The sequence below is a fragment of the Mercurialis annua genome, linkage group LG2 (genome assembly GCF_937616625.2).
Source record: "Mercurialis annua linkage group LG2, ddMerAnnu1.2, whole genome shotgun sequence".
NCBI classification, from domain to species: Eukaryota; Viridiplantae; Streptophyta; class Magnoliopsida; order Malpighiales; family Euphorbiaceae; genus Mercurialis; species Mercurialis annua.
Window position 1 is genome coordinate 48,371,300 of NC_065571.1, and position 72,089 is coordinate 48,443,388.

At 33.1% G+C, this 72,089-nt stretch overlaps 2 protein-coding genes and 3 long non-coding RNA genes across 5 annotated transcripts; 2 read left to right on the top strand and 3 right to left on the bottom strand.

Annotated features, from left to right (window-relative positions):
- Positions 1–13,256: 13,256 nt before the first annotated feature.
- Positions 13,257–15,534, bottom strand: LOC130014610 (uncharacterized). Its single transcript, XR_007638647.2, has 3 exons — positions 15,446–15,534; positions 15,288–15,365; positions 13,257–14,051 (listed from the first exon to the last, which is right to left on the bottom strand). It is a non-coding gene; the product is annotated as an uncharacterized LOC130014610 (long non-coding RNA).
- Positions 15,535–20,546: 5,012 nt separating this feature from the next.
- Positions 20,547–22,824, bottom strand: LOC126670081 (uncharacterized). The gene is made up of 3 exons (XR_007638649.2): positions 22,736–22,824; positions 22,578–22,655; positions 20,547–21,341 (listed from the first exon to the last, which is right to left on the bottom strand). It is a non-coding gene; the product is annotated as an uncharacterized LOC126670081 (long non-coding RNA).
- A 3,235-nt stretch (positions 22,825–26,059) lies between these two features.
- Positions 26,060–27,670, top strand: LOC126670097 (protein NRT1/ PTR FAMILY 1.3-like). The gene is made up of 3 exons (XM_050363753.1): positions 26,060–26,144; positions 26,219–26,436; positions 26,503–27,670. The coding sequence occupies exons 1-3, from the start codon at positions 26,072–26,074 to the stop codon at positions 27,601–27,603; spliced, it is 1,392 nt and encodes a 463-aa protein (XP_050219710.1). The 5' UTR covers positions 26,060–26,071; the 3' UTR covers positions 27,604–27,670.
- A 22,793-nt stretch (positions 27,671–50,463) lies between these two features.
- On the top strand, positions 50,464–51,711 carry LOC126668658 (uncharacterized). The gene has a single exon (XM_050361845.2). The coding sequence runs from the start codon at positions 50,464–50,466 to the stop codon at positions 51,709–51,711; it is 1,248 nt and encodes a 415-aa protein (XP_050217802.2).
- Positions 51,712–62,299: 10,588 nt separating this feature from the next.
- Positions 62,300–64,088, bottom strand: LOC126669628 (uncharacterized). The gene is made up of 2 exons (XR_007638525.2): positions 63,712–64,088; positions 62,300–62,524 (listed from the first exon to the last, which is right to left on the bottom strand). It is a non-coding gene; the product is annotated as an uncharacterized LOC126669628 (long non-coding RNA).
- Between the last annotated feature and the right edge of the window lie 8,001 nt (positions 64,089–72,089).

Below are 72,089 nucleotides of genomic sequence, written 5' to 3' on the forward strand. Positions count from 1 at the left end.
TCAAAGTCATTACCAAATAGTTATTAAAATAAGTTTAGGAACTCTTTAATTTAAGTCACAAAAATCTAGTGACCAAATCCACCAATTAGCCAAAATAAAATCAAAACATCAAATAGCAAAGTGACACCTCCTCATCTTCTCCATTTAGCATGTCACTTGCAACCCATATATACAAAATGCAAAAAAAATGAAAACGCAGCAACTGCAACTCAAAACCGAAGCCATTAATTCATAAAATTCTCATAATTTCTTATCAAACCTAATGATCATATTGATATTACAAGACGTGGATGATCAAGCAAGGACCGAATCTCGTTTTTAACAAAGACAGTCAAGAAAAAAAAAAACATGAAAACCGAAACGAAGCCAAAGCAAAACCATCAACGAACAAAACCGGAGACAACACATAACCTAAAGCTTAAACAAGTTCTTTATTCAATATGTATTAAACCCTTAAACACAAACTAAACAGAATCATAGTTTAGGATTTGAAAATTGAATCGGCAGTAACAATATTTCAAAACAAACTCAGAATTGAACAAATAAGTACGGTGAGATGGCGGCGATTACTACGGGTTCGTTTACGTACCGTTTGACGAACGAAAGATGTAGAAACGTAGATGCGTGAGTCTACTTTCACGGGAAACAAACGGAATTAATTTCGACCTCCGAACGGCTGCCAAACGAATTAAATTTCAGAGATGTCGATTTAACATCAAAACAGAATTTTCTTAAAAACGGTAAAACAGCGGCAATTGATACGAGAAATATAACGTACCGTTTTACGAAACGAAGGTTGGGATTTGTAGATGCGTGAGTCTTCTTCGACTGGAACATTTCGGAACTGAAAATAACGTTCGGACGAGTGAGAACGATCCAGAAAACGAAAGGGTCGTTTTCAGCCAAAACAGAAATTAAAGGTTTCAAAAACTCACCTACGGCAGCAACTTCGGAAGGGGTTTTGATCGATGATTTCTCAGCGAAAAAGGGAAAAGATGGCGGCTAGGGTTAGTTTGAAGAGTGGTGAAGATATTTGATTTAGAAAGCGTTTTTAAAATGCTTATAGATTGAGAGAAATCAGGGGGCGAAACTGCCCCCTGAAATCTCGCAGCAGGGAGACCTGCTGGTTTACACAGGTCTCGTTTGAACTTGGTTGAACGAGACCTGGTCCAACCAATTCTAGTTGGACCGAAACCCAACCCGAATAATTAATTTTTTTTTAAATATATATTTTCAAAACCCAGACTTTAATCAACCCTTTTCGAAACCCGGACTAAAATGACTAAAATTAACCCATTCTCGAATCCAATCACAAAACGAGTTTAATTTACGTAAACTACTAAAATGTTACCGGAACTCGCAACTTAATTTTTTTTTAAAATTTTTTTACGGGATATTACATTAGCTGTTTGCCAAGATCACGTGGATAAGCAAGCAGTGAGTTTGTAGTGCTATTTACCGCTTTATTAAGTACCGCATCATATTTTAATATTATAAATGTTTGTGAACTGTTTTTACGGATTATGAATCTGGATTGAAACGAGCTACTCGATAGGCTTGTATCGAGACTGTGTGCACCAGTATATACTCTGGGATCGGCAGACTATGGTCTTACTTACGCTGGTAATTTGACGAGGATTTGTTTCCGTCCACTCTGGGTTTATTTTTCAGTATGCTATGTCATACTTACGCTGGGATCTTTTCAATACCGTTTTCCATAATCATATTATATTAGTATAAACTGTTTTGATTTAAGGGTTTTAAACTTAATAAATGTAAATAGTATTGCGAACTCATCTCAGTATATCTGACCCCGTTGTTTTCCCAAATTTTCCAGGTTTATGATTTGAAAGCTGGTCCACTCCGATTCTTTTTATTCTTCGGAGGTTTTTATGTTATTTAAATTAGTTACTGTTTTCGAACTCTTAGACCGCAATAGAACTAGTTATTATATATTACATTGATATTACACTTTGGGATTATCGATTTGATCGATTATTTTATTATTGGTATGGTTACTCTGGATTACATTATTGTTATATATAAGGCATGCTGTTTAGCATTTCAGATATTTAAGCTATTTATGTTAGAACTGTAATATAAATTACTAGACTTATGTTGGAGTCTCGGTTGCCCCTGAGCAGTTTTCTGCAGGTTTAAATGTTTAATTGTTTTCCGCAAGACTTGCTACGGGTTTTGATACGACCATACCCATACCCTAGCGCCGGTCACCATTCATGAAATTGAATCGTGGCATTTACAGTACTAACTAACATTTTATATAGATAAAAAGTTAAAATTTAGTGAAATATACAAATTGAATATCTCTTTTTAAGTAAAATGTATTTGATAGTTTATAAAATTAAAAATCAACTTGATGTGAACCTGATATAAACTTATATTATCTGAACATCATCATTGATATTTTTTTAGTATTCTAATTTAATATTTAATTAATTATGGTTATATTATAAAATATACTCCCTCCGTCTCGTTTAAGAAGGGACATATTCCATTTTTAGTTGTCCCATCTAAGAAGGCCGTATCGTGTTTTTTGTGCCAATTTTTGTTGAACTTCCACTTTTATCCATTTAGTTATTTCATTATGCATTAAATGCAACTCAATTTACAATACATGTATTCTATTATTAGGAGAAACTATACTAATTAATAAAGGTAGACGTGACAAAATATAATATAGACTTATTTTATTAATTTTTGTGCAAAACTCATTTGTCCCTTCTTAAACGGGACAGAGGGAGTATAATTTAGTGAGACGTCAGAATAAGAAAGTGTTTTGAGATATTTAACAAAATATTATTGTTTTAAAATTTTTGGCTTAAGATGCCAAGTTGGCTAAAGTTATGTTTCGACTTTATGGCGTTTTATTAAATTTAATTTGGTTAAGTTAGTCGATAACTAAATGTTACTTTTGTTTATGGATTTTGAGTTCCGCTTACAATTATTATTTTATCAAATCATATATTGGGATTATAAACTATGGTTTATATTTTGATAAAATGGTTGGGTCGGTTTAGACTTGGGGCACCCGATATGTGAGGTTAGCTTGGTAGTTATCGGTAACTCGGCTAACCCACTATTTGTAAATTACTTATTTATTATTTAATTATCATTTTAAATAATATTTTATGAAACATATTTTAAGCAGGAATTCAATATGCTTGGCTTGTTATGATTTTATTGCTATTTGAGTATTGTGTTTACTCTGACTTGGTTTTACCTTGACTTGTTGTTAATGCTAGTTCTATATGGTGTCTAGTATTCTGTAGAGTTAGGGTCGTTTTAATAATTATTTATTTGTGTTTAGACTCGTCGACTGTTCGTGCTTTTGAGGCGAACCGAGTCTAGGTTGCTTGCCAGGAGTTATCACGTGGATTAGCAAGTAATGAGTTTGTAATTACTATTTGCCGCTTTATTAAGTAAATTGTTATTTTAATATATAAATATATATTGTATGTATATTTCGAACTGTTTTATCATTATACCTTCTAATTGGAACATGCTACCTAATAGGCATTATTAGGACTGGTGCGCACCAGTTATGATCTAGATAAGGTATGTAATATGTGGGGGTAACTCGGCGGTAGCCTAGCTCTCGGGACCCAGTAGAGTAACTCAGTGTAGTTCAGCTCTCGGGACTCTAGTTATAAATTAAGAGTGGTTGGTGGTAACTCGGTGTAGCTCAACTCTCGGGACCAGGCCTATTAGATTATGGTTATATTTAGTATTGTGGATTAGGGTTCCAACTATTATACGCAATGTTTATATTAAATGTTTTAAACGGTTTTAAAGGTTTTCCACTTGATAAATGTAAATAGTGGTATGAACTCATCTTATCTAGATCATAACTTGATAAATGTAAATAGTGGTATGAACTCATCTTAATATATCTGACCCCATTGTTTTCCAAATTTTTCCAGTGTTATGATATGAGCGAGTCAGCTGCCCTCTGATTCTTTGTTTTCTCGGAGGTTTTACTGTATTTAATAAAATTATTAAAGTGATTTTATTCTTAGACTACAGTAGTAATTAGAAGTCTTATATGTCTAATACTTGTTATAAACTTATTCAATGGACTACTGCTATTTTGGCATTCTTTATTAATTTGGGTTAATATGTACTTTTGCCATGTTTAAGACTTAGAATTAGTTGAGCACTTTATAATAATGTTGTATATATATTATGAATTGCTAGAACTAGGCTACAGTCTCGGTTGCTCCCGAGCATTGTTTTTCTTGCAGGTTTATGTATTTGTTATTCATCCACAAGGCTAGTTACGGGTTTTGATACAACCATACCCATATCCTAGGGCCGATCGCGATCTATGAAATTGGGTCGTGACATCAACTCATATCAATATATATATAGTTTGGTTAATTAGCTTCTTTAGTCCCTCATTTCTTTTATTTAAACCATTTCTCTTTCAAACTTATTCTTTTAACCAAACGGTTAATTACTCGTTTTAACTCACATACATACTGTCACGACCCATTTTCATGAATCGCGACCGGCGCTAGGGTATGGATAATGTAGTACCAAAACCCGTAGCTAGCCTTTCATTTAACATAATAACACATAAACCTGCAGAAAACCAATGCTCGGGGGCAACCGAGACTTCAGCCTAAAACTAGCAGTTATAATATTCCACAATTAATATAACATGCTTGTTCAATTCCGAGTCTAAATAGATTTATCATAATCCAATGTAAATATTAATATAACATGCCAAAGCAGTATAAACAGTCGAACCAATCCGACAAAACTATAATAAATAATAAAGACATCTAGTCAACTACTGCGGTCTAAGAATAAAATGGTTTGAATGTTTAATTAAAATAAACAAAACCTCCGGGGAAACAAAGAAACGAAGATCAGCTAACTCGCTCAAATCATAAGCCTGTAAAAATTGGGAAAACAACGGGGTCAGATAATACTGAGATGAGTTTATACCACTATTTACATTTATCAAGTGAAAACCTTTAAAACCGTTAAAAACATTTATAACGATATTACGATTAATAGTTGGAACCCTAATCCACAATGCTAAATAAACAATATAATCCAAAAGGCCTGGTCCCGAGAGCTGAGCTCAATACCGAGTTACCACCGACCACACTTATACCAGAGTCCCGAGAGCTGAGCTACACCGAGTTACTCTACCTGGTCCCGAGAGCTATGCTCACACCGAGTTACCACATTTCCATATATACCTTACCCAGATCAATACCGGTGCGCACACAGTCCTAATGATGCCCATTAGGTAGCATGTTCCAACTAGTAGCCATAATATAAAAACAGTTCGAAAATATACGTACAATATATATTTAATATTAAATAACAATTTACTTAATAAAGCGGTAAATAGTAAGTACAAACTCACTGCTTGCTAAACCACGTGAAATACCGGCAAGCAACTAATCTTGGTTCGCCTCTGGAGCACGAACAATAGACGGGTCTAGACAAATAAAATAATTATTAAAGACAGACCCTAACTCTAGAGAGTACTAGACACCACATAGGACTTGCACAATTAACACGTCGGAAATAAACAAGCCAGAACACACAAAAATACCCATTAGGTAATAAAGCCCACACAAGATAAGTCAATTGAATCCTCGCTTTAAAATTCAGCTTATAAATATTATTAAATAACTTTAAATAATAATAAATTTTCAATTAGTGTGTTAGCCGAGTTACCAATAACTACCAAGCTAACCACACTTGTCGGGTGTTGGCAAATAATCGCAAGTGTACGATATCGCTCAAGTAATATAACTTGGAAGACCAAGTATCGATCCCACAGAGACAATGGACTTAATCACTAATTTCAAATATTCTTTAATCGGCTAGCTAGAAAAATCAATAGGGTTTTGTAATTTAATTAAACTAATATAAACTGAAAACAAATAATAAAATATGATTTAAAACAATAAGATTAAAAAGTTCAAGGATTGATAATCCCAAATAAATAAGCAAAATTATGGAATAGGATTTCTTAGTGATTTTATCGCGAATCGAGCTATTCTAAAGCACCGAATCCCGCCCTCTCAAGCCTCAAAGATCCGAATAAAATTACAACCTAATTAACTAACCAATTATTAACTCGCTCTCACGATATTAAAACTGAATTAAATAATCAAATTATAATTATGAAGCAAACTCAACGACTACCTAAATTCCAACCCGCTCTCACGGCGTTTTCCTCTAAGTTCTTAATTATCTATGTCTATTTAATTAACAATCTCTCAATTAGTTAACTAAACACAAACTCATGAACTAAGTAGCTAATTTAATCCAAGCAATAAGATTAATAATTAAGACACGAATTAATACTAATCCATCCAATCCAAGTAATTACCAATTTATAAGTTCATATCAACCCTCGAACAAGAGTTTTAGTTACTCATATTAAAACTGAAACAAAACAAGAAGGATGATGAAGAAGAAAGCATAATTAAACAATAAATACCGGAGTTGTCAATTTCGGAAAGAATCGTCTTGATTAAGCTTGAAATCTTCAACAATCGTCTTACAAAAACTAATTATAAACTACTTATAAACTGCTGAGAAACAGAAAACTAAAACGCTATTTTAAGAGAATGAAAATAAAACTAATGTAATCTAAATTATTCTACGTATTCTACATCTTAAATTGAGTCTAGTACAAGGTCTTTATATAGTAGGAGAAGTTCCGGAGTCTTCTAATTCATATTACAAATCAATTTGTAATAGGAGTTGTAATTGTGGGTTGAGGAAGAATTTCAGTCCAAATCAAATCCTGAAGCATGCGTGTTTTACTCTTGTCCCGTTCGGGAAACCCTTGGTTCCGTTCGTGACATGCCTAATTTTCTTCTTTCCCGAACGGAACAAACCATTCACGTTCGAAAAAACTTGTTGGCCGAAAGCTTTTGATATCAGATTCCTTCTTGAGTCCCGAACGGGACAAGGCTTTTCCGTTCGGGACTCATGCTCACTCTGCATGTTTTCCGTTCGGGACTCATCTTTTTTCGAACGGAACAATCCTTTTTTTTCTCAATCTCGTTCGTGAACGTCAATTCCTTCGTCCGCAAGCTACGCTTTTTACTCGTACACGCAATCCACCATAATTTTGCCCCAAATAGTCGATTTTCACCTAATTTCCACTGAAACACTAACAAACACTATTAAACGTAAAAACGCCAAATAATGTATAAAAACAATACTACACATAATGAAAATCGACTAAAATCGACCCTAAATATAGGAGTAAAATACTCCTATCAAACCTCCTCACACTTAACCTTTGCTTGTCCTCAAGCAAGAAATAAATCTTACTCTACAAAATATGTTAGAAATCCTTAGCATATAACTTAACAATAAATCAATCAAAGAAATCCCCAACCCTATGAATAATATGAAAAACAACCTTCTAAAACCGACAACTAAATAATGATGCAATCGAATAACAATAATAATTTTATGACATAATTCAATATATCAACGGTTACTAACTCATTAGTACAAGGTCAAATTGAATCACACTTCAAGCTTCACTATCACTTGCGGGACATGGAAAATAATCAATTTTTCACTTAGGCAAATCATAGCACAATTTAGTAAGAACTAAGCTAATGGCATCAATATTTCAACAAGTAGGGTATATAACAAAGAAAGCTCACAATTGAAAACATGAATACTCACCATAAGCTTGCTCATAGTCCCGGACTCCGCTACTTGATTCGGTAATCAACAAAAATCATATGGTCTTTTATTGGGTTGTAATGTGGCTAAGGTAAAGGGTAGGTAAAAAGGTTAAACAAAAGCTAATTATCAACTTAATATACTATTTATTACTACTATTAACTTCTAGGTTGATCTAACTCCGCTTTTGCGTTTATGTGAACTTATAACTTTCTTTTATTTTTGAATTTACGCTCTACTCATTGCTTTTTGCAATCTCAGAATTTTTTTTCTTTTTGAAGCTTTTTGCTTGCAAATTTCTATCTTTTTTTTCTTTTTCAATCTTTTTCAAGGCGCAATCTTAATCTTTAAAGCACAATGTAGTTCACTTTTCTCTTTTCACTAATCTTGAGTTATTAATCACCTATATTCATCATAGTCATAACAAATAATATATCAAGTCGATAAGGTAAACAAAAGAGGTAAAACATAGAACGGTAAAGGGTAAAATATGGTAAAAACAATAAAAAGGCTTAAGGCTCAAATTGGTGTAATCTAGGGGATAAAGGGTAGTCTATTTAAGTGGTCTAAAAGAAAAGGGTATACCTAATTGCCATAATCATCTAATTGTTGAAAACTCAATCGTGTAACTTTAAACGGACACCGAGCAAGTTCTAGGAATAAAACATGAAATCAATACTCACAACAAGGAATTTAAGCTCAAAACTCTCAAAAGTGTGTAGTGTTATGCCATAAACTCAATTCCTACTTAAATTATGCTACTCATGCCAAAAGTTTAAAAACGACTATAAAAATAAACAATCAACATGTCATGAATCCGCATCAAGTTATTCAATTATGTTTCAACGATTTGAACAAGTCTAAATTTTGAATTCACCCTTATTTCATCGGATTATGTCAACGAATTATTAAGTCATTAAGCAAGCATCGCTTATCAATTGTCGAATTAAGAAATCGCGTTCATACATTCATTGATTCGGGGAAATCTAAGATTGACAAATTAATTAAGATACACACCAAATCAACTAACACTTTCATATTTAAAAGACAAAGATTTAAAGCGATACAAGACATTGAAAATAAACTACTAACACCCTAACAACACCCTAAAACAATCTATTAAAGCATAAAAACACAAGAAAAATAAAATAATAAAAAAAAACAAACACAAACTAACCCTAAGAAAATATAATAATAATAAAATAAATAAAAAATCCTAACTAAACGATATGTTTTTCCCCCATCCTCACACTATTTCATGCAATGTCCTCAGTGTAATGAAATAAAAAAAAAATTGAAAAACATGAGTGTAAGATGAAAGGAAAATAATACCTCTTGGGATTGCCTCCCAAGTGCGCTTTAGTTAGAGTCTAAAGCTTGACTCTTCGCATAAGGTTGCTAAAAATAAAACCTAACATGAGGAAGCCGTCTTGGTAGCATCTTCTTCCTCTTTTTCCTTGTTGGCTCCTTCAAATAATACTTGAATGATATAGAGTATGCTTGTACTCTATAGCAGGGAACATGAGGAGTATGAAGCATATTCATATATTTAGTATTATTTCCATCATACTTGGAATCAAACCCTTCTAAGAATGGATCTTTAAAATCAAAGGTTTTATTAAATTCCTCGTAGAGTACCGTAATACCAAATTGCTCTCCACTTTCATTATTTAAGCTCATGGATGTTGTAACTGGGTGGAAAATCGGAGTTTCAAGTTCACCATCCTCACACTGTTCTTTTTCAACATCTACATGTACCTTTGTTGGATGATGTCCAACTAAAGCATTGACATATGGAATTTCAGCTATCTCATCCTCACTATTGATCGGCACATCGTCAACTTGAACCACCTTCGTAACATATGGATTGTCAAGTGATTTTCCGCTTCGAAGCTCAATTACTTTTACTTGCTCTTTTAGATTTGATTCTGTTGTAGATGGTAGACCATCTTGAGCTATATTTTGAATCAAAATAGCCAATTGAGAAATTTGCGTCTCAAGACGGTGGTTGACCGCGGCTTGATTTTGGAAACCGGTTCTCATCTCCTCAATGAATTCGTCAATCTTGCTTCCTTCATCCACATTCCAATTTTGCTGAAAATCCGGTGATTGTTGTGGTTCATTATCAAAGTTGGAATTGAAATCCCATTCGTTTTGATGTGGGTGATAACTTGAATTAAAGTTCAAATTTTCATTGAAGTTCTCCCAAGTATCGTTCCAACCATAAGTTTCACTAGCTTGCCATTGATCACCCATATAGTTGGCATGTCCATTCCAATCTGGATAGAGTACATGACAGTCAGCTCGAGTATGACCAAAATCCCCACAAATTTCACAGTTATACTGAAAATTTTGGTACTGCAGATAATTTTGATTCCATGCCATTACTCTTTCAAAAATATGTACACCAAAAATAAATTGAGGATAAACCAACAAATATCAAATTTCCTGCACACCCAAAAACAAGAACACCCCACGTAAAATCCAATAAACACAAAAAAATAAAAATAAAAAACAGAAAATAAAAGCTAACACAATCAAGAATATAATACTCTTAATTTATTAAGTACACAATTGTCCCCGGCAACGGCGCCAAAAACTTGTTGGCAAATAATCGCAAGTGTACGATATCGCTCAAGTAATATAACTTGGAAGACCAAGTATCGATCCCACAGAGACAATGGACTTAATCACTAATTTCAAATATTCTTTAATCGGCTAGCTAGAAAAATCAATAGGGTTTTGTAATTTAATTAAACTAATATAAACTGAAAACAAATAATAAAATATGATTTAAAACAATAAGATTAAAAAGTTCAAGGATTGATAATCCCAAATAAATAAGCAAAATTATGGAATAGGATTTCTTAGTGATTTTATCGCGAATCGAGCTATTCTAAAGCACCGAATCCCGCCCTCTCAAGCCTCAAAGATCCGAATAAAATTACAACCTAATTAACTAACCAATTATTAACTCGCTCTCACGATATTAAAACTGAATTAAATAATCAAATTATAATTATGAAGCAAACTCAACGACTACCTAAATTCCAACCCGCTCTCACGGCGTTTTCCTCTAAGTTCTTAATTATCTATGTCTATTTAATTAACAATCTCTCAATTAGTTAACTAAACACAAACTCATGAACTAAGTAGCTAATTTAATCCAAGCAATAAGATTAATAATTAAGACACGAATTAATACTAATCCATCCAATCCAAGTAATTACCAATTTATAAGTTCATATCAACCCTCGAACAAGAGTTTTAGTTACTCATATTAAAACTGAAACAAAACAAGAAGGATGATGAAGAAGAAAGCATAATTAAACAATAAATACCGGAGTTGTCAATTTCGGAAAGAATCGTCTTGATTAAGCTTGAAATCTTCAACAATCGTCTTACAAAAACTAATTATAAACTACTTATAAACTGCTGAGAAACAGAAAACTAAAACGCTATTTTAAGAGAATGAAAATAAAACTAATGTAATCTAAATTATTCTACGTATTCTACATCTTAAATTGAGTCTAGTACAAGGTCTTTATATAGTAGGAGAAGTTCCGGAGTCTTCTAATTCATATTACAAATCAATTTGTAATAGGAGTTGTAATTGTGGGTTGAGGAAGAATTTCAGTCCAAATCAAATCCTGAAGCATGCGTGTTTTACTCTTGTCCCGTTCGGGAAACCCTTGGTTCCGTTCGTGACATGCCTAATTTTCTTCTTTCCTGAACGGAACAAACCATTCACGTTCGAAAAAACTTGTTGGCCGAAAGCTTTTGATATCAGATTCCTTCTTGAGTCCCGAACGGGACAAGGCTTTTCCGTTCGGGACTCATGCTCACTCTGCATGTTTTCCGTTCGGGACTCATCTTTTTTCGAACGGAACAATCCTTTTTTTTCTCAATCTCGTTCGTGAACGTCAATTCCTTCGTCCGCAAGCTACGCTTTTTACTCGTACACGCAATCCACCATAATTTTGCCCCAAATAGTCGATTTTCACCTAATTTCCACTGAAACACTAACAAACACTATTAAACGTAAAAACGCCAAATAATGTATAAAAACAATACTACACATAATGAAAATCGACTAAAATCGACCCTAAATATAGGAGTAAAATACTCCTATCATCGGGTGACCCAAGTCTAACCCAACTCAAAACGTTTATCAAATATAAACTCGAGTTTATATTTATAAAATAATTCTATAAAATAATAACCCATTTTAGAAGCGGAACTTAATAACTTTAATTTTAAGTAACCCAAGTTACAACCCAAAAACTTAATTAAATAAGTCATAAAAAGTTTAGGGACTAAATTGAACTTTAGCCAATAGGGATTAAACCGTACTTTTGCCAAAAGATATCCAAAATCAATTCAATCGCTTTTGTTTATAATTAAAACCAAATACAAAGTTATTAATCAAAAATCCACTTAATCAAGTTATAAACTAAGTTTAGGGGCTAAATTGTAATTTAGCCAAATTATACCAATTCGAAACATAATATAATTACCCGAGTAATTATATTAATTAAATAATAATAATCTAACGTTATCACTATTTAATTTCAAAACAAATAAAACCCAAGTTATTAGTTTAAAGTTTAACCTTAAGGATTAAGTTGATTAAAGTTAAAGTCTTTGGTGATTAAAATGGTTATTTGGCCAATCATCTTCCTCAATTGAACAAACAGCAGACCCGCCATGCCCAAACCAAAACAGAAGCCAAAAACATCAATTATGAACCTTTAAGTTTTCCAAATTCAACATGAATCTTACATTATAACCAAATCATATACATCACACCATTTAACTACTACACAACCACGACATTTTCCAATTCAAAAGAAGAACAAAACCATATGTAACATACGGCAGGAAACCGATCCAAACTTACGAAGAACAAACTCAGAACGATGGACTGAAACAAATCGAAAGCTTAAACTAACAAAGACCCAAAGGATTTATAACCAAAACTAAGCAAAGACATGGCCAACAGTGAAGAACAAAATCAGCAGAAGCCATACAACCCAAGAACAGAACACATAGCAAAAAGAAACGATGAAACGAGATTGATTAGAACGAGATCGATAGCGTACCGTTCAGCGAAACTGAGATAGGGAAACGTAGATACGTGAGTCGGGAACGTCTGGAATCAATCGGTTTCACTTTCGATCTAAAAACGAGTAAGAACGATCAACAATACGGAATATCGTTCAAAGGTAAAATCTGGAAATTATAGAAATTATGAACACTTACTGAACAGCGATCTTTGGAGGATGATTACGGCTTCGTTTCTCAGCGAAAGAACAAACGAAAAACGGCTAGGGCTTGTTTGCAGCGTGATCTAGGTTTTTCATTTAGAAACTGTCACGACCCATTTTCATGAATCGTGACCGGCGCTAGGGTATGGGTATGGTTGTACCAAAACCCGTAGCTAGCCTTGCGGATAACCAATTTATAACATTTAAAACAATTAAACCTGCAGAAAATCACATGCTCGGGGGCAACCGAGACTTCAGCCTAATCTAGCAGTACAGTATAACAACATATATTTGAAATACGCTTATTGCAAATAATGTCTAACAGCATGGCAATATATATAATTCCATAAACACTGTAATCATGCTAAAGCGATAAATCATAGTTGAACTATATCAACAAACAATAGTCTAAAACATTAAGTATAAGACTAAAACATAAATAATCCAATACTACTACTGCGGTCTAAGAGTTTAAAACAGTTCGACTCTTTTAATCTGAAAATAAATAAAGAACCTCCGGGAATGAAGAAACGGAGATCGACTAATGCTCAAATCATAAACCTGGAAAATTTGGGAAAACAACGGGGTCAGATTTACTGAGTAGAGTTTATATAACCATTTACATTTATTAAGTTGAAAACCTTAAAAACGTTTAATAAAACATTAGTTCATTGTGGATTATCAATGAAACCCTAAACCACAATTCTAAATCCATTGTCGTGTCGGTGAGACGTATCTCAAAAACCGATCCCCGACTATCACTTAATAAATAGTGAGCCCAGGAGACGTATCTTCCACCGGTGCCCTCACTAAGGTGAGATGTATCTCGAACCTACCTCAATGCCATAATCATTACCGGTGCGCACGCAGTCCCGATGATGCCCATCGAGTAGCACGTTCCAAATTAAATCCACAATGCCGGAAAACAGTTCAAAAGCTGTTTATACATATACATATACAAAATATAATATTTGCTTAATAAAGAGGTAAATAGAGATATAAACTCACTGCTTGCTATTCCACGTGAAACCTGGCAAGTAATCTAACTCTGGTTCGCCTCTGAAGTACGAACAGTCGACGAGTCTAAACAAATTATAAAATGATAATTAAAACAGACCCTAACTCTAGAGAGTACTAGACACCACATAGGACTAGCACACACAACACGTCAAGGTAACATAATCCAGAGCCAACACAAAACCCAAATAAATTATAATGCCAAAATAATACAAGTTTATTGAGTTCTTGCTTTAAAATCCGTTTCGGAAAATATTATTTAAATAAATATTAAATAATAAATTAGATCAATTTCCAAATAGTGGGTTAGCCGAGTTACCGATAACTACCAAGCTACCTCACGTCGGGTGACCCAAGTCAAACCCGACCCAGATATTCTTTCAAAATTATAAACCATAGTTTATAATTTCAAAATAACAATTGATAAAATAATGAATCAATATTTAAAAAGGAACTCATTAACTTAAAACTCAAGTAACCAAAGTTACTAACAATTTACTTAATTAAAATAAATTAAGAAAACGTTTAAAATCTAAAACGTCAAATTGACACGTCTAGTCAATAAATTTCAAAATTTAATAATTATCCGAGTAATTATAAATTATTGGTTTTTAATATAGTTATCATTTCCCGACTATAATTACAAAACAATTTAATTCAAAAATTAAAATTTATAAACCTTTTATTAATGGAAAATTCAAATCAATAAGTAGCCAAAGTCCAACATAATTAACAAAATAAAACCCAATAATTTGAATGACACACTTTCCGCCAAAATCCATTACTAAAACAATGAACAAAATTAACATATGAACAAATCATAACCATAAGGCATAATTTATAAATAACCAGTGCATGAAACAAGGACAGAAACCAAGCTTAAGTACAACTAATTAATAATAGTTTTAATATTGAAAGCATGCATGGTACGTTTTTTCAGGCTTGACAATTATACTATTATGGACACATTTTTAAATCCAAAGCATCATAAAGTCAAAACAAATAACTAAATAACATGAACAAGTAATGGCAGTAATGAATTTAATAAAAAAAAACGGCAGCATCAACATCTTACAAAACCGAGTCAAAAGTTCGTGAAATCTCGACATATAAAGGCCGAACCAGCCCTTAACAATGGGAGGGATCGTTTCATGGAAAAATCTACTTTTTACTTATCTTTAATGCATAAATAACTCAACTCAAAACTCAAGAAACCATGGCAGTAACAAAAAGGAAAACGGCAGCAAGAACAAGGGAAAACGATGAACCGTAGCGGCTTTTAAACGAGTTAGTTTCACGTACCGTTTTTGATTCCAACACGTAGGGATTAACGAGGACGATGAATAGAGATGAATGATCGAAGAAAATCTCAGATTAAAGCTAAAACACACGAGATACGTATCAAGAACGATATTGACGATATCGATTGAATTAATGAATAAAGTAACATGAATCCTTACCGTATAGAGAACGAACGAAAGGAATGTTGAAGATGATGTCTCAGAGCGTTATATATGAAAAGGTCGGCTAGGGTTTTGTTTAAAACGAAAGAAAAGAAAGGGTTTGAAATTAAACTTAGATATGTATGTATATAAAGGAGATTCACGCAACTGCAATATCTCATTTGCTGCATAATTCATATTAATGGATTGCATGGGCTTTTCTTAATTATTGAAAGATTGTATGGCCTTTCATGTTGACAATGCATGGGCTTTTTATGTAAAAAAAAAAATTGCATGGGCTTAACAATTTACTTTTCCTTTTTTTTTTAAATAACAAAATTCATGCTTAACATATTTAATTTAATAATAATAAAAAATAAAATACCTAAAGCTTGACGGAATGCACAAAAAAAATATCATTTAAAATAATTTAAAATAATAAATGAAAAATACGGGATATTACATTCTCCCCAACCTATTAAAATTTCGTCCTCGAATTTAGAACGCAAAAACGACTAACGTAATGCACAACATAAAATTATATACAAGATGCACATAACCAACTTAAAACTCACGAACCAGATACCCAAGGAAATCAAGGACAGCAATAATAATAATTACGCGTTACGAACTCCGTCTCTTAAGAACATTCCTCAACTAAGTAACCAATAAAACCAAAACCATACAGCAGTTAAGCCCTATCGGGTTCCATTTGAAACATAATCCGGAAACCTTTTCAAACCATTTGGTAAAACAACTTAAAACAAAACAAAATGGTACTTAGCCGAGTCAACCAGGAATTCCAAGCTTAATCACGTGTCGGGCGACCCAAGTCAAACCCGAACCAAAAAAAAAAACCCAATCAGTGTTTAAAATCTGAAAATTCATTTGATAAAACAACATGAAGTTTGAAAAGTAACGGAACTCAACATTACTTAACTAGTCAACAATTAACAACGCGTACCCAGAATGTTCGATAAAATCCAAAATAACAAACATGCTAAAAATGGCACCACAAGCCACACACTTAAGCGCTTGCGTAAGCAAAACCCAACAGGTTGTTCCTTGAACAATAACTCAAAACTACAACTCATACACTAAACAATCTCAAATGGTCATAAAAAGTAATAACACTAACTTTTACTTGACATTAACGATAACACCAAATCTAGGTGACATTAACGAGGAAAAACAAACTATCCCACTAAAGTTTTGATTAAAAAAACTTAAAATAATCTAGAACGAAACCTCGAATCTCTCGCAATGATAACTCCAAAAAAAATTTCCACTCGGGAAGGTCAACACAAGACAAAACACGCCGAAAACATATGGGGTATTATATTCTCCCCAACCTATGAAAAACTCGACCTCGAATTTTTTAAATCTGAAACCGACTCGCAATTAAACGGTCACAACACACTTATGCGCAAAACTCTAATTCTAACAACTTAGTGCCCTAACGATCACTCGATCGGCATAATGTAAATAATCAACAATTATCCAATTGAGAGCCACAAATACTCTTTTACAAGTTGGCTTCCAAAACTAACTTAAATCTATAAGATTACTAACTCCACATTATCAAAGTGCAAGAACAAGGCCTAAACTCAACTATAGTTCTTACAATTCCAAACTTTATCGTTTCATATAGGGTATTAAAAATACAAGCTGATAAAATCTTACGTTCTACAACACCTACTCGCTTATCCACTTATATCCAGCTCGACACCCAAAGCAATCGATAACAATGCTCCACAATAACTAAATAATATTTTGGCAAAAGGAAAAAAAATAACCACTATTTGAGTCATTTGGTCCAACGATTTACACCAATTTTGATAATACCATTAACTTCGTGAATCAGAAACACAAAACTCTTACCGTCATTCAAAAGTATACGTAACTTAACTCATGATAACAGAATCTCTAGATTAGCAACAAAATCTCAATCCTAGTTATTCCTCCAATCATTTAAAAATAAAATAGGTCGTAATAATCTAAGTATCTAATCATCAACTTACATCCTAACTATGTCTCACTGACTTAACTTTATTCCATACAAAAAGATTTTAATATTCGAATAAAACGATATCAAAACTCTCAACAATTAAACCCTCAATCTACAGTGTCGACTAACTAACTTTGTTATCAAAACTCACCAAACACAATCATCAGATTTTTTTTTTCAAATCAACTAGTTCATATACCCAAATCAAATCAAAATTCTCAAAATTATTCCATCGATTGACTATAACCTCGTATACAACAAGAAATCACTACGACCAATTTACCTGACCGGATTGTTAGTTATGCTCAAAACCAACCTATGGAAGTATAAAATTTTCAAATACGCAGAACATTTTATATTCAAAAATTTCCACCTCTCTTTTAAAATACTTAACATTTTACACCTTGTTTTATATATCAAAATCGAAGTACCTTTACCATTGGAAAACCATCAGTTTTGTAAACCCCTGAAAATTTTCAAAATATTTGCATATATTAATTCGCATATTCTCCTTTCTTTTTAATAAGTTCGCAAATTTATGAACAGTTCAACTGACAAAACTTATGTTATCTTTAAATCAAACTTGCTAAAATAATTTACCCTTTTTCGTAAAATTCAAACCATGGAAAAATCCACCATATTCAAAATACACATTGAAGTTTCAAAACATCCAAAATTAAAGTCATGCTTAAATAAAAACAGGTTTTGAAGAAATCGTTCAACCGAAAAATTTATTATTCTCCTTTTTAAACCAAATTTGATATATATTTTTTTTCATCAAGACGTAAAATTAGCAATACAAATATCTTTGTTACGAAAACACCTTTATATCAATATACCGAAACATTTGAATAAAAGAAAAGAAAAAAAAATCGAATCAATAAAAACAACTTACTTTTAAAATTCCAGTGTAAAAAAAATGGAGCATAACCAAATCCCTTAATCCAATAATCCTCAAATCAAAATCGTAAATTTTTACGAAAGTTTTCTAATTTACTTATAACGATATACCGCACTTAGCATAACTAAATTCTCGAACGCAACCTTAAAATATTCCTCCAATTCCATATTTACAATCTCTCAAATCATACGATACCACCAAAACAATTTAACACGATATCTCCACTAACACTCATAAATATAAATTAATATCCAATAAAAATCTAGATAAACCGAAACTTAATTAAGAGAAAACAACACATCACATATATTTATACAAAACTTACCACCAGTTCCCGCCTCGCATCGTCCAATTTTGACAAAAAAACATAGAGTATTAATATACTAATCTATCTTCTCGATTTAGAATTTCCAATATCCTTTCTAGGATAATCAGAGACTATCATCCATTACAAGGTTTTTCCCTCATCTTTCTCGATATCGAAACCCAAAGATATCGATCCACAAAAAAAAAAAAAAATCACCAAACCCATCGAAACTAAAAATTAAGACAAAGGTAACTGAGGTCTAACCAAAGATCTTACTCACAAATTAAGACCATACAGTAAGTTAAGTCATCCATGACCACGTGAATTAATTCATCTCACGTGTTACTCCAAACGAAGAGACAAAATAAAAACAATCAAAATAGTTTAACCAAACATGACATTCAGCAAAATCAGCCCAACATACTTAAAAGACCAAAATCAAGACATGCTACAACAAGCTTGAATTTTCGTATCAAAATCAAATTGATATTATATCATCTTATAAGAGTACGCTTTAAAAATTCATTTTGAAATTTAAGGTCATTTACAAAACTTCCAAACTTTTAGTTGAGCCCCACGGTTAAAACAAAATCACTATCTGTAAAAGTCTCTTCTTATAATCAATTACTTTAAAACGGATACCCAAGTACCTCAAACCATAAAATCGTCGAGCTAGCCGAGTCATTACAACTTCTAAGGTCAACTCCTAAATTCGGGTGACCCAAGTCGAACCCAAAACGAACTTTTATAAAACGTATTCAAAATATTTGCAAATCCGGAAAATATTTTAATAAAATTTACATCCCTTAAAATTTTAGGAGCTCAACGTAACCCAATTGCTCAAACAACAATTTAAAAACTCAAGTGAGAAATCTTTGATCTCACACATACATTTCGTAAATTCCAAAAATTTCAAGATGTTGACAAAATAAAATTAACGTTAAATTCTTAACACGACAAATCATCTTGTAAATAATATCATTTAGAAAATCATCGTTTGTCAACATCAAACCAACATAATATTTCAAAACACAAGAATTTCTTTTATTGGTAAATTAACCAAAATCAAACTTATAAAGAATTAAAACTCAACTTCTTTTCTGATTCTGTGTCAAAACACAAATCGAATAAAATAATTTTCTCAATGAAAATCCTTAAAACAACAGGTGGTCAAACCATGTATGACCACAAAACACGTTTAAAAGTTTAACCCAAAAATTTTTTATTTAGAAAAAAAAAGTCAAAGCCTAACAAAATATAATTTTTAATAATCAATATTCTCGGCTAAAGCCGAAACTATTCACCTAATATTCTAATGTTATGAAAAATTATTAAAGGCATAAAAGCCAAAGTTCTACAAACAACATCACACCCGAGTATGAGTTTTAGAAAAATTTACCAACCTAAGATTTTCCGAGAAATCGAAAGCAATTATAATCACCCAAGTGAAATAACCTCAACATGATAAAACACGGCAAATAACATCCAAGTGAAATTAATTATCAATCATAGCAGCAACACTAAATAATGACTGACACACATCACCTATAGGATGTAGGCTGAAAGTTTGAAAACAAAAGATGACGTTTCAAAAGACAAGACACGAATCCTAATTCCGCAGTAGCTCCTATGACACGACATTAACTTATCATGCCAAAAACACTTAACACATATCATGCATAAGGCCTTGGTTTGAAACCAAAGCTCTGATACCAAGTTTGTCACGACCCATTTTCATGAATCGTGACCGGCGCTAGGGTATGGGTATGGTTGTACCAAAACCCGTAGCTAGCCTTGCGGATAACCAATTTATAACATTTAAAACAATTAAACCTGCAGAAAATCACATGCTCGGGGGCAACCGAGACTTCAGCCTAATCTAGCAGTACAGTATAACAACATATATTTGAAATACGCTTATTGCAAATAATGTCTAACAGCATGGCAATATATATAATTCCATAAACACTGTAATCATGCTAAAGCGATAAATCATAGTTGAACTATATCAACAAACAATAGTCTAAAACATTAAGTATAAGACTAAAACATAAATAATCCAATACTACTACTGCGGTCTAAGAGTTTAAAACAGTTCGACTCTTTTAATCTGAAAATAAATAAAGAACCTCCGGGAATGAAGAAACGGAGATCGACTAATGCTCAAATCATAAACCTGGAAAATTTGGGAAAACAACGGGGTCAGATTTACTGAGTAGAGTTTATATAACCATTTACATTTATTAAGTTGAAAACCTTAAAAACGTTTAATAAAACATTAGTTCATTGTGGATTATCAATGAAACCCTAAACCACAATTCTAAATCCATTGTCGTGTCGGTGAGACGTATCTCAAAAACCGATCCCCGACTATCACTTAATAAATAGTGAGCCCAGGAGACGTATCTTCCACCGGTGCCCTCACTAAGGTGAGATGTATCTCGAACCTACCTCAATGCCATAATCATTACCGGTGCGCACGCAGTCCCGATGATGCCCATCGAGTAGCACGTTCCAAATTAAATCCACAATGCCGGAAAACAGTTCAAAAGCTGTTTATACATATACATATACAAAATATAATATTTGCTTAATAAAGAGGTAAATAGAGATATAAACTCACTGCTTGCTATTCCACGTGAAACCTGGCAAGTAATCTAACTCTGGTTCGCCTCTGAAGTACGAACAGTCGACGAGTCTAAACAAATTATAAAATGATAATTAAAACAGACCCTAACTCTAGAGAGTACTAGACACCACATAGGACTAGCACACACAACACGTCAAGGTAACATAATCCAGAGCCAACACAAAACCCAAATAAATTATAATGCCAAAATAATACAAGTTTATTGAGTTCTTGCTTTAAAATCCGTTTCGGAAAATATTATTTAAATAAATATTAAATAATAAATTAGATCAATTTCCAAATAGTGGGTTAGCCGAGTTACCGATAACTACCAAGCTACCTCACGTCGGGTGACCCAAGTCAAACCCGACCCAGATATTCTTTCAAAATTATAAACCATAGTTTATAATTTCAAAATAACAATTGATAAAATAATGAATCAATATTTAAAAAGGAACTCATTAACTTAAAACTCAAGTAACCAAAGTTACTAACAATTTACTTAATTAAAATAAATTAAGAAAACGTTTAAAATCTAAAACGTCAAATTGACACGTCTAGTCAATAAATTTCAAAATTTAATAATTATCCGAGTAATTATAAATTATTGGTTTTTAATATAGTTATCATTTCCCGACTATAATTACAAAACAATTTAATTCAAAAATTAAAATTTATAAACCTTTTATTAATGGAAAATTCAAATCAATAAGTAGCCAAAGTCCAACATAATTAACAAAATAAAACCCAATAATTTGAATGACACACTTTCCGCCAAAATCCATTACTAAAACAATGAACAAAATTAACATATGAACAAATCATAACCATAAGGCATAATTTATAAATAACCAGTGCATGAAACAAGGACAGAAACCAAGCTTAAGTACAACTAATTAATAATAGTTTTAATATTGAAAGCATGCATGGTACGTTTTTTCAGGCTTGACAGTTATACTATTATGGACACATTTTTAAATCCAAAGCATCATAAAGTCAAAACAAATAACTAAATAACATGAACAAGTAATGGCAGTAATGAATTTAATAAAAAAAAACGGCAGCATCAACATCTTACAAAACCGAGTCAAAAGTTCGTGAAATCTCGACATATAAAGGCCGAACCAGCCCTTAACAATGGGAGGGATCGTTTCATGGAAAAATCTACTTTTTACTTATCTTTAATGCATAAATAACTCAACTCAAAACTCAAGAAACCATGGCAGTAACAAAAAGGAAAACGGCAGCAAGAACAAGGGAAAACGATGAACCGTAGCGGCTTTTAAACGAGTTAGTTTCACGTACCGTTTTTGATTCCAACACGTAGGGATTAACGAGGACGATGAATAGAGATGAATGATCGAAGAAAATCTCAGATTAAAGCTAAAACACACGAGATACGTATCAAGAACGATATTGACGATATCGATTGAATTAATGAATAAAGTAACATGAATCCTTACCGTATAGAGAACGAACGAAAGGAATGTTGAAGATGATGTCTCAGAGCGTTATATATGAAAAGGTCGGCTAGGGTTTTGTTTAAAACGAAAGAAAAGAAAGGGTTTGAAATTAAACTTAGATATGTATGTATATAAAGGAGATTCACGCAACTGCAATATCTCATTTGCTGCATAATTCATATTAATGGATTGCATGGGCTTTTCTTAATTATTGAAAGATTGTATGGCCTTTCATGTTGACAATGCATGGGCTTTTTATGTAAAAAAAAAAATTGCATGGGCTTAACAATTTACTTTTCCTTTTTTTTTTAAATAACAAAATTCATGCTTAACATATTTAATTTAATAATAATAAAAAATAAAATACCTAAAGCTTGACGGAATGCACAAAAAAAATATCATTTAAAATAATTTAAAATAATAAATGAAAAATACGGGATATTACAGAAACCGACTTTAAATAATGCAAGGAAACGAGCCGTAAAAGAGATCGAAAAGGGCCGAATGAAAGGTTTCAAGGAATGTTTAAATTCTCGAACGGGAATGATTAAAATTTCTTTTATTTTTATTTTTATAATAAAACAATTAATTGGTTGAATCCAATAAACTCAACCCCAAACCAACCAACTCGAATCAAACCGCTATCATCGAAGTTACTTCAAAACGACCAGAAAAATTGTCGGAAATTATCGAAAAATAAATTAAAATTTTACGGGATATTACACATACGTATTATTTATACTCAAATAAATAATACTAAACCATAATTATTATTTTCCATCGATAATATTTTATCTGCAATTTCCGAAAATTAATTTATTATTTATTATTTTGGGACTTAAACTTTATTTTAACCACTTCCCTTAGTCCCAATTTCATTTATTTTATTCGATATAAATTTCAAAATTTTCCTTTTGGAATTTTATAACCGACCTTCTGGGGTCTTATTTATTTTAATCTTTTCAAAATTCCTCCATTACCGCCACTCCGCTGATCCAAAACTCGACACGTGGTCCAATTTACGATTCCAATTTTTTAGGGGTATTACAGACACCTTACAATCTCCACCAGGGATGTGTATGAAAGATGAATTCATGTTTTTTACAGTTATTATCCCTAGGCCTAAAAATCCTAAACACCAAATCGATATTTTCCTATAACCATTGATAGCTGAGCTGAACAAATTGTGGGAATTTGGAGTCTAGACATTCGACGTTCATAAGAGGCAGAATTTTGGATTTTTGACGGATTTGTTCTTACGAAACTTAAGAAATTCCAGTTTTCTGCCTCCTTTAAAAAAATACCGATTTTGTGCCTGGGTCCACCCAATCCGCATTCTTAAAATGCGGATTGGGTAGGCAATCCGCAAGAAGCTGCAATCCGCATTCTAAGAATGCAGATTGTATGAAATATATTTGGTAAAATTTGTGTTTTAGTCTTTAATAGTCTTTAATATAAACCAATGATTTATTATTTCCTTCTTATTTTTGTCTTTATTATCAATATGAAATATGGTTAATAATCTGCTCAATCCTTCATTTCTTTAGCTTATACGATCGTTCTTTTAATTTTTTTAACTTAACGATCAAATATTTGATTAAACTCAATTACTTACGTATTATTTAAGTGTAAAATTAATTTATAGTTGTCCTAGGAAGTAGGTCGTAATGATAGAAATTTAAAATTTAAATTTGGCAATTTAAATTTTAATAACCGGTTTTAAACAGAACAAATGAAATTTAGAGGGTAAATATATTAAAAATTAACATATCAATGTATATCTCTAAATATAGAGTTAAAAGTTTCGGAGAAAATCTCGAAAGTAAAATATCGAAATTTAAAAGTTTCGACGTAATATAATATTTATAAATTATATTTATAAATATATAATAAACAAATAAAAAAAGAAAAAAAAAGAAGTGATGCGGTGGCGTATGATGAGGAAGGAAGTTTAGGGAGTAAATTGAATATTTGTTTACTTTTTATTTATTTATTATATATTTATAAACATAATATATATATATCTTAACTTATATATTTTTATAGTACGTCGAAACTTCTAAATTTCTTCATTTTAATTTTGAGATTTTATCCGAAACTTTTAACTCTACATTTAGAGATGCACATTGATATATTAATTTTTAATATATTTACACTCTAAACTTCATTTGTTCCGTTTAAAACCGATTATTAAACTATAATTACGACCTAATTCTTAGGACACCTATTAATTAATTTTATGCTTAAATAATACGTAAGTAATTGAGTTTAATTGAATATTTGATTGTTAAGTTAAAAAAAATTAAAAGAACGATCGTATAAATTAAAGAAATAAAGGATTGAGCAGACTATTAATCATATTTCATATTGATAATAAAGACAAATATAAGAAGGAAATAATAAATTATTGATTTATATTAAGGACTAAAACACAAATTTTACCAAATATATTTCACACAATCTGCATTCTTGCAGCTTCTTGCGGATTGCCTACCCAATCCGCATTTAAAGAGTGCGGATTGAATGGAGCCAGACACAAAATCGGTATTTTTTTAAAGGAGGTATAAATTTGGAATTTTTAAAGTTTTGTAAGAACAAATCTATCAAAAACCTGTATTTAATTTCTACGTGGCCTATCAAAGATCCATGTAATTTGACAGCGTGTCAAACTCCAAACGGCACCGTCTCTTTCAAGACTGCTAACTACCCAAACCTACTATTTTTGCACGCAAATTAAAGATGCCGTTAATCACAAACTTACCTATAATTTCCTCACATTCCATAAAATTATAATCTAATTCATTTGCACTAGATATTTTAACACAATTATACCCGTTGAATAAATTTCTAATCGACTTAAAGTTGTCCGTGCAAACGCACACTCACGTAATTGTCGATGTGCGTTGCACGAGCCTGATTCCGACGTGCTACGCATAGGCAGCTGCTTCCGGCGTGGTCCTCCTACAAACCGATTAAGAATTTGTGGAGAGTCACACCCTTGTGAAAAATGAAAAATAGAGAGCTTATACCATATATTTAAAAATACGTCAATTACAGTATTTTTCATTTTTTGTGGTAAAAAATAAGAACACCTCCTAAAATCACGTTGAACAAAACCAAAGATTACACAAGTCAAAAAACTTTGAAAGTTTTAAAACTTAAATCAACATACATCTTATCTAAATAACTTAATTAGAAGTAGAAACTCTGAGATAACAAGAAAAATATAATTAGTTACGAAAATATGGGAACTCTCATTCAAATAGAACAGTTCCACTATTAATACTAGTATTAATTAGTAAAAAAAAAAAACTACTAGTTTGAAGAGAAAAAGAAATGGAAGAAAGATTTAGAGAAACATCAGTGAAGCTTGAAAGACGAGGCTGGGATGTCGCATGCCGGCTTGTTTGTAAGTAAAACTCATCATATATTCGTCCAATTGAATACTACATTAAACTGATATATATATTATTTTTATTGCAGGGCCTAGAATGCTCTTCTTAACAACAGGCTGTGGGTTGTCACTCAATTTATTATATTTTTTGATGTTTGAGTACAATATAAAGAGCATCACGGCGATTCAAATCTGCTGTTTGATTTTCGGTTTCGTTTACATGGTCGGACTTGCCGGAGCCGTTGCAGATTACTGCTACTTTGGCTCTTTCCGTATTATTACGGTTTTTTCCGTCATCTCCTTTCTCGTAAGTCGCCATTTCGTTATATTTTAGTAATTAACTCAATACGGATTTAATTGTATAATGTGGCAGGGCACGGTGATGTTAAGTCAAGTACATGCGCCATCTGAAACCCCGACAAAATATCAATTTGGACTTGTCTTTGTATCCATAGCACTGGCTTTATCAGGATTTGTAGCCGTTTCTAATTCTTACGGGTTTTTGAAAAGAGATCAGTATGACAAACCACCAACTGCTCGTTGGAACATATCTTGCATTTGTTTTTTCAACTACGTTACCATTGGAGGCCTCGTCACGGCTATCGGTTTGGGAGGAGAAAAAAAAGTTTGGAATTTCGGGTTTTCAATGTGTTGCGGTACTAACGTGATGGGATTAATCTTGTTTTTGTGTGGAACATGCTCATATCGACTGCGCAAGCCTCAAGAAACTGTGATTTCATCAAAAAATGACCACTCGACTAAAACTATCCCATTGTTTGTAACTGATATTTTCTTGCACGCCTCTGATATTATGTTGAACTCCCTAATAACGCTTCAAGCCCTAACTATGAACAGGCACTTCGAACCGGACTCTATAATGCCAGCAAGCTGTTTCGGATTCTTTTCGCTGCCAACTATATTCCTTTCGCTAGCTATCATCGACTTTTTGATAGTCCCAAAATGCAAGAAACTAAGCATCTCCTGGGGCATCGGATTAACCCATGTCTTGACCATCCTCACTCTCATAGCGTCCGCCGTGATCGAGTCTCGAAGGCTCAATCATCTCACAAACAATCTCAGTTCGATGTCAGCCTTTTGGCTTATGATACCCGAAGCAATATTAGGGTTTAAGTTTGGATTTTATTTCCGAAGAAACGGCAGAATGTACTGTCGGGAAAGGCCAGTAGAAGAAATAACTACTGTTCTTATGCGTACATTCTTACTTGGAATGGGATGTTTTGTAAGCATACTAATCATTCAAATCTTCCTTCAATTCACACACTGGCTACCTCATAATATCAATGATGGAAGATTGGATTATGTATTTTGGACGTTGGCAGCAATTGGGTGCCTCAACTTTGCACTCCATTTAATTATTACAAACAACTTTGAGTTTCCCACTTTTCGATTCTATGCCGGTCATGACGATGATAATGATGAAGCTGCTCATGGATCGAACTTACAAGTTGCCTAGCAGATTATGATCATGTTTTTATTTATTTCATTTTGAATACCATACTTCTATATATTTCCTTTTTTAATGCTGTTTTTTTTTTATATATTTCATTTTGATTATTCTAAAATATACACTTTAGTGAGAGCATAAAATGACAAACAATAATGGCTTGATATCTACTATATATGTAAAATGCATCTCTAACTAACTTCCTAAAGTGTTGTCAACATTAGCTTGACTGATTCAAATAGTTTTGAAAAGATTTACAATAAATTATTAACTGTAAAAATTAAATATTAACTGTGTATATCTAGCTACTATATTTTACATTTTCTTTTTATCATAAGTTAAACTTTAAAAAATAAAGTAAGATATGATAAAAATACAATAAATGATTTTATCTATCTATCTATCTATAATCTATCTATCAATAACTATCTTATATGTGGGAAGGGGGGGGACAGGCAAAATTACGATAATAGGTTTCATTAAGGGTTAAATAATATAATATAATAAATAAGGAAGAGTTTACGCTTAAATAATATAATATAAATAAATAAGGAAGAGTTTACGCGCAATTCATTTTTTAAGTAGAAGTCTAATACACGTTTGCATGAGCAGGTAATTATTTAATAATAAACTTAGTGTAAGTTTGTAGCAAAATAGAAGTCTAATTAGTTGTATTTTACATATCTAAACCTAATTAGAAATCATTCATTATCCTCTCTTTAAATTATTGCTCTACCTTAAAAACAAAAAAACTCTCTCAACTTAAAACCCTAGCCGCATATCTTCAAGGGAGGTGATTTTGGCCATTTTTTGGTCTAAAATCACCTCCCTCACTCTCAAATCTCTTCTATTGTAGTGTTTGCTTTCAATAATTTTAGATTTTAATTTTATTTTGTGCTTCTTCTCTTCCTTTATGGAGTTTTTGTCTTCCTTTGTGGAGTTATTTTTACCCTTTGTGGATTTTCTTATTTCCTTCATGGAAATTATCTTGGGGTGTAGATCTAAAGTATTATCAAGAGAATTTTTATTTCTATTATTCTATCAATCGGACTCATACAAAGACCAAAGAGTCGATTTGTGGTTTAAAATAATCACCGAGTGGAGCGGGCGGATCGCCGAGTTGCACATCCAAAGAGCTCCGTCAACGCGTTTGAAGAATTTAGATATAAATTTCTGCTATTTTACTGATGTCCTACTCTCTATGTACTTCTTGAATGTATTGTTTAGCTTACATTTAGATCAAGTTGTACGTTTATTTACCTATTAATGAAATATTATTATTATTATCAAAAAAAAAAACCTAATTAGAAATCTGATTAGAAAGGTATGTAGTTTTATAATTAAAGGTCAAAGTGCTTTGTTGATAAAATAATACTCACTGTCAATTAAAATATAACATTCATTTATTGAATTTAAAAAATCAACTAATAATGTATAAAATATTAACATATTAAAAACTAATATTATACTTATAATTTCATAATATTTACTATACATAACGGGTCATATAGGTACCGCTCATTTGCGTATATTTAAAATTGCTAGAGATTAATTTAGTACTAAATATTAATCGTTTATCTTTTAATAGGAGAATGAAATTAAATATGAGCTTGCCCCACTACTGCATATCTGCTGTTTTGCGACGGAAAATTCCGTCGCAATTCACTCATTATCCGTCGCAAATACACTTTTGCGACGGATTTGCGACGGAATTTGTCCGTCGCAAAAGCTCTGGTCGCTAAAATATTAGCGATCAGGGTGTCGCAAATATGGCGACGGCCAGCCCGTCGCCATAACCAAACACACCGTCGCCAATGTCGTCTCCCGATTAATTTTAATTTTAAATTTAATTATTAAATTAATTTAACGGGTCATATATAAATAATTTATAAAATATTAGTTTTTTTTAATAATCAAATTAATATATAACACATATAACGGGTCATATAAATGTCGCTCACGTGCGTAGCACGTGGCGAAACGCTAGTAACTATTCTATAAGTGTGAAGGGGGGGGGGGGGGGCAGGCAAATTTACAACATTAGCCTTCAATAATTAAAAAAATTACGAAGTTAAGTATAAATCTAATTCTAATAATAAAAATGCATTTAATTTAAAAACAAACTCTTAATTATTTTAGGTAAAGTTGTTTTAATTAAGTAGAAGTCTAATATTTTAAGTCTTGTATTCTTATTGGTTTAGTGATTCTATATATATATAAACAATGACACCGTATAATATTATGGGTGCACTAGAAAAAAAAATTACTGGGTTTGAAGATATGAAGGTTTGCAAAATAAATCATGTGGGGTGTTGATATAAAGGTTTGCAGGAAATCGTCTCCTGGATCCTGCTGCAAGCAATGTTGTTCCGGTTTAAAGCTGCAAAAGAATTCTGTATCAAAAGTGTTATGGTGGAAAGTGATAATATTCAGTTGATAAATGCCTTGAACTTGGATATCTGCCTATTTGAATGAGATTGGAGATATTGTGAATGACATTAAGGAGTCAGCGTATAACTTGGGGTTATGTAGGTAGAGAAGCGAACCAATTAGCTCATGAGCTAGCTGCTCTAGCAGACTCAAAGAATTGTTGGACTAATAATTTGCCTCCAGTTTTGGATAATATCATGATGCGTGATAAAATGGGAAAAGTTGGTGGAAGCGGAGTAGTCATTTAATTTTTAGTTTTCCTTTATGTTATTTGTTTTTCATAAAAAAAAAAAAAAATTATCCAAGTAGATCAGTTTTGAAGGCTCTAGCTAATATAAGTTTATATGTTTGTTGATTTTACATATTAATTTATATTATCAAAAGGTTAGTACGTTGTTTTGTCTCGCTCGTGTTACCTAAAATCTCTTATATTTTAAATTAATAACAATTAAAATTTTAAAAATTACTTTGTATGAACACATTCCTCTTTATAGTGAAAAAGAATGACTGAGTTTATTAAGAATATAATTAATATTAAAATAATAAAATTTAAATAGAGTAATACAAATAAAAATATTATAGATTATTGAAGAGTTTAACTCCAACTCATATAATTATCATAAAGGAAAATAATCTCTACGTAAAAAACTATTCAAAATTTATAGATGATAAATATTAAGAGTTTAACTTCAATTCAATTTCAATTACCTAAAACAGGACTAAATTTTAGTATATACAAACTTAATCACTGTGATTATACTATGATTTCATTTTAGGTAAAAGAATTCTTCAGTTAGGAAATACATTATTTAATAATATTTAATATAACGGAGTACATAAATATTACTTATATACACTAATTTTAATTTTAATAAAAAGTTTAAATTAATTTATTACAAAATAAAAATTAAATTAATGTTTAATATATATAATGGGTATTCATAAAATCTAATTGGTTGCCTAAAAATAAATAGGTTATTTTATTTAAATATTATATTCAATAATTTTTTTTTTTTATATATATATATATATATATATATATATATATATATATATATATATATATATAACGGGTCATATGAATATCGCTCACGTGCGTAGCATGTGGCGAAAAACTAGTACTATATATAAAAGCACGGATAGGGGGGGGGGACAGACAAATTTACTGAATAATCCTTTTCAGTTTACTATTAAATAAAGATTTTATAGTCATTAACTAATTAGTTATTTAATTAATTACTATAGTAATTAAAATCCTAATTAGAATAGGTAGTTAAATTATCTCCAAATTAGTAGGAATACCTATCTTTTAGTTTGATTAAACTACAAAATTAAAATACTGTATTTGTTATTATTTTTAAAGATATTATTAATAAAATTAAGTTAATTATTTAATTATGCTTATTATAAAACCAAAAGAATAATAAATTCAGTATGGAAAAAGATTTAATAACGGAATATATTATATTTACTTTTACAAAAATTCTTAACTAATTTAATATTAATTATAAATAAAAAATTGATATAATTATAATAAATTTACTAATATGCTCATTGACGAGTTACATTACGAGGCACGTGCATAGCACGTAATGCGAAACTAGTATATATAAAACAGGACATTTTCTCTCTCTTTGATTGACAATACCACATTCACTCTATATTTTTTTTAATTGTTATATATTTTATATCTCTAATTAATGCTAACTCTTAATATATTGATTATATTATTCTAATTATTTATAACCTCCTTTAAAATTATAATTGTTGATATTATATTTTTTTTGTTAATTTTACTTTTACATACCATATTTATGTTTTTTTAATTTTGGTAAATGTTAGGATAATTTTATACACTGTTATAGAAAAAAAAAGTCTATATAGTATATACACACTGCCAATCAACATTTAATATGCAGAATTCCAAATGATTGAAATGTGGCATTTTTACATTTATTTTAAATATATTTTCTTCTTCACAATAATTTCCATATTTTTATTTCTTTTAATATTTTAAAATAATTACTCTCTAATTAATGACCTATTACTAATTTTGAAAATTAATATTCACAAAAAATAATGACATTGATTTCATATTAAATAAAATTTGACTTTTATCAAATAACAATTTATTACGACAATAGTAACGGATCAAAAATTGAAGATTAGAAATATCACTATCAAAAATGGCAATTTTACTATCAGAAATTATCCCTGCAATATTTATTTAATTGCTATGAATAGTGGCAGACCTAGACTTATAATATTGCGGGGGCCATTTTGGTTTTCAAAGTAACACGATCTTATTCAAAAAAATTGTTCAATTGGGCTCATTTATTAAATTTTTATATAAATTTTTTAATAAATTTATTGTTTTCATATTGATTTTAAAAATAAATTAGGTATGTCAATATACTCCAAATTATCTTTATTCTCAAGGTCTTGTTTTTGTTCCAGGTGCCTTCGTCTATACACAACCAGACCACACAAGGTAATATCATGTATTCCTCATTAACTATTATGCACATATATATATATATATTTCTATACACAAATGCATTCTTGACAAAGGCACTCTCTATATCTTCACGCAGTGTGGACAGACCTACAACAAATTTTTAAAGAATCCAAACCATACATTTAATCACCGTGGATCACGGACAATCTTTCCTTTCGTATCTCCTTTGCATTATCTCTTTTTCTCACTTCCTGAGAAAAAGAAATATAATTATTTTTTTGCATTTAAGCTAGCCTTGCCATACAACTATAAATTGGTTAGCGTAATTGAGCTTCTTGCACAAATCCTCGTCCTGATGTTATTTTTCTTTGCCTGTGTCATTATCTTTGCGTTCTGTTTCCATTCTAATTTTTTTGTGGCTTTCGCAGCAGCATACAACCATCTTATGCAGGTACTGTACTTTTAAATTAGCAATTACTTCATACTAAAATGCAACTGGTCCTAACGAAATTTGACGGGTTGTTATGCACAACGCCTAGCATCGACATGCATTAGGCATATTTACTACCTGTTAACTTTTTTTATGTCTATTAGCGTACTAATAAACAACTACATATTTAATTGTATATTTTGCCATTAAATGATTTTGTTTTGATTCGCCTTTCCGGTGCCGTTGCCAGAACTTAACCAGTTGGGTATTTATGTTACCTAGAGGCCGCAACTTATCGTGACGTCTGACTACTTGCTTATGTTTACGCTATCTAATTTGCACTTTCCGCCACATATTTACAAAGTACGTAAGCAGTCTGGGACATTCTTGTGGAATGCGACAGTGGTTTTAACATTTACAGATGTTGGCTTGGGTTTGACTAATGCTGAATTCCATGGGGAAAGCAATATTTCCGAAGACGATGCCAGAGATCTGGTTGCCCAATGCGGACTTGAATTTTCGAAAAACAAGTTCGACGTTCAAATAAATTATTACAACACACATTGATTGGAAATTTTGACTACATCTATGGACACTATTCTCGAACATTGCGGTTGAGACCCTATGTTATACATAGGGTTGATAAAGGTACAAGGCCACAAAGGAAAAATTTAAAAGACTTAAATCGTAATTACTACAGCTTCATGTTTCCTTTGCTTTAGAACAATTTGAGGGCATATGTATAAGCTTTGTAGTTTATTGTTTAGATTGTTTATTGTATATTGTATTTATGTTATATTAGTGTATTTCTTATGTTTTCCATTAATCTAATATTTAAATAATTTTTGAAACTCTAACCTTTTTATACCACGACACATAGCAGCGTATTGCTATCGATTATAAAAGCAATTACGATAATTAACACTTTCAGTTTTACATTGGACTTGGTTTTAGGTTGGATGTATTGCAATTTTAAACATCTTGAGCATTTCCGCCTGTTTTTTTGCCAAAACCGCAGGTTTTTACTGGAATTCGTACACCATGCTGAGTTAGTGGACTGTCCAAAACAAACCAGTGAGTTTCTTTATTAATTGTACTACATCATATTAGTTTTTTTTATCATTGCGTATTACCTAGGTTTGTAAAATTAAAATGTCCGTGATTCACATAATTACATAACACACAGAAATATACTACCACACGGGTCCCAAAAAACGTGTCTAATTTGCATCCGCAATCTGTATTTTCAAATTAGAAGGTTGCCGGGTGGACATGCGTATGTTTGTCTAACTCATGTATCTATATCTGGGCCCGAGGAACATAGCATTGAACTTATAAACTCATAACTTTAGTTTTAACATTAAAAGTGCACGAGAAATGGTAAACATAATAGACTTGGTTTTGGACTGTTTAGGCATTCATTAAGGTTGAAAAAATCATTTTCCTTACTCTGCTCTCCCGATAGCATTGGGTACATGTAGTACACTTCGTGCGGATGACACATTACGCGCCTCACGCGTAAAGCGCTCTGTGTCTGTGTTCTAGCATGGCAATTGGTCTTTTGATTGTTCCACACCTATTTTAATAGCGTTTAATTGTAACCCAAAGGATTTCTTTATTCCTGCGCTGTCTCCAAAAGATTTTTTGACATTATAAACAGTGTAATTACCAGAGCCGCCAGATTCTTGATAATGTTTCTGCAAATCGCGCCGCTATTTGTTCGATCTCGATTTTCTAAGTTGACCTCTGTGATGTGCAGATGCCCGTGCTGTCGGTAAGTTGTGAATCACTATTAGTTGGTGGCTTGAAAACCTTATCTATGCCAGCCCCGATTTATGATACAGACCACACAGTGGGCGGTTTGTTTTTTTGTCGTGTAACATTCACATATAGACATCTTCGATTTAAAAGATTTGGTCGATAAAGTTGTAATTGCGTGTTGGACAATGTAAGAGATGCAAGGGAAACAACATCTAGATTGGATCTGGAATTCTTGGAAGAGGCTTGCGGATTGCGAATTGTTGATCCCAGTTTTGCATACCTGCGCCGAATTGAGCGTTTTTTCTGTGTTTTTGGCGCAGAATTTCCAGGCCAGCGTAAGCCTAATTACAGAGAACTTTGCGCTCTTTACGAAGCAGTACGCAGGGAGTGTTAATTACTTGAGTCGGCTATGCCGATTACCATGCAGGGCGACGAGTGGATTGACTTTACCTTTCCGACTCTAAAATCAGTTTAGTTATTTGTCGTGTTTGGTTTTACGGCATTTCGTGTACATATTTTAAATATTTACGTTTTAAAACTAAAATATTATAGGCATGTTCTATAAATGGTGCTCTTAGAGTTTGGTTACACTGTCATGACTACGTTAATGTAGTTTTTGTGATGTTGAATGCCATTATAATATACAATGCTACCTTTAAATGGTGAATTTCATAATTTCAGGGGTCGTCAAGTTACAGTTATAGATGTCTAAGCATTTTATTTTGCGACGACGCAAGCGTCGGCATGATTTGATGCTGAATTCCCAATCCAATGAACCTGTTAATTTGACAGAGCTACAAAACGCGGTTGTCAATGTATACAAGGGACCTAAATGCGAATGTCCAGATTGTGGAGCTCTTTTTTGGCATGCTGAAGCAATAAAATAGACTGCGGGTCGCAAATTGCCAGAGTTTAATATGTGTTGTAAAAAAGGCATGGTTCGCTTGCCAGCATTGCAAAAACCCCCGGATTTTCTTGATGCTCTACTAAATGACACAATATATACAAAATCTAAGAAATTTTGTGAATGTATTCGCGTTTACAATTCAATGTTTGCATTTACCTCGGCATGTGGAAAGATTGATTACGACATTAATAAAAAATCAGGACCGTATGTATTCCGTATTAGTGGGCATAATTATCATGCAATAGGTTCTCTTTTGCCAGTCAATGGGGAGAAGCCTAAATTTGCCCAGCTGTATGTTTTTGATACAATTAACGAAGTTGGTAATCGAATATCATGCTTTGATCATATAGTTCTTCAAATTCGATTGATGAAACAATTATCAATAGACTTATCGAAATGTTTAATGAATGCAACGACATTGCTAAATCATTTAGAATGACGCGAGATAGATTTATTGAAGATTCTTTAGTGCCAATAAAATTGAAGTTAGTTGGTCGAAGAGAATATGACACTGATCAATACGCTGCTCTAGTAGCGAGTGAAATTGCTAGACTTTTAGTTGGGGATTTCGGTTATTATGACAAGAATCGTGATATTGTGGTCGAATATAAAACTGGGGATTTACGAAGAATTATTTGTTTGCATCCCAGTTTCATGGCGATGCAGTTTCCCATATCTTTCTTTTTTACTTGGACATTTAATTGTTGTTTTACACCTATTTGCTCGGTTATATTTGTTAATGTGCTATTTAAAATATATTTGTATGTGCTCGATAAAAATTATGATTCAAAATATAATTGTTCAAGACGGAAATGACGTTGGTATTTACTGAAATAAACTTAATTGTACACTGTATGTATGCATGACGTGTTTTTCTAAATATAATTGCAGGGTATGTTTTTTAAAAAAATTACGAGATACTCCTCTATTTAATAATATAATGTCGGCCAACTTTGAAGTTAGTCTTCTTGCCAGTATTACAGCTATGCTATGAAATAAATATGCATTTTTGGTACACAATCTTAACAATCAGCTTGAAATCCGGGGTTCCACTCAATGTGTCGTCTAGTGCTATCAATGACTAATCAATTACAGAGATGGTTGTTGTCCACCCAATTTTCTTTTCGCTTTACCATACACTCCCACAATAAATAATATAAATACCATGTTCTCTGAATTACACATGCCACTAACAACTATATTTTTCCTTTCTATTGCATGATTTGTTTTTTCCAGTCTGCAAAAAATATAGGCGAAGCTAACATTCAAGGTGCGTTATTTGCTCAATTGTAATTGCAAACTAAGCAGCTTTGTATTTTTCAATACATTTACATTTTTTTCAGCTAGGAGCGTCATTATGGAGAAAATCAAAGAAAGATATTATTGGATGGAAAATATCAAAGTTCTTACGCCAAACATACTCAAATGCTACGTTTTCGAGAGGCTATTCCGCACAACTACAAAGCTGTTAGGAAAAAGGATTCATGGATACTGTGTACATAGTCACATGCCGGCATCCACGTTTCGATGTTGAATTTGTTGACTGCAAATTGGGAATTAAGCTTTTCGGTCCAACCAGATTGTATATATATATATATATATATATATATATATATATATATATATATATATATATTATATATAAAAAGCTTAACATAACTATGAATTAGGAAAGTATGAATTAGGAAAGTATATACGATAAGAAAAATTGTATAAATACTATGTTAGTGCTATAAGTAGGCAATATGCGATCAAAGTAGTTGATCTTTATGTGTTAGGAAGTGATTTAAAGTATGTGGCAAAGATTTTAAATTCAAGGATGAATTTTTATACGGAGGGGAGAATGTAATACCCCGTAATTTTAAGTGAATAAAATATGGCACGAAGTCAAATTTGGATAATTAAAATATTAAAAATAATATTTCGAGGTTCGAATACTAAGAAAAATCTTCGTAAAATACCTATTTTGTTTATCGAGGAATAAAAGTCAAGTTTGACAATTTTAGGTCGTAAAATTTAAATCACAGGAAGTGATTTAATAAACTGGGAGTATATAAATTAAATTGAATTTACAATTAAATTTAATTTATAATTGTCCCTAAAAATATATCATGGTTATAGGTTTTTAAAATTTAAATTTGCGAATTTAAATTTTAATAATCGAATTTAAACGAGACTAATAAAGCTTGAAAAATTAAAATAAAATAATTTATAAGTCCCGAGCGAATATTTTGATGTCAATATTCGCGAAATAATTTTAGGAAGGTATCGTCAAAATTTTATGAAATTTGGACGTAGTTTATTTTATTAAGTGGGTCTAATTTAGCCCTAATAAATCTTAAATGATTTATTAAAAATAAAATATAGGTTCTGTGATTTTTATTCTATTTACGAATTGTGGAATTCATGATTAAAATTTTATAAAATGAGTTCGTTGTCCGTTTTAGTGCGGACGATAATTAAGAATTTGGATTAAAGTGCGAAATTGAGCTAGGGGCCAAAGTGGTCATTTGATCAAATGAACAGCAGCTTGTTCATTTGTTCATATTCTTCGACAGTAACAGAGAAACGATGCCCTAACCTCGTTCTTTCATCGTTTTCGACTCTGATTCTCGTTTTCGACTCCGATTTCTTCGGTAATCCGCAAGTAGACGTGGTAATAATCACGAATTTGAATTCAATTATATATAAAACGGTTTATAATCGAAGAAATTACGTTAACCGTATCGAACCGATTGAGTTTCTCATTAATTTAATGTTTAGATTTTCGAATTCAAATTGGTTTGATGTTTTTGGACGGTTTCGGACGTCGAAACTAGGTCGGAATAGCCCGGGGAGCGGACCCCGAGGCTGTGCGCTGCACAGCAATGCTGTGCGTTCGCACAAACCATGGTGTGCGAACGCACACCATTTTTATGGTGTGCGAACGCACAGCCCGTCTGTGCGATCGCACACCTCCTTTTATGAGACCACACAACATTTTCTAAATGGGATTATTGTATTGTCGCCCTACCTCAAATCGGTCATTAAATTCGATTTAAATGGACGATAAAAACGTAGTTTTGGACGTTCAAAAGAGTTAAATGAATACTAATAGGAAAAGTATTAAAATTATTAAAACGATAAGACGTTTTAATTAAATTATGGGTTATATAAATCAATTAAAGGACGATAAGTATAACTTAATAAAGTTATACGATTTTATTAAATATAGGAATCAAGAAACTAGAGTTTTAAAGTTAGTCGTACTCCGATATTAACATTTGATTAAATGTTTAGATACGACCAGGCTAAGACTTCAGACGCAAGAAGTTAAAGTAGCAAAGTATTGGATAAGCAAGTTGTGAGTATACTCTATTACTTTTCGATATTCGTAAATCCAAGTATTTTATATACTATCGGCTATACGAATTGCAACGTGATATGTGTTATATTTGGAAAATATACGTATGTATGTTTTATATGGATTTGTTTGTTATTTATTTATAAATATGTTGTGTTTGTTAATACCTTAAATGTAATAAAGATATTTTATATAAGGTAAAAGAAATGATAAAATAAGATACACAACAATAATAAATAATAAACAAATATAAATTTATATAACATATGAAAAGAATCCTTAATAATAAAGATATGTGGTTAACGCAATATGTGTTATCAGGACGAGACACAATAATAATGTATTACCTCATGGTTAATCATATTTTGTTAGTATGATTAAATTTGTGCCTATTATATGTTACTATTCAGTGTTCGAACTAGAGCATAGTTTAAGTTAAGACTTATCTTACCGGTGAAGTTAAATATTTACTATTATACTAAGATTGTGAGAGCGATTAGTATAATACGTACAGAATACACCGGTTGGCTTTGCTATCGATGTAAGGCGACCAAAAAGTATCGGTTAGCTTTGCTATCAATATACATCGGTTGACTTCGCTATCGATGTCAGGCGTACAGTATACATCGGTTGGCCTTACTATCAATGTCAGGCGAATAGGACATACCTGTTAGCTTTGCTAACAATGTCAGACGTATGTGATACGTCAGCTAATTTAGCTAGCAATATTAGGCGATTAAGTCACATGGTTAGCTTTGCTAACGATGTCAGACATATGAGCTACGTCAGCTAGTTTAGCTAACAACGTTAAGTGAATTAAATACGTAGGATAACTTTGCTACCAATGTCATACGAGTGAGGTTAAATTAAAGTGGTTATAAGTCAATAGTTATAGTTTATGAACTATTATGATTATATTGACTTTCAAAATATTTTGTATAAATATTACCAAGTTATTAAAAAGGGGTTTTATATAGTGAGTTTAAATAAAAAGAGTTTTGTAAATGTTTTCTAAAGACTTCATTTTACGTAAAGGGACTTTAAAGTATTTTAGCCTTTACGTAATATTTATTAGTAATATTGTAAACTCACTCAGAAATATTTATATTTCTGACCCCGTTCTCCATCAAATTTTTACAGGAAAGTTCAGAGGGATTCAATGAAGGCTTTCGAAGTTTTATTTTTTTAGGAGTCATTTTATACAAGACATGCAAAGAAGATTTTACATCTTAGAAGTCCGCAGTAGTCTAGTATTCTATATTTAATGTATAGATAAGTAGTTAAAGCGTTTTAACTCTGATGTTTATAAATGGGGTAATATGTTTTATGAAAACACTTTATGCGTTATGATTATGTTTCAAATATGCAATATTGAATCTGTTTGCAACTGTTATTCTAAATTGTTAATCATAACGTTTTTAAAAACAAAAAATTTACAGGGGTTTCAGGCTTGCTACGGGTTTCGAAGCTACCACTCCCATTCCCTAGCGCCGGTCTCAGCCCACGAGATTGGGTCGTGACAAAGGAGACTACCAACGGGACCCGGGACGTGACGAATGTGACATCGCTTCGCTATTTTCGAAGATTATGGATAGTAAGCGGTGAGTACATGCTACTCATGCGTATTTTAAGTATATTTATTGTGTGCTATACTATATATAAGTATTATATTGCATCGCATGACATATTATCTTATGGTTATATATATATGGTTTGTATATCGAATTATCGATTATGTTGTTTGTGAAAACTAGCATATGATCTGTGGGATACGAGCTACCTATTGGGCGTCAATAGGCTGTGTGATCACCAGTGTCCGGGTCAGTCATAGAATTAGTATCGATAGATGTTTGTACTTGAAAATGTTTGATATGAGCTCATTATATGATGACTATGTTTGGGAATGAGGAGGATTATATGTGATAGATACGAGGTTAACTCGGTGGAACTATCTCAAGACATGTATCTAGTGAGTTAACTCGATTGAACTATCTCGGGACTCACACCTTGGGATTAAGAAGTGGCATGAGTTAACTCGGTTGAACTATCTCGGGACTATGCCACGTGGTAGCGGTTAACTCGGTCGAACTATCTCGGGACCGTACCACTTTGATTAAAATGATTTGACACAATGTGAATGGATATGACATGAGTAGGATGTCGATAGGAAATTGTATAAGATTAAGATTAAGGTTTCGATCGGATCAATTACTTGAAATATATAATATGTTCATATATATACTTGTTCTGTTTTTAAAGCGATGTTATTTTGAGTAGTACCATTAGTAGTGTGTACTCACTCAGCTTTCAGCTGACCCCGTTGATGTTTATCCCTTTCAGGTGGCTAGAGTCGGATCAGACAATCAACTTCTTTTGTGTCAGAAGTCTTTGGCTTGTGCATAGTACAAAGTTTCCTTAACGCTGCAGTAGTATACGGTGACCAGTTGTGGCCTAGTATAGTAAGGTCCTTGAATGCTGTGTATATGTTCTGGTTAGGCTACACTTTATTATATGACCGTTATAGTGTTGTTTATGTTAACAACATTTTTGTATAGATCGATAGACGGGCCAGTACGTACGAGGTACGGAAGTTGAATGCCCACATGTATCGTATAGATCGAAGAGTATATATTTATACATTGAAATGTTTAAATTAGTTGCGAAAAATTTATAGTGATTTTAGCCTTGCTACAGGTTTCAGAGTTACCACTCCCATTCCCTAGCGCCGATCTCGGCCCTCGGTTTTGAATTGTGACAACAACCAATGGCTTTGCAACCGGGAGGCAGATCAGATAAATGCCACGTCTTATTGGTAACTAACAAATTCATGTCGTCGTTTATGGCTTCTTGCCAGAGATCAAAATCTAGAGAAGTTAAAGCTTCCTGAAGATTATCAGGATCCTCCTCTAAGGAGTAGACATGGAAATCAGAACCATAATCTTTCAAAGTTCTTGCTCTTTTACTTCTTCTGACCTCTGGTTCTGTATCATTAGTAATCTTACTACTCCTTACCACAGGAGTATTACTGGATGATTCGCCCCCACAATTTGCCAATTTAAAAGGAAATTTTTGTTCATAAAAATCAGCATCCACAGATTCAATAATCACTCGTGCAGTCAAGTCAAAAAATCTACAGGCTTTACTATTGACTGCATACCCAATGAATAAACATTCATAGGCTCTACTTGCTAATTTTATTCTTTTCGGGTCAGGAATCTGAACATAGGCTAAACAGTCCCAAGTTCTCAAATAAGACAAATTTGGTTTTCTTTTCTTTATTATCTCATAAGGAGAAATCTTACTGTTTAATTTCGGAACTCGGTTGAGCACATAACAAACAGTCAACAGAATCTCTCCCCACCAATAAGGTGCAGCACCAGAATTCAATAAAAGAGACACCACAACTTTGGTAAATGTTCTATTTTTTCTCTCGGCTTTACCGTTCATTTCAGGTGAATATGGTGCAGTCCTTTCATGTACAATACCATGCGAGTTATAGAATTCTATAAACAAGCTTGATTCATATTCTCTAACTCTGTCACTTCGAAATCTTTCGATTTTCTTATTGAATTGAATTTCAATTTCTGAAACAAATAACTTGACCATGTCAAGTGCATCACTTTTATTTTTCATCAAATACACATATGTGAAATAAGAACAATAATCAATAAAAATAATGAAATAACGTTTACCACTCCTGGTCAAAGTCTCATCAAGTTCACATATGTCAGAATGTATTAAATCTAAAGGTTCAGATTCTCTAAAGACTGATCTATGTGAAGTTTTAGTTATTTTCGCTAAACTACAGAATTCACATTTTTCAAACTCAGTTTGGTTTAATTTAGGAATTAATCTCAGGGTGCTCATATTGCTAACTATTCTTTTATTCACATGACAGAGTCTAGAATGCCAAATATTAAAATCACACACCAAGTAAACAGAATCAACAACTTTATTGATAACTTCAACATTCAACTTAAACATACCCTCACAAGCATAACCCTTTCCCACAAAAATATCATTTCTAATAATGGTGTACAAATCTCCCTCAATAGTTTGAAAAAACCCTGCCTTGTTGAGAAGATAGCCAGACACCAGATTTTTCCTCATCATAGGAGTGTGCATCACCTCCTTCAAGATTAGTGTCTTCCCTGAGGTAAATTTCAGTTCGACACTACCAATACCAGCAACAATAGTGGTGTGAGTATCACCCAACAACACTTTCTTACCATCAACAGTAGTGTATGTTTTAAACATAGCACGATAGCGCCGGTGTCTACCCATTACCCATTTGATCCACCGACAAGGTTGATCTCAGCCATCATTTCAGTAATCATAGCCGTGAACGGCTCTTTAGTCAGGTTAGCCTGCGGGGCAGTATTTGGCCTATTCCGACACTTGTGTTCCATATGACTTGGTTTCCCACAGCTAAAGCACATAAATTGTGGCAAGTCATTTCTGACATGTGGTTGTTGTCTCACATTATGGTTCCTTGGAGGATTGCCATTTTGATTTTTATTACGGTTCACATTTTGGCTTGTGTTCGAATTGCGATTCTGATTCTTAAATTTTTTGCTATTTGACTTCAGATTCGCCGAACCAAACTTTCTAGTGTTGTTTGAAACAACAATCACCTCATCTCTCTGGTCCTGTTTCCTTGTCTCTTCCTCAATTCGAAGGCGAGTAATCAAACTTTCCAATGAAAACTCTTTAGTTTTGTGCCTGAGAGAGTTCTTAAAATCCTTCCACGAAGGAGGTAACTTATCAATTAAAAAAGCAACTTGAAATTGTTCATCGAGAACCATACCTTCAGAGATGATTTCATGAGCAATTTTCTGCAACTCATGAGACTGCGCCTCGACAGATTTGTCATCCGTCATTTGATATTTGAGATAGCGACTGACATCATATTTTTTTGTTTCAGCCTCCTTAGTGTCATATTTTTTCTGCAGTGCCTCCCAAATCTCCTTGGCAGTTTTGTCATTGTTGTAGTAGTCATACAGATCATCATTGAGTGCATTAAGAATGAAATTTTTTCACAGATAATCATTCATCATCCATTGTTGCAAATCAGCATTATGTTTTTCTTTTCTTCATCAAGAGTAAATTCATCACCAACAGGCATATCCATAGTCAAAACAGAAACATCCTTTTTCATTGTTAGGAAAAACTCAGTTTTCTGCCTCCAACGCTTGAGGTGTAAACCTTCAAAACGGAAGGGTTTGTTAGCGTCAAAAGCAGTGGAGTTCGAACCAGCAACATCAATAGTATCCATGGCAGAAACTGAACACTCTTAAATCTGTTAGTACAATTTGATAAAAGTACAGAATAATAAAAATATCAAACATTGATGTTACTGGCTGAGTCGCGGACTAGGTCGGTTTCTTTAAGACGTTTCGCGGCTCTGCCTCTCTTGGTCCAAGTAGTCTGTCAACCACAGTCGCCTTCAGGATAAAACAGCCAAAACTGAAAAGAAAAATTTATTTGGAAAAAACGTGGCTATAAATGAAGGAGTTACAAGAGTTACAAATCTGAAAGGTCTCTTTGTATCTGGACATGTTTTATGTTGTGAATAAAATATTATCAAAAAATAATAATAGTGCTTGAACCCAACCAACCAAACCAAACCAAACCGGCCAATCGGCCGGACGGACAGACGGCGCGCGTGTGTGGTTAATCGGGAAGGATTTAACTCCTTACCCATTCACAAAATTGGGTACCCCTTAGGGCCCAAACCCAAATGGCAAACCTTGCCCTTATAAACATATTAGTTGGTTCTCACCCAAGCAATGTGGGAAAAATGCACTTTCTTTATTTTTCAATTTTCACTTAAATACAACAATATTTAATCAAATGTGAACCAAGTATGCTCAACAAAAACATGATTCGTCACACAAAAAATATGGTTAACATAATTTTTTTAAACACTGAATTTATGTAGAGGTTCATATTAGAGCATTATCATCATGAATAAGTAACTAACTTATGCATCACGTTTAAGGAAAATAATAGAAAATATACCGTCAAATAAAAAAGATAAGATATATTTTTAGGCTGGAAATTTGCATGGAATGAGTTATAGTTGCTCATTGATTTGACAAGAAGATAACAAAAAATAAAAAAGAGTATGTTAATCAATTATCTAGTGTCAGCGTGCTAATGTGATGTGATGTACACAGTACTTATTTACGTAAAACAGGCTCTGCTCATTAACCTTAACTTTATTATTATCATTAGTATATCCCCGTATTTGTGTGGAACTAAAATAATATTTAATTAAAACAAATTTATTAAAAGAATTTAAACAAAAAATGTAAATGGAATATAAATCACTGGAAACTGTCTAGTCAGTGCCACAACAAGAAAAATTAACAGAGTTAAAAAAAATAGACAGCATGGATGGTTGGGATATTAAATTAAAGTATAAGGATAATTGAAATATGAATTAAAGTTTAGGGACGGTTGTGGGAATAGAGCAAAGTTTAAGGACGGTGGGTGAAAATTACCCACTAGTGACCCGATTATTAATACTGCTTCTCCTCCCTCCCATCTTCACCCTTCACCTTCTTTACTGATTTCTCTCAAATTTTATAACTCTTTCAATCACTCAAAGAAAATGGATCCTCCTCCTCCTCCTCAAGTTCAACAAGTTGAACATGTTAATGAAATGTCAGAAGGCATCAAGATCTTTTTTTTTGTTTGGCGGCTGCCTCATGTATATATTTTATTGTAGTGATGAGTTTCTATTCTAAGCAATGTAAGGTCTACCCACATTACCCTAAAATGAGTGATCCTGTTTATTTCTGTTTCCTTTTCTTTTTTATCATTCTTTCACTTTTTTATGTTCTTTATGTTTTTCGTAATGGAAGCATTGTGAACTTTTTGGGGGTATTTTGAAGGAAACGTTTGCTACGATAGCTTAATAAAGTGGATTGCTCATTTTCAAACCACTTTATGGTTTCTTAAACTTAAATCTATTTCCAAATTATTATATAATATAGTTATTTGTGTGGGGTGGGGGGTGGGTGGGGGCGGGGGTGGTGGTTATATTTATAGAATTATAGGGTCCAATATAAATTTACATATTGTAGGAGGATTTGCAGCATTAGGGTTTCTTTCGTTAGGTCTTTTTTTAATTTTTAAATCAGAATCACTTATAATAAGGGCTGTTTTTTTGTGTTTGTTTAGGTTTAGCAAAAAGAAATGATATAAAATACTCTATTTATATTGCTACTTCAGCTTCTTTGGGTGTTATTTTTTTATGGGTATGTCAATTACTAATTATTTGGCAGAAGAGAAAGCTTGGGTTCAAGCTTCTCTTCAAATGCAACCCCAACAACCCGCTGAAGAAGCTGCTCTTCAAATGCAACCCCAACAACAAGCTGAAGTGTGAGCTTTCTCCTAATTCTTTGAATTAATAGAGTTGCTGATGAAGTACATGCTGGAATACTCATTAATGGTGCTTTGAAATTTAATGACTGATATTTGTTTTTTTATGTTTTTTTGCTTTTTAATGAAATGAGATGTTTCGGTTATTATTAATTTCCATGTGCTTGTACTGTTTTCTTAATTTTTAGTATTTTTTTTATATCAGATTTTATATTTTTATTTTTTATTATATCAAATTACAATTCAACAGTCACTATTATAAAAAATTAAAATTATAGCACAATATTTAATCAAATGTGAACCAAATATGCTCAACAAAAACATGATTCATCACAGAAAAAATATGGTATATGTAGAGGTTCAGATTAGAGCATTATCATCATGAATAAGTAATTAACTTATGCATCACGTTTAAGGAAAACAATAGAAAATATATAGTCAAATAAAAAAGATAAAATATATTATTAGGCTGGAAATTTGCATGGAATAGGTTATAGGTGCTCATTGATTTGACAAGAAGATAACAAAAAATAAAAAGGGTTAATTTCTAAAAAAATCACGAACTTTACACGAAATTTCATTTTAATCATGAACTTTAAAAGTTGTCATTTAAAGGCACGAACTTTCATTTTGTTTCAAATCTATCGCCAAAGTAAAATCCGATGTATTTTATCGAACCAAAAATTCCTAATCCTATATACTATAACTAAAAGATAATAAGATTTAATGTCGATTTATAATTTGGGTCTTTCATTAATGATTTATTAAAGAATTTAGTCAACAAAAATACACTGAAATGATAGATTTGAAACAAAATGAAAGTTCGTGCCTTTAAATGACAACTTTTAAAGTTCATGATTAAAATGAAACTTCGTGTAAAGTTCGTGATTTTTTTAGGAATTAACCCAAATAAAAAAGAGTGTGTTAATCAATTATCTTGTGTCGGCTTGCTAATGTGATGTGATGTACAGTACTCATTTACGTAAAACAGGCTCTGCTCATTAACCTTAACTTTATTACTCTCATTAGTATATCCCCGTAATTGTGTGGAACTAAAATAATATTTAATTAAAAAATAATTTTATTAAAAGAATCTAAACAAAAAATGTAAATGGAATATAAATCACTGGAAACTTTCTAGTTAGTGCCACAACAACAAAAATTAACAGAGTTAAAAAAAAAATAGACAACATAAATGGTTGGGATATTAAATTAAAGTATAAGAATAATTGGGATATGAATTAAAGTTTAGGGACGGTTGGGGGAAATAGAGCAAAGTTTAAGGACGGTGGGTGAAAATTATCCACTAGTGACCCGATTATTAATACTGCTTCTCCTCCCTCCCATCTTCACCCTTCACATTCTTTACTGATTTCTCTCAAATTTTATAACTCTTTCAATCATTCTAAAAAAATGGATCCTCCTCCTCCTCTTCAAATTCAACAAGTTGAACATGTTAATGAAATGTCAGAAGGCATGAAGATCTTCTCTTTTTGTTTGGTGACTGCCTCATGTATATATCTTATTGTAGTGATGAGTTTCCATTCTAAGCAATATAAGGTCGACCCACATTACCCTGAAATGAGTGACCCTGTTTATTTCTGTTTCCTTTCATTTTTTATTATTCTTTCACTTTTTAAGTTCTTTATGCTGATCGTAATGGAAGCATTGTGAACTTTTTGGTTGGGTATTTTGAAGGAAACATTTGCTACAATAGCTTAATAGAGCGGATTGCTCATTTTCAAACAACTTTATATATGGCTTCTTAGACTTAAATCCATTTCCAAATTATTATATAATATAGTTATTTGTGGTGGGGGGTTATATTTATAGAATTATTGGGTCCAATATAAATTTACATCTTGTAGGAGGATTTGCAGCATTAGGTTTTTTTTATTTAGGTCTTTATTTAATTTTTAAATCAGAAACATTTATAATAAGTGTTGTTTTATTTTTTGATTTTTATGTTTGTTTAGGTTTAGCAAACAGAAATGATAAAAAAGACTCTATTTATATTGCTACTTTAGCTTCTTTGGGTGTTATTGTTTTCATGGGTGTGTCAATTACTAATTATTTGGCAGAAGAGAAAGCTTGGGTTCAAGATGCTCTTCAAATGCAACTTCAACAACCCGCTGAAGAAGCTGCTCTTCAAATGCAACCCCAACAACAAGCTGAAGTGTGAGCTTTCTCCTAATTCTGTGAATTAATGGAGTTGCTGATGAAGTACATGCTGGAATACTCATGAATGGTGTTTTGAAATTTAATTACTGATATTTGTCTTTTATGTTTTTTTCTTTTTAATGAAATGAGATGTTTCAGTTATTATTAATTTCCATGTGGTTGTACTTGCTAGGAGTGAAATACTTCTATCGTTTTGAGTGTTTTTGACATCGCTTCGTATGTTTTATATGCGGTTTTAAAGCAATTGTATGCCTTATTACGTGTATGTGCAATTTCAGGGAATCAGAGCGAATGTGAAGGTTTTGGACAATAAAAGGGCGAAGTATCAAAGAAATCTAAAAGACGGAAGCTAGAGTGATAGATTAAAGAAACCCAAGGTTTTACCAAGGTTTCAATCGAGACAAGGTGTTGCAGAATCGAGAAGCTTGTTTTAAGGCAGGTCTCGATCGAGAAGCCTCATGTTATAAGCTTCTCGATTGAGACCAGGGTCTCCAAAATATACCGAGAGAACGCCATTTTTGGGTCTTGATCGAGAAGCATACTCACAAAGACTTCTCGATCGAGACCTGTAGAATTAAGCTGGATTCAAATCCTTTTGGGGTCCGTGTGCTAGCTAGGCCCATTTCCCCTTTTGGCCAAATATTTGTAATAGTGGATGTTTCATTTTGCCTCTTTTGGCTTGGCTATATAAGGCCTTTTATGTTTTTAGGGTAAAACACACAACACTTTTATTCTCAATCCTAATATAGTATCTTTTATTTCCTTTTGTTCTTGTTCTTATAGAGATTCAACTTGTCCTTGTTGTTCTTGACAGTAATTTCCAGATTTTAGTCTTATGCTTTTCCTTTACTACAAGTCCATTTATTATCTTCAAGCTTCATTATCTATTGAATGTTTCTATTTGCACACAAGTTCTACTTAAGGTATTTATCTTCTAACTCATTATGATTAGTAGTAGATGTTTAATGTTTGTTAATAGCTTAGTAATTATTGTTATCTTAACCATGGTTGGCTAAACCCCATGTTTGGGGGTTAATGTGAATCCTAGTAATGCATGATTGGGTTAGGTTTTGGGTTTGTGTTGATGTTCTAATTAATGATCCTAAGGCTTGCTTAGATTAGCTACCTAAGTATTGTTATTAGATTAATTCTTACCTTGAGAGAGGATTTATTAATTGGAATTAATTAAATAGAAGCTTAATTAGTGACACCATGAGAGTGGGTTAGTAATTAAGTGGCCCTTGAGTTGTAATTTGATGCAATTGCTCTAGTTATGTTTAGTGTTACGAGAGTAGGTTAATCTTGATTAGTTGTGATTTTGTAGCTCTTAGAGGCTCGAGAGAGCGGGAGTTGCGATTTAGAACGCTCGGCCTTCATTTTATAACCCTAAATCCGATACCCGTGATTGCATGACCTAGGTGGATTGTTGACCTCCAAACCTCTTTTATCATTCGAATTCCCGTAAGATTATTAATCAATTTGGTCTTTTATAATTGTTAATCTAGTTTGTTGTTTGCAAATTATGTTATTTGTTGGTAGTTGTTTAATTGATACTTGAACCAATTTGATATTCAAAGTGCTAAACGAATTGAATAGTGGCTATATTTCATTCTCATCAATCGCTTGAAGTTTCACTTCTCGTGGGATCGATCTTGTATTTACCGAGTATTACGAGTTGGGTTTATTCTCAACAAGGTTTTGGCGCCGTTGTCGGGGAGTGACGAGTTTTTATTGATTGATTGAAATTAGTTGTAGTTTGGTCGATTTAGTTTTATTTTCTGTTTTTGTTACTATTATTTGTTTGTGCCTTTTTCGGGTTTACGTGTGGTTTGCTTGTTCTTGTTTGTGTAGGAGATCAACTATAGTGTATGCACAATACACGAAGAGCTAATCTTCCGCTAGAACCTTTTCAAGACGACCTCGGAAACTTTGAAAGAAGTGTGAGACGGGAAAATCGTAGACCCGCTATCATGGAACACGGGGAAGAGGATTATGAGGAAGAGCAATATCATCCTCAAGTCGATGGAGTGAGGCAACATCCACCTCATCCACTCAATGAGAGAATTCGGCAAGATCACCAAGGGGAAGACCGCCCTCAAGCTCAAGGCAATCAACCGCCAAGGCAAACTTTGGGAGATTTCTTCCTCCCGGATGTGGATAATGCCACATATGGATGTTTTGCTCAACTGGTTAGAGCGGCTACCTTTGAAATCAAGCCTAGCACGATTCAACTCCTAGAGAATCGGTGCCAATTCTATGGGTTACCAAGTGAGGACCCGAATGAACATATAGCAAAGTTCTTGGGAGTGTTGGATACGAACAAGCTTCATAATGTGACCGTCGATCAAATCAAGCTCCGAATGTTTCCATTCTCACTAAGAGACAAGGCAAGCTTGTGGCTTCATTCGTTACCTAATGCATCAATCCATAATTGGCTGGATCTCGCTCAAGCTTTCCTCCATAAGTACTTTCCGATGGGGAGAACCGCAAAGTTGACCAAAGACATCATCGACTATTATCAATATGAGGGGGAATCTCTTTATGAAACTTGGGAGAGGTTCAAAGATCTCCAAAGGCACGTCCCTCATCATCGTCTTGCAAGGGAGCATGTGCTCCAAATATTCTATAATGGTTTGGGTGAGATTACACGGTCTACCATTGATTCGACATCGGGAGGTTCTTTGATTCAAAAGACGTATGAGGAAGCAAATGAGTTGGTTGAGAAATTGGCTATGGTGAGTAGCAATTGGTCCTCGGAAAGAAGAAGGCCTCCGGCTCAAAAAGCATTGATGACACTTGACCAATCAAAAGAGTTCGAAGCCATAAAGGCCATGAATGCATCTTTGCAAAGCCAAGTCGATGCCTTGAAGAAGCAAGTGAACCCCCGGAATGCTCCGGTGGCATATGTCCAAGTGGGATGTGAACATTGTGGGGACTTCAATCCTAGTAGTGGTGAGTGTTATGCCACAGGACAAGCGTGGAGTGAACAAGTGAGCTATGTGGGAGGTCAAAGGCAAGGGAATGATCCCTACTCTAATACCTATAATCCCGGATGGAGGAACCATCCTAATTTTGGGTGGAGAAATCAAGAGGGACAAGGCAATGTTCGAGCGCACCAACAAGCGGGTCCTAGCCTTCAAAGTGGGAATAGGCGTCAACAACAAGTTCCTTATCACAACAACCAAGGGCAAGGAAACAATTATGGCGGGAGACCTTAACACCCTCCCGGATTCCATCCACAAAAGAACACGGATGAGGGCAATGTGCTTTCCAAAGTACTAGAGAAGTTGGAAAAAAATGGAGCAAAGAGAGAAGAACCAAGTCTCCACTATTCATCATTTGGAAACTCAAATCTCCCAAATGGCGATTTCACTTCAAGGTAGACCTCAAGGGGGATTGCCCTCTACCATGGAGAACAATCTAAGAGACAAAACTTAAGGCGGTTGAGCTTCGGAGTGGGAGAAACTTAGAAAAAGCTAACGGCAAGAAGCATGTGGTTGAGGAGGATGAACCTCGAGTGGTGGTTGATGTTGCTAGCTCGAGTCAAGAGCCACCTAATGCTTGTGAGGAGGTGGCTATTGATGTCGAAGAACCATATGTGAGACCACCACCACCTCCACCGTTTGTACCACCGGTTCCGTTTTCAAGCCGGATAAGAAAAGCTCAAGGGAACGAAAAGTTTCATAAGTTTCTTGAGATCTTCAAGAAATTGCAAATTAATCTAAGCTTGGCGGATGCACTAAGGGAGATGCCCCAATACGCAAAGTTCTTGAAAGACATAATTACGAACAAGCGTAGTTGGGAGCAAGGTGGGACAATACCACTCACGGAAAATTGTAGTTCCATAATCCAAAGCAACTTACCGACAAAGCTTAAGGATCCAGAGAGTTTTTCTATCCCTTGCACTATAGGAAATATGAATGCTATAAATTGCTTGTGTGATCTTGGTGCAAGTATTAATTTGATGCCATTGTTTCTTTTTAGGTCCTTGTTTGGTGATCAACCAGTAAAACGCACCTCGATAACTTGCCGATCACTCTCTCAAGAAGCCGTACGAGATAGTGGAAGACGTGCTTGTTAAAGTGGATAAGTTCATCTTTCCGGTGGATTTTGTGATCTTAGACTATGCGGTAGACAAAGAATGCCCTATGATCCTTGGTCGCCCTTTTATGAATACCGGGCGTGCTCTTATCGATGTTCATGCCGGCAAGCTCACCTTGAGAATTGATGAGGAAAGTGTGGAGTTTGATATGAAGAGAGTGATGCGGAATGCCATCGAGGAGGAGGATTGCATGAAGGTGGATTTGGTAGATGAGTTTGTGGAGGATCAGTTGAAGGAAAATGTGGAAGCAATAAACCGGGGAGTTCAAAGGAAATTTGATGTTTTTTGGGATTCAGATGTAGGTCTCGATCGAGAAGCTTGTCCCTCTATGCTTCTCGATCAAGACCCCAAAATGGGATGCTCCTGGCTTCTCAAGGGACCATTAGTCTCGATCGAGACAGGGGTATCTTGATCGAGACAAGGAAAAATTATGCCTTGTCTCGATAGAGACTCTTGTGTCTCGATCTAGACACCCTCTGAGAATCTGAAAGCAGAACTTTCAAGGGTTTCTAGGGTAACATTCTATTCCGATGGGCTCAATGATGATTGTTCCGAAGAAGACGAACCTAAGCCGGAGCTTTTGATCAAGAGCGATGGCGTGACTCCACCATCCTCCGAGTTACCTCCGGTTGCAGAAATAAAGCGCTTCCGTCTCACCTCCGGTATACCTTTGTTGGGGAGAATGAAACTTTGCTGATAATCATCTTTGATAAGATATCTAAAGATCAAGAGAGAAGAGTTGTCCAAGTTGTGAAAAAGCATGTGTTGGCCATGGGATTTGAAATTTCCGACATCCGAGGTATAAGCCCTCAAGTTGTGATGCACAAGATTCATCTTGAAGACGAGTCTAAGAAGTCAACCCAAAGGCAAAGAAGATTGAATCTGAATATGAAGGAAGTCGTGCATAAAGAGATCGTCAACCTCCTCGACGCCGGGATAATCTACCCTATTTCGGATAGTGGGTGGGTTAGCCCGATTCAATGTGTGCCTAAAAAGGGAGGTATGATGGTGGTGGAGAATGATAAGGGAGAGAAAATCTCCACAAGGACAGTGACCGGTTGGAGAGTATGCATCGATTATCGAAAGCTCAACGCGGAAACTAAAAATGATCACTTCCCGCTACCATTTATCGATCAAATGCTAGAAAGAGTAGCGGGTCACAAGTTCTATTGTTTCCTCGACGGGTACTCCGGATATAACCAAATATTAATTTTTCCGGAAGACCAAGAGAAGACGACCTTCACATGCCCCTACGGTACCTTTGCCTATCGACAAATGCCTTTTGGTCTATGCAACGCACCCGCCATATTTCAACGATGCATGACCTCAATCTTCAATGACATGGTTGAAGATATAATGAAGGTGTTTATGGATGACTTTTCCGTGTTTGGCGATTCTTTCGATAGTTGTTTGGCAAATCTTGAGCGTGTGTTGGCACGATGTGAGGAGACCAACTTGGTGCTTAATTGGGAGAAATGCCATTTTATGGTTGAAGAAGGAGTTGTGCTTGGGCATAAGATTTCGGAAGCGGGTATCGAGGTTGATAGAGCAAAGACGGAGGTTATTGAGAAGTTAGTTGCTCCGATCACGGTTAAGGGAATCCGGGCATTCTTGGGCCATGCAGGTTTCTATCGCCGGCTTATCAAGGATTTTTCAGCTATCGCGAGGCCCCTTACGAGCTTATTAGTAAAGGATGCCCCTTTTGATTTCACCAAGGAGTGTCATGAAGCATTTGAGAAGCTAAAAGCGGCACTTGTGACCGCTCCAATTATCTCATCTCCGGATTGGAACCTACCATTTGAGCTCATGTGTGACGCGAGCGATCAAGCTTTGGGGTGTGTATTGGACCAACGAAAGGATAAGAAGGTGCATGTGATCTACTACGCTAGCCGGACAATGGAGGGAGCGCAACTCAATTATACCACTACCGAGAAGGAAATGTTGGCGGTAGTTTTTGCCTTAGATAAATTTCGACAATATTTACTCGGATCGAAGTTCATCATCTATACCGATCATGCCGCCTTGAGGTATCTATTCGCCAAACAAGACGCAAAGCCAAGCCTTATCCGATGGATTCTCCTAATGCAAGAGTTCGACATAGAATTCCAGGACAAGAAAGGCACGGAGAATATAGTGGCGGACCACCTATCAAGGTTAGAAATTCCGGAACCCATCCCATTTGGTGTTGATATTAATGTACGATTCCCGGACGAAATGATAATGGCAATATCTAGTTTGTCAACACCTTGGTATGCCGATATCGCCAATTATTTATCTTCGGAAGTCATGCCTCCGGACATGACCCACCATCAACGGAAGAAATTCTTATCCGACGCCAAGAGGTATTTATGGGATGAACCCTATTTGTTTAAAATTTATGGCGATGGGATGATACGAAGGTGTGTGGATTTGGGGGAAGTAATGGCTATTTTGAGTGATTGCCATGATTCCGATTATGCCGGGCATTACGGGTCTGCTAGAACCGCCGCTAGAGTTCTTGAGAGTGTTTTCTTTTGGCCGACTCTATTTCGGGATGCCAAGGAATTTGTGGGGCATTGTGACCGATGTCAACGAGTGGGGAATATTTCAAAATGAGAGGAGATGCCATTGACCTCCATCCAAGAGGTTGAAATATTCGATGTTTGGGGAATAGACTTCATGGGGCTATTTCCGATGTCTCATGGTAACCTTTTTATCTTGGTGTGTGTGGATTATGTGTCAAAATGGGTGGAAGCGGAGGCTTTACCTACAAACGATGCTAAGGTAGTCATACATTTTCTAAAGCACCTTGTGAATCGGTTTGACACGCCTCGAGTCATCATAAGCGACGGGGGGTCTCATTTTTGCAACCGGAAATTTGAAGCATTAATGAGGAAGTACAATGTGTACCACCGTGTTGCAACCCCCTATCATCCTTAAACAAGTGGGCAAGTAGAGGTATCAAACCGAGAGTTGAAGCGGATCCTAGAGAAAACGGTGAATGGGTCGAGGAAGGATTGGTCTTTGAAGTTGAATGATGCATTGTGGGCGTATCGAACGGCCTACAAGACTCCGCTTGGTATGTCACCCTTCCGAATTGTTTACGGAAAAGCATGCCACCTTCCTTTGGAATTAGAACGCAAGGCTTATTGGGCGATCAAGAAGCTCAATTATGATTTTAAAATGGCGGGCGAAAAGCGGCTTCTTCAACTTAATGAATTGGATGAGATTCGGTTCATGGCCTACGAAAACACTAAGCTATAGAAGGAGAGAACGAAGATGTGGCATGACGCCCATATCGCCCCTAAGGTCTTTTGTGTTACTCTACAATTCACGGTTGAAGTTATTCTCGGGCAAACTAAAGTCCCGATGGAGTGGGCCATTTAAATCTAAGCATGTGGCGAGTCATGGAGCGGTGGAATTGGAGAACTCTAAGGGCAAGACCTTTAAAGTTAATGGGCATCGGTGCAAGCTGTATCTCGGGCCCTTAACTAACCGAGTGGAAGAGAAGGTATCTTTCACTACTCCCACTTGAGTCCACCGTTTGACGGTCAAGCATTCGACCTTAAAAAGCGCACTCGGGAGGCATTCCCGAGAGGTTAGTTTACTAATCCTTATTCATTTTCTTTGTCTAATTTTAATTTAGTTTTTATCTCTTGTTTTCTTCGTCAATTATCGTTTGTGTTCAAGATAATGCCGGAGTATTTTTCTTTGTGTTGTGTAGGATTGCATTGAGGGCAATTATCCAGGTTTTGTACTGGTCTCGATCGAGAAGCCTCATTTTCCAAGCTTCTCGATCGAGACCTTCCTCTCCTTTAGAAGCCGAGAGCAAGAAATTTTTGCTTCTCGATCGAGACCCTATTCCCAGGTGTGTCTCGATCGAGAAGCCTTCTGCACAAGTGGAGATTGTTCAATTTTCAAGAGACATTAAGGAGAGGCACATGGATCGCTGAGGTGGCACGATCTTAGACCATTCAAGAAAAACACAACTCATGTGGATTGATAAGTTGTCTCAATCTCATGCATCCATTTCAAAAATCTGATTTTTCCATAATTGCACACCCACCTCTTCTTATTCTTTAAAAACCCTTCCCTTTTTAGCAAAAAAAAAACACAACCACCATTCTTCCTCTCTTCGAGAATCCGGCCACCACATACAACAACTCAAACCACCACCAAAAATCAAGGAAAATACATAATCAAACACCCTTTTGCCACCAATTATCATGGGCAAATCCGGCACCTCGAAAAAGACCTCCGCTACCCTCCCCACCAAAGAACTTGAACCATCAAACCCACCACCACCACCACGCCCTCAACCACTCCGATCAAGGAAGAAGACAACCGCCTCCGGGTCAAGAGTTGTCGGTTCCGCCACCCCGGCCACCCTCACAAGGCAATATGACGCTCCATTTCAAATTCGATCGGTGGAGGAAGGAGCGCGTTTCAAGAAAATTAAGGAGCGGGTTTTTGCTATCCCGTTCATCATCGATTGGCACTCCATGGTTGTGTTGGAAGTGCGAACCCGGGAGAAGCGTTACTTTGAAATTCTTGGGTTGAATCGGTTGGCGGAATGTTCAAGCACCGGATATGAAGAGTTAACGTGGGAATTCTTCACCACGCTTCGGCCTCAAGATGATGACAATTTGGCACTCCATTTCCGGCTCCTAGGTGTGGAGCATATGTTGACGATGGAAATATTGCAAGCGGAGTTTGGGTTGCCAACTACGGGTCTCAAGGACAATCCCAAGGAATTTAGCTATGAAGCGGTTTGGTTAGAAGCTTCGGGGATTGAAGGTTACAAGGAAAAAACGGCCAAGATGATTGATGTGAAGGATTCCATCCTTGTGATTATCTTGAAATGGGTGGGGCACACTTTTCGGAGGAAGGCATGAGTACAACAAGATCGGTTAAACCGAAATTCTTATGATGAATGCGATTATGCACCCGCAAGTGGAGGCATACAAGTTGAACATGACGTGTAGATTGATGATGAATTTGAGGGATGTGCCGAATGATGATACCAAGCTTGGGTTTGGTTGGTTGGTGACTCGGATTTCTATGATGTTGGGTGTTTCCGGTGAGGCTTTTAAGAACTTCACTCCCATTCCGTCTAGGAAGCTTGACTCCGATCACTTGGAGAAAGCCGGGTATGCAAAAGAAGATGACATATTGCCCTATTATCGTCAGAAGAAATGGGTAAAGGAACATGGAGTTGTGGCGGCTTGCAAAGCCGAATTTGGGGAAGAAGCGGAATATCCGGGGGAGGCACCACCGGAGCCAATACGCCCACCTCCGAGATCAAGAAGAGCGGGGAAAGAACCGGTAGAATCAAGTGCACAAGGCGAGGGGATTTCGGCGGATGCACAATGGGATCATGGTCCACCAATGGGGTTCTATGAGGAACAACGCCAACTCATGGCAACACAAAATCAATTCATGGTGGATCAACGAAAAATGTGGCGGAATATGGAGTATTACCAAGAGGGATTGAAGGAAAAAGTGAACCGCCAAGGACGAGATTTTCGTGTCTATGTAAACGGCACGGGCAACATTTGGATCGATACTCCTTCTCCATCCCCCGAGCCTCCGGAATTCGACTAAATCGAGATTTGCATCCTTCTAACTCAACTCATACAATTTTGCTTGTTTTTGTTTTATTTCTTGCTTAGGGGCTAAGCTAAAAATAGTATGAGGAGGGTTGGCAAAGATTGTATCTCGTTTTAGTGTGTTTATTTTATTGCTTTTATCGCTTTATGTTGAGTCTTGTGAGTCTAGGTTGTTTTAGTTGTCGAGTCACCTCCGCAATTCTCTTGTTTGAAATCTTGATTATGAATGAGAATCCGTGCAACTTTAGGAAAATTTGTCAAAACAAGTAGTATCTCCCGATTTATGAATGTTTAAATGCTTTCATCTAATTAAACAATTTACGGTTGATGCTTGCTTAATGAAATGCAATGGAATTAGACATGTTGAGTTGGCATTAGGGCAAGTTCTACAATTGTGTGATCTTTGGGCATGACCGAGATACTTGATTCAGATTCATGATATGTGACTTTAAATTGGAACTTTGTTGTGTCGCTTTGAATATGAACATACGTCGGCATGAATTCATTTGCCTTAAGCAATTGAGCATGACACCACTATTTATGTGAGCACTTTTGAGCCTAATAGATTATTGTGAGTGTCTTTTTGTCCGGGAATTCCTAGAATTTGCTCGGTGTCAATTCGAGATTGCAATGTTGAGTAATTGATAATTAGATGAGTATGGCATTAGGTGTAACCATTTCTAAAGACCACTTTAAAAGCCATTGTACCTCTAGAAAACACAAGCTTGAGCCTAAACTATTGTTGATATTACCATTGTCACCTATCAATTCCATCTCCCATTTCCGCTTTAAACAACCGAACTTGACTTGAGAACTAGTGTGAGCAGGATGAGGTAGTAGCTTGATGAAACAATATAGATTGAACTCGAGTTTAAAATCCAAAATTCTATGCCTAAAAAGACAAGAAAGAAAAATACAAAAAAAAAATAGAATAGAAAGAAGAAGAATATTGCAAAAAGAAAGAAAAATACAAAGAAAAATAAAAAAAATAGAATAGAAAGCAAGAAAAGAAATAGAAATAAAGGCACTAGAGTGCAATAAGAGTTCAAATGTGCTAAATACCAAGCTAACCTAAGTTTTGATGATAGAGTATCACCTAGTTTCAAATCAAGTTTTTAGCCTAAATATCAACTTAAACCTACCCCGACCCTTGGCCACGTTACAACCCGTACAAGTCCATATGATAATTGTCAATTACCGAGCTAAGTAGTGGAGTCTAGGACTATGAGAAAACCTATGGGAACTCCATAATTGTGTGCTTCATTTCCTTGCCTTAAACACTTGTGCGAAAGAGAGAAATCATGTGAGAAATATGTGCTCGTGTTTAATGCTCATGAGTGATTGACATGGTGTTCATTCTAAGTTGACCAAATTATCGCATGTCCCTTAAATGATAGTGCTCTCGTGATTGCCAGTTGAAAGATTTGTTAACCTTATGATTTGTCCAAAGTGCCATATCCTTATGTCTTGTCTATTGCATTCCTCATTTGTTTGCATGATTCATGAGTTGTTGACACTAGATGTTGCATTTGCGTCTTCATCGATTGAGAGTGTAGTTGTTGGCAAGTAGTCGACTTTTGCTAAGTTCTTGTTTCGTAGTTGTTAAGTGAGCATTTCTTCTTACTTGAGGACAAGCAAGAGCTTAGTGTGAGGAGGTTTGATAGGAGTGAAATACTCCTATCGTTTCGAGTCTTTTTGACATCGCTTCGTATGTTTTATATGCGGTTTTAAAGCAATTGTATGCCTTATTACGTGTATGTGCAATTTCAGGGAATCGGAGCGAATGTGAAGGTTTTGGGCAATAAAAGGGCGAAGTATCAAAGAAATCTAAAAGACGGAAGCTAGAGCGATAGATTAAAGAAAACCAAGGTTTTACCAAGGTCTCAATCGAGACAAGGTGTTGCAGAATCGAGAAGCCTGTTTTATGGCAGGTCTCGATCGAGAAGCCTCATGTTATAAGCTTCTCGATCAAGACCAGGGTCTCCAAAAGATATCGAGAGCACGCCATTTTTGGGTCTTGATCGAGAAGCATACTCACAAAGGCTTCTCGATCGAGACCTGTAGAATTAAGCTGGATTCAAATCCTTTTGGGTCCATGTGCTAGCTGGACCCATTTTCCCTTTTGGCCAAACATTTGTAATAGTGGATGTTTCATTTTGCCTCTTTTGGCTTGGCTATATAAGGCCTTTTATGTTTTTAGGGTAAAACACACAACACTTTTATTCTCAATCCTAATATAGTATCTTTTATTTCCTTTTGTTCTTGTTCTTGTAGAGATTCAACTTGTTCTTGGTGTTCTTGACAGTAATTTTCAGATTTTAGTCTTATGCTTTTCCTTTACTACAAGTCCATTTATTATCTTCAAGCTTCATTATCTATTGAATGTTTCCATTTACACACAAGTTCTACTTAAGGTATTTATCTTCTAACTCATTATGATTAGTAGTAGATGTTTAATGTTTGTTAATAGCTTAATAATTATTGTTATCTTAACCATGGTTGGCTAAACCCCATGTTTGGGGGTTAATGTGAATCCTAGTAATGCATGATTGAGTTAGGGTTTGGGTTTATGTTGATGTTCTAATTAATGATCCTAAGGCTTGCTTAGATTAGCTACCTAAGTATTGTTATTAGATTAATTCTTACCTTGAGAGAGGATTTATTAATTGGATTTATTTAATTAGAAGCTTAATTAGTGACACCATGAGAGTGAGTTAGTAATTAAGTGGCCCTTGAGTTGTAATTTGATGCAATTGCTCTAGTTATGTTTAGTGCTACGAGAATAGGTTAAGCTTGATTAGTTGTGATTTTGTAGCTCTTAGAGGCTCGAGATAGCGGGACTTGGGATTTAGAACGCTCGGCCCTCGTTTTATAACCCTAAATCCCATAACCGTGATTGCATGACCTATGTGGATTGTTGACCTCCAAACCTCTTTTATCATTCGAACTCCCGTGAGATTATTAATCAATTTAGTCTTTTATAATTGTTAATCTAGTTTGTTATTTGCAAATTATATTATTTGTTGGTAGTTGTTTAATTGATACTTGAACCAATTTGATATTCAAAGTGCTAAACGAATTGAATAGCGGCTATATTTCATTCTCATCAATCGCTTGAAGTTTCACTCCTCATGAGATCGATCTCGTATTTACTGAGTATTACGAGTTGGGTTTATTCTCAACAGTACTGTTTTCTTAATTTTTAATGTTTTTTTATATCAGATTTTGTGTTTTTATTTTATATTATATCAAATTACAATTCAACAGTCACTATTATAAAAAATAAAATTATAGCACAATATTTAACCAAATGTGAACCAAGTATGCTCAATAAAAACATGATTCGTCACAGAAAAAAATATGGTAAACATAATTTCTTAAAACACTGAATTTATGTAGAGGTTCAAATTAGAGTATTATCATCATGAATAAGTAATTAACTTATGCATCACGTTTCAGAAAAACAATAGAAAATATACAGTCAAATAAAAAAGATAAAATATATTATTAGTCTTGAAATTTGCATGGAATAGATTATAGGTGTTCATTGATTTGACAAGAAGATAATAAAAAATAAAAAAAAGTCTCTAAATCAATTATCTAGTGTCAGCGTGCTAATGTGATGTGATGTACACAATACTCATTTACGTAAAACAGGTTCTGCTCATTATCCTTAACTTTATTACTATCATTAGTATATCCCCGTATTTGTGTGGAACTAAAATAATATCTAATTAAAAAATAATTTTATTAAAAGAATTTAAACAAAAAATGTAAATGAAATATATAATTATGACGAAGTTTTTATATTATTTTTTATGAAAAAATATAAAGAAAAAATAAATTTATTTTAACTTTATATTTAAATATTATATGATATGGAGTTTCTTTTAACAGCACAAATTAATTTATAGAAAAATAACTTTCAAAGTGTCACGACCCGAAATCGAGGGCCGCGACCGGCGCTAGGGAATGGGAATTTTGGTTCCGAAACCCGTAGCAAGCCTAAATTTATCTAAAAAAATTTTCGCTTTTCCAAAATCGTTATAATACTTAATAAAACCATTTTCGAAAAATCGGCAATATAACGCCTGTAAACTTAAATAACCACACCTGTATAAAATACCAATTAACCATATATTAAATCCCTGGATAATTCATTTTTCCAAAATACATCATTTTAGCAGGTCATAATATAAACATAAATCGTCTGCTACTAGCTAGGTCTACTATCATGACTACTGCAGCTCTAAGAAGAATAAGACCTCCCATAACTGAGACTTCCGGAACAACGAATGGAAGCTCGACCACATCGTCATATGTTAATCCTGAAAGAAAACACTGTTGGGGGGTCAGACAACGCTGAGTGAGTTCACAATTTACTAACGGTATTATACTTAAAGATAAGGTCGCATTAACGATAAAATATACTTTACTTTATGATCAATAAATAGTTTATAGTTAAACATACCTCGATAATAAACAATTAATTAAACATACTTCGATAGTAAACGATTTGATAAACATAAATAAACATAAAATATAATTTAATAATTTCCAATATCGGATCCGTTCGAAACCCTAAACCCAAATGCTATGAACCTATAGAACATAATCAACGATAATTGTTTTTCGAATCATATCGTCCGAGTGGCCGGGTCCCGAGATAATTCGACCGAGTTACCCGCTACCACGTGGCATAGTCCCGAGATAATTCGACCGAGTTACATCATGCCACTACTTAATCCCAAGTTGTGGGTCCCGAGATAATTCGACCGAGTTACCCACTAGACACAGGTCCCGAGATAGTTCGACCGAGTTACCTTGTGTCTATCACATTTCTTTTTATCCTCCTTATTCCATTAATCGATCGATAATCATAATTTATCATTTCAAATCATTGACCATAGACGCCTAGACTCGACTCGTATCAGTACTGGTGATCACACAGCCTATTGACGCCCAATAGGTAGCTCGTTTCCCACGGATCACTTATTGGGTTTAAATAATAATTCCACAGGACAAACAATGTATAAGCTCGTATAATAAACATACATATAGCGAAGCTATCAAAATAACAAGTATTATAATAAAATTCTCAAATTCTTTATACTAATATACATGTTTAAAGGTCTAAAAAGAATAAAGAGCATTAACTAAATAATACATGCTCTTTTCAAATAAACGATGCTATTTCAAAGGCGATTTCACGATCTAGCCATCATCAACTATAAATCGTATTATCCATTATAAAAATCAAAGTCTAGTATCAAACATTTTTCAATATATTTCAAACTCAATTTATGCGACCTTTAATAAAGTGTAATATATTTTATTCGTTTATAGCATAAAATAAACTATTAATAAAAGTCATAAACTTATTATTTAAAATATTTTAATAAAACTCTATTAATATCAATATGAGTTCTATAAACAAATATATAAGTTTAAACTAAAACATTCAATCAAATACATGTATCTATTTATAAATAAAAATAATAATACTCGAAAGTAAATCGCGAACTCACCTCGATCGCTTAATCCAAATTTTCCAAATGCAAAATATAATATAGCCCGTTGCTTAACTCCAATTCCTCTAATTCTCCAATCCGATAAAGCGTAGAATCTATAATACGAACAAGTGCTAAATTAACATTTTAACTCATAAAACTATTTCACTTTTACAAACTTTCGCTTTTCTATTCAAGCGTTTACGCTTGACTTGGCTCTAAATCCATCCATTTTTATTCTTGCCTTCTTAATATCCTATTTAACCAAGTCGACTTACTACGTAATAAATCCCGTAATCAAACATTTTCAACCCCTACATATTAAACACTTAAACTAAATCCCAACTTATTTTATATTATACTTTAAATTCTACACTCAAGCACTTAGGCTTGATTTTAATTTATGCCATAATCCACATAAATCCCCAAATTCTAAAATCATTCTTTAAACCTCCTCACTTAAATTAAATTTGCTTAGACATTACAAACCTTATCCTTTTAAAGCTTTAAGTTTGATAACAATTTATGATATAACCCCTTTTTACTTCTATTTGAAAATTACATACCCAATTTTTTTATCGAAAAATCATCCGGGGAGCGCGGGTTCGGGGTGACCGGCTGGTCTGCCAATTGAGCAGACCAGCCGGTCTGCTCATGGCTGAGCAGACGCAGGTCTGCTCAGCAGAGCAAACACAGGTCTGCTCAGCAGAGCAGACCGTGGTCTGCTCTGGTTGAGCAGACCGTAGTCTGCTCAACATGAGCAGACTGGTCAGGCCATTTGGCCTGACCGGTCTTCTCTCCGGCCTTCGCCCCTCCGCCAAAACCCGACTCCTATTTCCGGTTCTCAAAAATCACAATTTTGTAACAATTAGAAAAATTTCCAGCTTTTGAAAACCATGAGTTTTCTAATACTAATTGATTAAAACTCATCCCAATTCAATTTTTATTAGATTAATCTAATCCAACTTTCTAATCCCTATCAATATTTGTTTAACCATAATATCATTACTTAAACCCCAAAATTTCCAGCCCTCAATTCACAATTTTACTAGCCTCAAACTTAGTAATTCATCATCTAATGTTAATTATTAACACATGCAACTAAAAACCCAATTGAATATCCATAAACCCTAACTTCTAATTCAAAATTAATCTATGAATTGGAGTTACTAACCTTACTTTAAAGCTTCCAATTGATGCTAGATGAAGATTTCAATAGGTAGAGGATAATCAACTAGAGTTTTAAACTTTGAGAATCTCAAGCTTTCTCCATGACTTACACTTGAATGAAATGGTGAAGATGACAAAAAAAATTGAATGCTCTGGATTGTTTTGTTGTCTAGGCTTAAGGGAGATGGAGTTTTCTAGAATGATGATATAGGCTTAAATGAATAATGGGTTGGGCTTGCTAATTTAAATGGATCCATTTAAATGAATTTCCTAATTCAATCTAATATGATTAAGCTATTTCTATTATTAAAAATTTATCATTATTAATCTATCGACCAAGTAAGTCGTTTCCATGTCAAGCTTGATTCCAATTTTCGAATGACTTTAAATTATACAGAGTCCCTTTTTATTAGTCCAAAACATTAATTGTTGCCTTTTTCCTTTAAATTTTATTATTTGACCGTATAATTCACTTGTCGCGCTTAAACCCGCATTTAATAACATTCCAATTATTTTTGGATTCTCTTTGAATAATCCAAATAACAAAATTTTCGGATATTATTTAAGTATCTATTTTAAAATTATTTATTCTATTTAATGGGAATTTTTCTCCAATTTTCCCATTAAATCTCAATATGCTTATCTCGATATCCAAATACGAGATAAAATTTAATTCCAACTAACTTTATCTAATATATAGTCCAACTTTATTAAAATTAATCCCTCGTCAAAACGCCACTTTCCGCCTCCTTTACGGAAATTCTCTCATTTTAGCTCCCTTTGGCTTAAATAATATATTTAATCCAATTAAACATTTCTCCAAAAAATGCGGGGCATTACACAAAGCAACTTGGTGTTCATTTGACAATAAAAAAAGCAAAAATGATATTCAACTTAATTATTACCCTGTAAAGTATAATCACGCTCAATGTTTCATATTTGAGTCATTCTTTCTAATCTATTAATTCGATTCATTATAATTAAATTAATCTTTTATAATCAATATAAAATTAGTTAGAGTTATTATTACAAAATAAATATAATACTTTTAACTTATTCATTTTTGAAATTAATTAACGCTACTAACCTTTATAATCATTATACTAATGTATTTTAGGTATACTTAATAGTAAATTAGCAAATATTTGAATGAGTTATCTTTATGACTTGAATAAAATTGTTAATATATTGATTAATTATACTAATAAGTAAAGTAACAGTAAGTGAAATACTATATTAAAGAAAATTTTTATAATTATATTAATATATTTTGACATTATAATTAATGTTATTAAGTTAGATTTTTTGTTGGATTAGAAAATATCTTATAAGTTTGATTAGTTACATTAATTAGATTATAATTGTAATATTGTAGTTTACCCATAATTAATATTAATAGACTTCTGTAGGAGTTATTATAATTATAATTTGTAGGAGTTATTATAATATTAATAGATTTTAGTAATAATTATGATTAGGATAAGGTGTTTATGTCGATATGGTGATTAGGCATTTACAATTTAATAGAACGGAGAAGAAATGTGATGATAAAAGTTGAAATAGAAAGAAAAAGAGCACAACAAAAGGAGAAGAAGTGTAGGGTAAATAGTATTTATTGCAGTATACATCAAACGGAGAAAACGGTAAATAAAGAGATGGCTTGAAGCTTTAACGGCATAATGGGCAACTTAATGATTCTTAAAGTGTAGAAATCAGTAATATAACTATTCTATCTGAATATTAGTTTAATTAAACTACTTTTATCATAATCAAAATATTAATTTTTCTTTTTGATGAATAAAAAATTTATAAAAAGCCGCAAGGCGCGGCGAAAAACCCCCTATTTTAATTAAACTACTTTTAACATAATCAAAATATTCACCTATTTTATGGAATTGTCTACCATATCTATCACTACCATAAAAAGAGTTAATTACCATTCATTCCGTTCTTTTTTTAGATTTGACCACTTTATGCTATGTTGTTTTTATGTTTAATTTGAAAAAAATTGATTTATAAATATTTATGATTAGAAAATGTTTGTAGTTTATGAAAGTTTATGTGTTACATATGTAGAATTATGATATTCAGATACAGAATAATTGTGAGGAGTACAAGAGTATAGAGAATGTAATGCAAGAATATACCCTATCTAACACTACTCTAATAGTTGTCAAGTCTGGTAACTATATTTTAGATACATACAGTTATAAGATGATTATAACTATAATTACTCGGATATACAAATTCATATAAGCTTAATCCCAAAACCAACTAAATATGATAAACTATGATTTGTATCACTATTATTATAGATTTTTTTTTAAAAAAAATCAAACCGAGACAAAGCCATTTTTTAACCTCCAAATACATATAAAACCGATGTTTTTAGTAAATTGACCTAGATTTTTTAACTTCAAAACTTTTTAAAACCATTTGATTCAATTCGGGTGAACCATATTTCTAATTTTTAAGAGAAATTAATTTGAATTAGCCCATTTGGTTTGCGCTAAAAACGGTTAGTCGAATTAGATTTAAATTTAATATTTTTTACTTGGGTTAATTACATATAAAATCACCACCTTTACACGAAATTGCAAAAATAACACGACCTTTAAAACGTGGCAATTCAGGGCATCACCTTTCATTTCTTTTCAAAAATAACACGGGCACATTTTTAGTGGCATTTTTGCTGACGTAGCGTGACACGTGGCACTCTCATCGGGTGTCCAAGTCAGCAAAATTTTATTAAAAAACGTGCCCATGTTGTTTTTGAAAAGAAATGAAAGGTGATGCCCTGAATTGACACGTTTTAAAGGTCGTGTTATTTTTAAAAATTCGTGTAAAGGTAGTGATTTTATATGTAATTAACCCTTTTTACTTTTACTTTTACTTTTTATTTTATTTTTCAAAATAAAAACACTAATTAGTCTATTTCAGTAAATCCAAAAACCGAAGCTGATTTATCCTAAAATTTAGTTTGGTCTTCAGTTTCTTAAATAATTGAACAATTTTAAAAATGAATAATAATTCATGTATTTCAATAAATTCAGAAATTGAACCAAATAGTCAATTTGGTTTCTTAATTACAAATTTGTAAATTTATTAGTTGGTTTGAATTTGATTATTAATTTTAAGAAATTAAAAGAATTGAAAAACTCAAACTAAATATATAATATAATTTTAGAAAAATACTATTATTTTCTTATGTGTTCATATGCTAATATATATGTATTTTTTTTATAAATAATATTTACATTAACTCAACCTCAAGAAGAGGAAGGCAAAAACACTAAAGCAACCACAAATTGATATAAAAGAAATCCAAACTTCTTAAAACATTAAGAAAGTTTGGATGAAAGAATTTGTAAAATGAAACAGTCTTTATAATGCTATTAAAAACTATACTATCAATCTTGGTTGTCTTGATGTTAAATATATGTATTACAAATATATTTTTATTTAGATTTAATTTTAAAATTTAATATCTCTAATTTTAATATTTTATCTTCAAACGGTAGATTTAATTTTATTGCTTCCATTATGGTTTGTGAGCATGTCTACAGATTGCAAACCCTTATCTTCTTTTATTGATTCCATGGTAAACCCTATATAATACTCATCATTAATAAGAAAAATGTAAACATGCTTATTATAGGCGTGTTTTAATGCAAAACTATTCTAATATTGAACCACCAGCATAAAATTGTTTTTCACAGTCTCATTTCATAAATAAAATAAGTGATAAAAAAATAGAGAAACTGTGGCTACTGGCTTGCTACTGCCTATTTTTTTTTTCAAAAAATGATTGCTGCCTGTATAAGCAATTTTTGATTTTGTAATTTTTGCGTTAAAAAATATGTGGATTATTATAGCAATAGGATTTGGTTATAACGTCCCTGAGGGCCAGTGCCTTTCTAAAAGCATGAAAGAATTTGTCTATCAACTTTTCAGGAGTTTTATCTCTTGTCATGCTAAAATTAGATAGTTCAGTATCGTAGACTTGTTTATCTTTATTTTGTATTTTATCCATATACCTTAAATTTGAACCAAATTGGTAATTTTTCCACCATCATCGTTAACCTCCAACATTAAGTTATAATAATTGCTGTTTTCAGAAAAATAACAACGATTAAAAATATATTATTACACTGTTTTCCTTTTTTCTATTATTTTAATATAAATTTCGTCATCTTTATTCTTTCGGATCAATATAATTTGAAACCATGAGAAGTGCCGTTGAGGGTGATGAAATATGAGACCAACGAAATATAATACATAATCCACCGAATCCTTTAATAGTGAAAATCCATATTTTGCATAACTTCATTTGATTCGCTCATACCCCTTGCTTATAACAAGTTTAAGGGCCAACTCAAATTTTTTTTCATAAAAAATTAATGAATTAGCTCAACCACAAAGCAGTGAAGGGAAAAAAAGTCTTTACAAGAAAGACGAAGCTATAAAAAGGAACATAAATAAATCAAATTTCTATAAACATCATTAGCCGAATAATCAAAATTCTTGTTATTATCCTTGTAATAGATCACTGCTTTGCAAAGAGTAGAATAAACCAAATAGTCGATATTTGTTGGAAGTTGACTAAAAATTCTCTTGTTTCTAATTTTTCACAATTCCCACACGAAGAAAAACCATATAATTTGCCAAAGCGATCGATATTTCCTGCTCGATAAGTTACTCCAGTAATCAAAAAATGATGTGATGAACCCGGGGCTGCCCATTGCAAATTGCAAAGATTCATCAGTTTGTTCCAGGTATGCCAGGCAAAGCTACAGTGAAGTATAATGTGGATACTATGGGGTTGCAGTCGGTTCATTAAAATTCAATGTTACATAGTGGCACTATAAAAAAATTAAATTTTGAAAATGTCAAAAAACTTAAAAATATGATTATTAAAAAAATTAGCAATGATAAATATGATTGTACGTGTTGGCGTAATATAATATTTTACATGAATTATTTTAATAAGGGTCCTTGCTATATATTTTACAAAAAATTTAAGATTAGTAGTTAAAAGATATTAATAATTATAAAAAGTCGTTATCAAAATATTATAATATTAATTATTATTTTAATATGTTGTATAAAGTTATATAAATTTTTTAATTTAATATTTTTTACTTTTTCATAGATTTATTATAATAAAAGTAATAGTATTATTTTTATAGTGATAGGTGAATGAGAATGCATTATTTTCATCTCACTTATATTTAATGTGAGATTTTAAACTTTTTTTAGTTACAAAATTATTTATCGTTATAAAATGGTAATATTTCAAAACAAGTCAAACTAAATCATTGCTAAAACATATAATTTATAATAATACGATGAATCGGTGTAAGATAATTTTATATTAAAACAATATACAAATATAACTTTTCTAACAATTTTATTAGCTAGCGTAAAAATTACATTTAATAACAATATTTAAATGATCATTAAAGAAGATTATATATTATAACGATTTTAATAATCACTATAATAAACCGTTATTAAAAATTATTTTTTTATGTGGAGGTAATTAATTAAGGTTGTAGTTTTGCATGGGGTTATAGTTACGTTGCATGGCATAAGAGGGTAAAATCAAGTAGGCTCAATTTTTCAATAATTGTTCTATTACAATAAATGGCATAAGCTTAGAGTTGCTGATCATCAATATGGAGAAAACCAAATTTTTTGTTCTTGACGTTTCTTTTCCGTGCGATTGTGACTCTCTAATGTTGAATTTTCAAAAAGCTCGTTATAACTTTCAGGAAAATTCTTTCAGGAATTAAATAGAAAAAAAAAGAGTTAAGAGGTCCAATAGAACACGAAAATAATTTAGAGGTGAATAAAATGGTATAGTTAAGGGGTCAAATAATGTATTAAGCCTAACTTATTCATGTAGAATGTTTATCCCATGCAATAATCGTGTCATGTCATATTTGCAATAATCCAATGGGCATTTATAATTAAAAAAAATAGAGAATATCACAAAAATACCACAAAAATGGCTCAACATTTCATACATTGTCAGCTAACTCCATTATTTATCATTCCTACCACAAAAGCACAAAAGTTTAAAAAAAACACCATTCCATTAAAAAGGTGACACATGGCAAACATGACATTATCAGCTAGCACATGTGATTTGCGTGTCAGAGCGCGTCAGCGCGCGTTATAGCGCGTCAGCACGTCAGATCGTCAGCCAATAGCACGCAAGCATCAACAAATTATAAACACAGTGTTGTAATATCATCTGATACATCTCCGATACATTTCTGAGATATCATTGATACATTCTCCAAAAAAATAAAATTGACAGTTTATCTTTTTTTTCACTTATACTCTTTTTTTTCTTTCTTCCACCTTGGGCTTCTAGTCAAATCATGAAAACAAACCGATCAAATATATATATATATATAAAATAATAAATATAATGATACTAATTATAAGCTTTTTTAAATATAAAAACGAACCAATCGAATTAGTCAGTTAATTCAATTAATGTATCAAATATGTATTTATCATGTATAAATTGTGTATCAGAAATGTATTAAAAATATATTCAAATTACAATTAAATATAGTCGATTAGAAATCAATAAGCACTAGAAAAATTCATTTTAATTAGTATTATTACATATATGTTTATAAGCTTTTCTCAATATAAAAACGAATCAATCGAATTAGTCAGTTAATTCAATTAATGTATCAAATATGTATCTATCATGTATAAATTGTGTATAAGAGATGTATTAATAATATATTCAAATTACAATTAAATATAGTCGATCAGAAATCAATAAGCACTAGAAAAATTCATTTTAATTAGTATTATTACATATATGTTTATAACCTTTTTTGAATATATAAACGAACCAATCGAATTAGTCAGTTAATTCAATTAATGTATCAAATATGTATCAATCATATATAAATTGTGTATCACTAGAAAATAACATTAACATTAATAACATATCAAAAATTACAAACAAAAGTGAAATGAAATAAATAGCCTTGACTTAAGATAAAATTTAGATCATCGGCTTTCTATTACAATATCACTAAACCAAAAATAATTAACAAAACAAAGTGTTCTGCACTATTATTTTTGTCACCCAATTTCAATGGCAACTTCAATAATTATCAAATTATGCCTTAAAAACACAAATTAAAAACCCAACCCATATTAATCTAGCTACACAAAATAATTATGGTAAATCC

Coding starts and splice junctions, on each gene's coding strand:
- LOC126668658 (XM_050361845.2), top strand. CDS start 50,464: ATGGAACACGGGGAAGAGGATTATGAGGAAGAGCAATATCATCCTCAA.
- LOC126670097 (XM_050363753.1), top strand. CDS start 26,072: ATGGAAGAAAGATTTAGAGAAACATCAGTGAAGCTTGAAAGACGAGGC. Junction 26,145..26,218: donor TGTCGCATGCCGGCTTGTTT/GTAAGTAAAACT, acceptor TTTTTATTGCAG/GGCCTAGAATGCTCTTCTTA. Junction 26,437..26,502: donor TTTCCGTCATCTCCTTTCTC/GTAAGTCGCCAT, acceptor ATAATGTGGCAG/GGCACGGTGATGTTAAGTCA.